Source organism: Mixophyes fleayi, chromosome 1 (genome assembly GCF_038048845.1).
Source record: "Mixophyes fleayi isolate aMixFle1 chromosome 1, aMixFle1.hap1, whole genome shotgun sequence".
NCBI lineage: Eukaryota > Metazoa > Chordata > Amphibia > Anura > Limnodynastidae > Mixophyes > Mixophyes fleayi.
In genome coordinates, this window is record NC_134402.1 from 339,993,310 (window position 1) to 340,065,398 (window position 72,089).

General features: G+C 41.5%; 2 protein-coding genes and 1 pseudogene across 3 annotated transcripts; 1 reads left to right on the forward strand and 2 right to left on the reverse strand.

Annotated features, from left to right (window-relative positions):
• Positions 1-6,295: 6,295 nt before the first annotated feature.
• YDJC (YdjC chitooligosaccharide deacetylase homolog) lies at positions 6,296-29,704 on the reverse strand. Of its 2 annotated transcripts, none has more exons than XM_075216230.1 (6): positions 29,597-29,704; positions 27,911-28,096; positions 24,082-24,241; positions 21,487-21,586; positions 18,794-18,971; positions 6,296-7,179 (listed from the first exon to the last, which is right to left on the reverse strand). In XM_075216230.1, exons 2-6 carry the CDS (start codon positions 28,075-28,077, stop codon positions 6,837-6,839), a joined length of 948 nt encoding a protein of 315 aa, XP_075072331.1. In that variant the 5' UTR covers positions 28,078-28,096; positions 29,597-29,704; the 3' UTR covers positions 6,296-6,836. The 2 variants fall into 2 exon arrangements, with proteins under 2 accessions (XP_075072331.1, XP_075072340.1); XM_075216239.1 differs by lacking the exon at positions 29,597-29,704 and adding an exon at positions 29,143-29,167.
• Positions 29,705-30,965: 1,261 nt separating this feature from the next.
• Positions 30,966-31,555, reverse strand: LOC142108731 (DCN1-like protein 5 pseudogene; annotated as a pseudogene).
• A 23,768-nt stretch (positions 31,556-55,323) lies between these two features.
• SDF2L1 (stromal cell derived factor 2 like 1) lies at positions 55,324-61,878 on the forward strand. The gene is made up of 3 exons (XM_075216252.1): positions 55,324-55,573; positions 58,247-58,443; positions 61,163-61,878. The coding sequence occupies exons 1-3, from the start codon at positions 55,408-55,410 to the stop codon at positions 61,445-61,447; spliced, it is 648 nt and encodes a 215-aa protein (XP_075072353.1). The 5' UTR covers positions 55,324-55,407; the 3' UTR covers positions 61,448-61,878.
• The last annotated feature ends 10,211 nt before the right edge of the window (positions 61,879-72,089 follow it).

Here is a 72,089-nt window from a genome sequence, read left to right on the forward strand (position 1 = left end):
GTAAGGGAGGAGCTGGTAAACCATTGCAATTCCACCAAGCATGTAGCTCTTGTGGATGAAGCCCTTCGTACGCTTTGCCAGGATCCGAGGGTGGTCACTCTTTTAAAGTCAGAGGAATACATTCTGGCCACCATGCTCGATCCTCGGTTTAAAGCGTATGTTGTGTCTCTGTTTCTGGCGGACACAAGTCTACAGAGGTGCAAAGACCTGCTGGTCAGGAGATTGTCCTCTGAAGAGGACTGTGACATGCCACCAGCTCCATCTTCATTTTCTTCCACACCTAAGGCTGCGAGGAAAAAGCTCAGTTTTCCTAAAAGACCCGCTAGCGGGGATGCAGACAACATCTGGTCCGGACTGAAGGACCTGCCAACCATTGCAGACATGTCTACTCTCGCTGCATTGGATGCTGTCACAATAGAAAAAATGGTGGAGGATTATTTTTCTGACACCATCCAAATAGACATGTCAGACAGTCCATATTGTTACTGGCAGGAAAAAAAGGCAGTTTGGAAGCCCCTGTACAAACTGGCTCTATTTTACCTGAGTTGTCCCCCCTCCAGTGTGTACTCGGAAAGAGTTTTTAGTGCAGCGGGGAACCTGGTCAGTGAGCGGCGAAGGAGGTTGCTTCCGCAGAACGTTGAAAAAATGATGTTCATAAAAATGAATTATCAATTCCTCAATCAAGTACAGCACTGGCCTCCAGATACTACAGAGGGACTTGTGGTTGTGGAGTCCAGCGGGGACAAATTGATAATGTGTGAGGATGAGGAAGTACACACTGAAGGGGGAGAGGAATCAGAGGATGAGGACGACATCTTGCCTCAGTAGAGCCAATTTAGTTTGTACAGGGAGAGATGAATAGCTTTTTTTGTGTGGGGGTCCAACCAAACCTGTTGCTGAAATGATTGGTTTGTAAAAGTGTGCATGTCCTATTTCAACAACATCAGGGTGGGTGGGAGGGCCCAAGGACAATTCCATCTTGCAACTCTTTTTTTGGCATTATGTGCTCTTTGGGGCCTAGTTCTATCTCCATCAGAGATATTCCTGCAGGCCATGTCACCGGCACAGCTACGTTGGTTTTAGACGTGCGTCCGGTGTCCGCCATCTGTGCAGTGGAATTTAGACTAGTTGAAGGAGGTTGTCTTTTTTTCTGTAGTTCCAAAAAAGGGGAACTGCCATTTCTATTACCATGTTCTTTGTTTTTATAGTTCCAAAAAAGGGGAACTGCCATTTCTATTACTATGTTCTTTGTTTTTATAGTTCCAAAAAAGAGGAACTGCCATTTCTATTACTACGTTCTTTGTTTTTATAGTTCCAAAAAAGAGGAACTGCCATTTTTATTACTATGTTCTTTGTTTTTATCTGTGCAGTGGAATTCAGACCAGTTGAGGGTGATATATTGTGGCCCCGGTACCAAATTGGGTGCCGGGCCCACTCCACTACGCAGTCCAGAAAGCTAACTCGGTGCAACGTTTTGGACTAAAAACAATATTGTGAGGTGTTCAGAATAGACTGGAAATGATTGTTATTGAATGTTATTGAGGATAATAATAGCGTAGGAGTGGAAAACAACCAAAAAACAGGATTTTAGTGCTTTTTAAAAAATAAATCAGAACCCAAAACCCGAAATCAGAACCAAAACCTTTCGTCAGGTGTTTTGGCAAAACAAATCAGAACCCAAAACCTCAAGCTAATCAGAACCCAAAACCCAAAACACTAAAAGTGCCCGGTGCACACCCCTAATAATAAAAACCCTGTTCAGCTATGAAACAATGTTGTTCCATTTCTCCAGTGTGTTTACATTCACAACCAGCAGTGTAGACAGATCTCTATAAAGCCTACAGATTTGCGATCTTTTCAGCTGATGGTTATGACAAATGAAGAGCACAGATCTGAGGGTAAACTATATAGTGTGTACACATGAATCGGGATGCTGATCAGGACTTTCAGCCATTGGTACAATCATTAACTATATTGGATCAGGAGAATTTTCTGCAGTGTGTACCCAGCCTTAGATGGGTTAAACTGATTATAATTTTCAGCTCCAAATCAGTGGTAGTTTACATAATGTAGTTCGGAGCTCTTGCTAGTGATACATGATCAAAGTTTCATCTCAAGTGGGATAAGTAAAGAAGAAAGGGCAGTTATAATGTCTACATGGGCTGTAGGAAGGGCTCAGGCTAGTCCTGCTGCAGTTGCAAAGAGCAGTGGTTTTACTTACTATAAAATTAAACACAACTTGCAGAATGACCTAGTTAATTAGAAACAGGGAAAATTTTCTGTTACTGTCTAATCTGTGTTATGCAGTGTTGTAACAACTAGAACATAGCGGAATAAATAGCAAACCAAACTAGTCTGTGGTTACTACCACATTCACTGACTGCTGAATAGTACCAGCATAGACAACTACACTAGTGAGATAACAACACCAATGTACAACTATACAAGATATCATTTGATGTCTATTTGTTGTTATATGGCTTTAAATGTTATAAACCTTGACATTTCATATATAAAAGAGAAAGTGTAAGTTCAGGGGTACATTGTTTTCCCCCTTACCTCTTTAAAATGGTTGTGTCGATTTGGAGAAGCTACCAGGTCTTCCACTGATCAGCTTGCAGATTTTATATTTTACTCTGTAGGCCATACATCTGTATCAATTTCAGTTTGGAAACTTATTTAACTCTAAGCAAGCGAATGACAAAAGTGACAAACTAGTCTTTCTTACCACTCAACAGAGTTCCTTAGTAGGCCTAACTGCCTTCTTTGCCTATAAAGTCTGTTGTTCTGGATGGAGAACATTAATGAGTACATCCCTAGTGACATAATTGCAGGCATTGTTAATGTACTTGCATATATTTCACACTCATTAGTTGTTTACAGATCCTTCCAAAGATGTGTTTTCAGTACTATTCCTGGCAGTCTCGGACTGGCCTACCGGCCAGCCGGGCTATACACGGGGAGGCCCGGGCGCGAGTAAGCCCCGCCCCCCTCCGACGTTGGGGCGGAGCTTGCAGGGAGCACCTAATTGATGGTTCCGGACGTCTGTGTCTGGACTCTCTGCACCTGCGCGGTAGTGTGTTTTACACTTCAGCAGGGGAGGAGGAGTTGTTTGCCTGTCGCGGCCGCCCAGAGGAGCAGCATGCCGGAGTATCTCGCAGGTAAGAGACTCATTGCCAGACAGCCTGGTTTTTGTTTTTTTTAAAACACAAAACGGCAGAGAAGTCCCATATATAATGTGTGTGTGTGTGTGTGTGAATTGGGGACACTTGCGGGGCATACCATTGGGGCACTACTGTGTGGCATAATATTGGGGCATTACTGTGTGGCATACCATTGGGGCACTACTGTGTGGCATAATATTGGGGCACTACTGTGTGGCATACCATTGGGGCACTACTGTGTGGCATAATATTGGGGCACTACTGTGTGGTATAATATTGGGGCACTACTGTGTGGCATACCATTGGGGCACTACTGTGTGGCATACCATTGGGGCACTACTGTGTGGCATAATATTGGGGCACTACTGTGTGGTATAATATTGGGGCACTACTGTGTGGCATACCATTGGGGCACTACTGTGTGGCATACCATTGGGGCACTACTGTGTGGCAGAATATTGGGGCACTACTGTGTGGCATAATATTGGGGCACTACTGTGTGGCATACCATTGGGGCACTACTGTGTGGCATAATATCGGGGCATTACTGTGTGGCAGAGTGTGGGGAGGAGGGCTATCTATTAAATGTGAATATTAATTATTTAATGCTATGAATGGTCGTGGGAAATGGATGTTTTAAACTTAAATGCTATTCATTTATTGCTGGGGCTGTTTGGAGGGAGGGTAATAGGTTTATTTATCACATGTGAGCACTATTACTTTAATGTTGAGGCTGGAGAGAGGCCTAATTATTAAACGTGGGTGCTGTTGATTTAATAGCAGGGATGGTTGGCGTTTTTTAAATGTCCCCTTTATTTTTTCCAAATAGAGCCCTCAACATTGCAGGATCCAGACAAGCCGCAACTAAAGAAACCAGCAGCCACAGGTGGTAAAAGTGACAACAACAGGTAGGACAGTCTGTCAAATGTTCCGAGTCTAGTGCATGCTTGACTAACCTGTGGTACTCCAGATGTTTGTGAAACTACAAGTCCCAGCATACCCTTACAGCAATAAGCTGCCATATATTGGCAAAGCATGCTGGGGCTTGTAGTTTCACAACACCTGGAGTGTCACAGGTTAGCCAACCCTGATCTAGTGGGACAATCCTGATTTTTGGTGACTGTTCTGCCCAAACTAAGGGGCAGGTCAACACTGTGTATTCTTTATACACACACTGCATTTTTTATATACTACACTAAGGTGCTAGCTGTACTTCGTGGATTGACCACTCCCCCTCTAGTGTCTGATCCCGCCTCTATGATGACTGACCACACCCCCTCTGGTGGGCCCCTAGTGTTGCAGTCCCCCGGTGGGCCCTTCATGCCCCAGTCCGACACTGATTCCTGGCATTCCCAAGAAATCCTTACCTTAACTAATGGTTATAAAACTGAAATGACTAGGAACATACTTTTGTTTCTCGTATATGTTCCTTCCTGTCATCCCTGAATCTGTCTCCAGTAGGAGTTTTCTTTACCTGGTAACTTTACTTTAAAGATATATTCTAGGGGAGAGGTATCTTTCTTTCTGGGAAAAGGTCTGGCCCTACCTCTTCTTTTCAAAGTACAATCCGGAAAGACCCTTTTTCCTATGCCTCCCCTTTCTAAGATGCGCACAACCACTTGGCGAAGCTGACTTCCCAGATCCTCGCTTCTTAATATTGGAACATGGACATGTCTAAAGATTTCTGTAATAGAATCCATTGAGCCCAGGCTAAAAATCCTTTGAAGCTCTGCCGATGTAGGGACATTAACCATGTTGTAAATTTCCAATATTGGTGTATCTTTTACACGGAACAACGCTTGTTTATAGATTTTCCTTGTTTTGCATATTTTACCATATATGTGTGTTTTTGGCTGCTTCAAACTGCACCTGAATTTCTACCACAATGGACAAGATTGAGTCATTTGTTAAGCAGAAGTTTTTACTATCTGAATTTGGGCAGAGTGCAATATTTTCTTTCCAAGGTTTGAGCACCGATTCACCTAGTTTTGCAAAGCAGTTGAAACAAAATTTCTTATGTGGAGCAAGATTATTTAAGTGAAATAAAGGGGAGGAGGTGGCGTATACTGCATTTCCACTTCTCAAAGGGACTTTGCATCAGCTCAGAACTTGGAGCAGCCGATGCTGGAGTAGCATCGAAAATAAAACATGAACATTTATATAACACAGAAATCTTCAAAATTGTATTTGTAAGCACAAGTCACACCAGAGCACACAGACTTGGTTCTCAACAAGGAAAAAACCCATCAGCTTGTATGACTAAAAGGCACTCTTGCAAGGAGCAGACAGGCCATCACCAGACCCCAGAGCAAATTTGTATAAGGGCCCGGTGATTGACTGCTCCTCTCTTGCTTGACACAGTGCCTTTTAGTCACACAGCCAGTTATCTTTTTAATTTCTTAATACTCGAGTCTGTGTGCTCTGATGTGTCTCACACTTACCAATACAGAACATCTTCAAAACTACATGTTACATAAAAAGGTCATATTTTATTTTGGAAAAGAGAAAATGACGAGTGAAATAAGTACAGGACAGTCACCAGAAGCAGAGTGGTTTTCACAATTCCAGGACAGATGTTCCTAACCCTCTGTACTTGTAACCGTTCCTGCTTTTTTTTTTTTTTTTTTAAACAATCTATATAAGAAGGAAACACTTCAAATCCTTTTTTTTTTTTTTAATAGAGTGATGTAATTTTTCAGTCTACTTCAGTACTGCTTTTCCTAGCATATATCCCTGGAGCCAGGAGAGTAGGGAAAAAAAATGGGGTAATAGCATAGGTGAGTATCTAATGACTGGTTGGGGGAGGCAGCAATATCAGAGGACTGCTTTTGCAAGCAAAGACTCGTTTCAACCCAATGTGCACATATCTGTATGGTAAGATGGTGTTTTTTGATAATAGGGATATTGCTAAATTTAAATGAGTGACAACCACATACAATATGTAATGAATAAACATAGAACAACCTGGAATATTATAGTGACTCCGTTGACCTGCCCGTTAAGTTTTCCACAGCTCAAGAAAATTGAAATTGAAAAGGAAAAGGGACAAAGTGGGGAATGAACAATAAAACACACAATTCAAATTAGACACTGTCAAGAACAGAAATATAGAAAACACAAAAAGGCACATATTAGGAGCAAGAAAGGCTACTCAAGCTACCTTTAATTTTGTGTGAGCAGACATAAGTAAAACAAATGTGGCTTAATTGTTATACATGGCAGACTGCCAAATGTACAATTTAGCCCAAGCTGCCTGAACTTTCAGAAATCTGGAATGCACATTTGTTCCTTCTAATAAACTTGCATCAGCCTTCCATGTTTTAGTTCCTGAGTGTAGACCAATAGAATATGCTGTATCTAATGACTGAATTCATTTAGAAATGTATGTTTTCTCTAATGTTTTCCATTTTATAGATTAAAATTGAATGTAATTAAACCTTGCAAACACAAAGAAAAATTACCTTGTCAAGTTCTATCATACCTCACTAAGCAGCAGAGGTACTTACACATTTTTAGACAAAAGAAGTTATGTACACATCGTATAAATATTTTTAGACCAGTTAATTTACAATTAAATAAACCATTTAAATTACAGGCCATGTTAAATTATCCATACTTTTATGTCATTGATTGCAATATTACATCCACCTCTTAATGTCCCTCTTCCAGAAATTAAAGGTCTCTAAATGAGCACAAATGTACCCCTCTATCACTGAAATAACTGTGTAACAAGGGGTCTTTCAGAACTTTAATTTCGTGTAGTCGTTCCCATGACCGAGAAAAGTCATCTGGTCCCTCCCCACAGCCCCCTTCTGGGGGGACACTAGGGTAGCCGGGGTGCGTCATTAGTTCAATACTCATACTGGTGCTGGACTGAGTTCTTGGACTGTACACTGAACTCTGTGGGGAAGGGCAGCTGTGAAGGGACAGAGTGCTGTAGTCCAGGGCTTGCTGAATATTCTTGATGCTCATGTTCTTCCCCATTGTACTTAAACCAATATATAGAGCAGGCCACCTGAAAACCAAATAACAAATATTAAATAGGAGTAGATGTTAAACACAGATGATGTTAATATAAGTGAAGATTATTATATAAATGACTGGTGGATCAATGAGTTAAATAAAGGCATGAAAAAGTACAATGTATATGTACAATTCCTGGTGATCTATGCAGATCTCTCAATTAACACACAAATCAGTGGATGCCAACCGGTTTAAAAGCATCAATGCAGGTCACAGAGAAACAAATCACCAATGGCATCATGTTATGATCAAAATAATTAATTTTAAAGAGCACCAAGAAAGTCAGGAACAAATAAAATATCCCCTAATAGATTATTATTAGATTTGAATTAATCTGTACGTTTTTAGCCCACTGCCTGAGCTCTCATCGCTTTGTGTCCAGACTGGTCACTTACAATATAAGCAGCGGTACACTCTCTCATATACGAATGTCAGTTGTGTGATCTATGTATATCATGTCTCTCGGGTGGGGAGATACATAGTCTATAGAAAGTAAACATCCTCTTGGCGTTTTTCATTTAATTTTTTTACATTATAAAATAAATGGATTTATTTGGGAATTCTTACTACTGATAAACAAAATATTACTGTCAAATAAAAATACAAGTGTTTACTTAGTTACAAATAAAAATTTATTCTATTATTAATAAGTACTTACCACCCTCCTTGTTTAATACATGGTAGAAGCATGTTTAGCTGCAATTACAGCTGTGAGTATATTTGTGCAGATGTACCAAACTGGTAGAGAATCCCCACTCTTACTTATAATATTGCTAAACATCAGGTTGGGTGGAGACGGTGCCTGACCAGCAATCTCTTTGGGTAGGTCATTGTCCTAGTGGAATATAAATCTCCCAAGAACTAAGTATTGCAGACTGTAGCAGGTTTTTTCCCAATATTTGCTAAGATGTTGCTCCATCCATTTTGCTCTATTTGACAATTGCTCCAGCCCCTATGGCAGTAATAGCATTCTTGAGATGATGCACAGTGTAACGTTAGCGCTTTGTATTGAGGCCATTATATCAGAGTGCCTCATTTAACCATATAATCTTATACTACTTAGCAGCTGGATCTCCCACATCCTTTCAAGCAAACTGTACGCAATATTTTATGCGAGGTTTCTTCAATAATATGCTTTTTTTCAACCCTCCCATGAAGCACTGCTATGTACCCAAGTTACTCTGGCACAGTCAACATAGGCCTCTTGCCTGCAGGCCTAACTTCATAAAACAGGTGCTATTATCACATGGATGGTCATTTGTGAAAAATAGCCTGTCCTAGACAAACTAATACTTGTATTTATAGAGTAAATTTAAACTGCACTGGAAAGTGGATCAACCCTCTATTACCAGTTTTCTACCCATTTATATATGCTTTCCCTATTTTTTTCATTATTCATTTGGATTTTTAGAGGGGGTGCTCTCTTGCCCTTAGCTGAAGGCCCCTTGTTAACTAGGAGATCAGAATGTTTTTTTTCATTGAGGCACTCTGATCCACAGAAATATAGCACAATTTAAAATATTTATTAGGTTACTTCTAAAAACAAAAATTAAATTCAACAGACCCCATCTTCAACGATTAGTTGATTTTAACTGCAAAATATTTGATTAAGAAGATAGAGAGTGCAAAAGAAAATTAAAAAATGTGCTCAAAAATATTAAAATGTGTTCATATCTATTACAAGCCCGTCTGACAGGCTGGGAAAGAAACAATGGTCAAACCTATGTGATCTGCCTTATATATTCCATATAATTTAGTTATTCTCATTGATTTCATTCAATTAGGCTGTCCCCATCATCAAAATTAGCTGGAAAATGTATTATTGTAAAATGTTCTTTTATTAGTCTGTATTATACAATGCCCATGTATTTTCACATTCTATGCTGGTTGTTTAGTTTTCACACCATGACCCAAAAAGCACTATTTTCTGCATATATTATATAGCCTACCTATTATGCTATTATACTAGATGTCTTAATGCTCCAATAATACATGCATTTCAAATCATTTATATGTGCAGTCTTATTTTTACATGCATTATAAATAGCTTAGTTCTCAGCTGCATATGCTTAGATCATTTTAATTCATATGATACTGTGTATTGCTGATAATCCATTTAGCAGATACAAATATAACTCTGCACCACTGTAAATACATATGATATATGCTGATCAGAAGCATAATATTTATTCTGTAATAAGAACGCTGATTAATTGTCGTATTTGCAGTATCAGTTATACACTATAGTAGCCTGTGACAAAATGTTTCAAATCGCCTCTTAGAAAAGTCAGGTGAAGCCTGTAGATGGTTACTAGTATTATGTGTGATCTAGATATACTAGAGAAACCAGTCGGTAACTCCCTTAAATTAAATGGAAATGTAATGACTAAATTACTTTTTGCACACTACTTTACATCTAGAAATTTTAAGAGTATAATGAATAACTATCAATCAATATTAAAAGGTACTAAAGAATTTCTTTATACACTACAATATATGCATAAGTTCTTCCATCACAGTTACATTGCTGGGCAAGGTCCCTGCAAGATACACGGCTATATGTGGCTGCAAATAACGGTCACAGTTTCCAGACCACCCAGCAGGTAACATGTTCCAGGTCACCCAGAATGTGCACAGGGCAGAGTTCAACAACTGTCACAGTTTCCAGAGGACAATGGTACATTGTTGTAAATGGCAGGCGGACGTTTCTTGCTAAATAACTGTAAAACTATGCAGCCGATTAAAATACCAAATCTACAGAAAAAGACCTTTATTTTGGTATATGATGTGCACTGTTCAGACAACGGCATCATAAATAAGTCACTCAAAATAGTCGTATTTCTGCTATTAATATATAGATAGGTACTGTTTGTTCTCTTTAGAAGTAGTAATACATGTATATTCAATTAACGGTATAGCATTCCCCAGCCATTCGTGTTATTGTTTAGCCATCCATTCACTCATATACCAGTTTATCAAATTGTATTGTCATAGTAAATTTGTCTTCTATCACTATGCTACATGTCCCTATTCTACATTAGTTTTGGGATCACTATATCATGGGTGGCTTAGATTTTATTAATGATAATCGCCAAGTTGTTACTTTTATATCATCACTGCTTTATCTTATAAACGGCATATTAGAAGTGGCAATGCAGACTTGGAAACCCACTTTGTGGGAGTCCCTTCCTTGTCATCCCTATGGGGTCTCTCCAGACTGGACAGGCCACAGGGGGCCTCCTTACTCCAATCGCTCAAATTTTGTTTGTCCCTATGGGACTCGTGCTGGCTCAAGCACAAACTATCCTCCCTTATTTCCCCTCTAACTCCCCTCTGGAGCAACCCACATTTCCCCCCAGGTGGCCAGCCACAGCAATTTAAACTCTGGAAACCTGCAGAGATACGTGTGGTCTCGGACCTGGTGGTTAATGGAACATGGGCCTCTATCTCAGATCTTCAGCATAGGTTTGAATCTTTTCACCCGCTTTTCTTTGAGTACTTCCAGGTCCAACACTTCACTGTGTCCTTGCCCGCCTCTGACACTTTTAGGCCCCTCACTCCCTTTGAGTGTTTGCATTCCCCACTCACCAAAGGGATGGTGTCAAGGATTTATAACTGGCTAATAGAGATATCCTTTGACACTCCAGGACGCCATGAACGTGAATGGGAGAGAGATCTGGGACCCCCTCCGGATGAGTCTTGTTGGGAGGAGGTCAGAGAGGGGATTGCCAAAAGCTCAATATCCACACTTATTAAAGAAACTGCATACAAGCTGTACTATAGGTGGTACTATACCCCAGATAGGTTGTCTAGAATTTTTTCCACTGCTACTCCGAGCTGTTGGCAGGAATGTTGCCAGAGAGGCACAATGCTACATATATGGTGGACCGGTCCCCGTATAATCCCTTATTGGAACATGGTCCTTGCACTTATTAATTCCGTATCTGAACAACAGATCACTAAGGATCCCTGGTCATTCCTTCTCTCTCGCCCTATCCCTGAGGAGACCGCCGCTTCCAACAAGCTGATATCCCACATACTGTCTGCTGCCAAATCCCTAATAGCTAAACACTGGAAAGATCCTAACCCTCCCTCTATGCAGGCCTTATGGAACTACATCTGGCATATTGCAAGCATGGAGAGTATTACATGCTACCTTCACGATACAGCTTACAACTTTGACAAGGTTTGGGCCCCGTGGTATCTCCAGGAAAGCCGTAGCTGTTTACCCCCTTTGGCTCTCTCATCCTCTAATGGTACATAAGCTCTGGGCCGTCTCTCGGATCCTCCAGGTTGGTCGTTGTGCGCCATGGGTAAGAGATCCATTTATCTTGTCGACTACTTTTTATTTTCTTATATTATAGGTCGCTAATCTGTAGATATGTTGCTTATAACCTCCTTTGTAATAGGTATGGTGATATACGTGCCTGTCTTCCCCAACCCCCCCCCCCCCCCCCCCCCGCTCCCCCTCCTTAACCCATTTTGTTTCCTGTCTCATTCCTACCCCTTCCTTCTACTATAAAAATTTAAAATAAGAAGAGACATCTTGTTGTCTTAAAACAGTTGGTTTTTACTTTTTGTTTGCTCTTTTCTATGCGGTTTTCTCTTGTAACAAATAAAGATTTTAAAAAAGAAGTGGCAATGCTCACTGTCATCCTGGTCACTGTCTTCCGGGATGGTAAGTCCGAGCAATGTCCTGACCCCAAAGTAAACTAAATGATTGTACTATAGTTCAAAAAGTAGAAACTTTCACTGGAATTAACCATATGAAGGTGTCATTCGGTGAGCACTCCCTAGCTCCCTTTTTACAGATGAAGGAAAAGGGAATTGGATCTGCTGCCACTAATACCACAGGGTGAGGATTTCCTGACACTCCTCGTATACAATAGAAAAAATAGGTTGTGGAATGGGCGCAATACAGGGGATAGGGATTTTAGATAACACTAGGGAAATGAATTCTAATGACGATATGTAGACCACTCAAAAAAAATAGGCTTTTCCCAAAAAATTATGAACAATGTCAGAGTCCAGTACACACTTTAAAGCAGTTGATTCAAACAGTTACATTACAACTACTAGTAACCATCATCCAAATTGGCTACGAAATATTGCTCTAGGACAGTACACTCATCTTAGAAGAAACTGTTCAAAAATGGATACATTTAAAGATCAAAGTAACATTTTGAGGCAGAGGTTTGAAGAAAAAGGATATCAATCAGACATCATGGATCAGGCCATAGGAAAAATGAGTGAAGTCACTTGCATATAAGGAAAAGAAGAAAACTGAAAACAATTCACATAACTTATGATTTATTACTCAATATTCAAGTGCAGCACCCAAGATAAGAAAAATCCTTAAACACTGGCATTTATTGTTGAAGGATGACATCCTTTCAACAATACTTCCCACACATCCAAAAATTGTGTTCAGGAAGGCACCTAATATTAAGCAAAAGTTGGTACAAAGTCATTTACCTCGCATTACATCTACTCAAGAGAATTGGCTGACAAAAGAAACAAGTAAACCAAAGTTTCATTATTACAAGTCATGTCTAACCTGTAAAACATCCAAGTTAGACAATAAGACCCCTATTCAGGAGTTTACATCACACACCACCAAAATGAAGTATAAGATAAAAGAGACCATGTCTTGTGAATCTAAAAGGAGTGGTATACATGATCATCTGTCCTTGTGGACTCCAGTATATAGGGCGCACATCGAGAAAATTAAAAATTAGAGTAGCCGAGCATATTAGAAATATTAGGGCAGGTCTGGAAACTCATTGTCTATCAAATCATTTTAAAGAAATTCACAACAGGGACCCATCCGGACTAATATTTATGGCAATTAAACATCTCACAAAAGATTGGAGGGGAGGGGATTATGACAAAAGATTAAACTGTGAGGAGTCCAAATGGATTTTTACTATGAGGACACTAGTTCCATCTGGTCTAAACATAAATTGTTGTCTATAAGAATAAGGCAAATTCAAAGTCTAAGATCTATCATACTTAATTTTAATTGAAATGTTATCAAAGTGACAAAAAATAAATTTTTAGCATCTTTATGAATTATGATTATGCAACTGGATACCGTTAAGCTGAATGCATTTTTATAAAAAGAATAACATTGTTATGTGTAGAGTCATATATAGCTATTTTAATCTATTTATATAGATATTTTGAAATATGTGTGTTTAGGATCCATTCCATGTAAAATAGAAATAAGAGTGTCGCAAAAACATTTTGACATGCTAGTGATGTATATTTGTAAGCAGAGTAATATCGTGTAACATATGCCATTTGAGCGATGTAATGTTTAAACACAAAGATGTAACTAATACAAAACACGATTTGATAATTGAAACCTAATTGAGGATTATAAAAAGACAGATCTTACAATGATGCCACACCCCCCGATGAAGTCACAGTGAGAGACGAAACGCGTTGGACCAATCAAAATATCTGACACGCCCCTTTGACGTCACGGGATTCCTTGGATGTTCGTGTACACAACCAGCACGGCTGACTCCGGTGAACGTTTTATCGCTATCTGGAGAAGCACATGACGGGACACAGAAGGGATTCTCAAAAGATACCTTTTGAGGACTATCACTTCACATGGAATGTGAGTTTATATTTTAATGTTTAAATAAATCCTTTTTATCTTACGTACTACACCATCATATGTTTTTTGTCCTCCCCTCCCCCTATGTTCCAATACATGAGCACATTTAACGTCACATGCTCCGGAGGGGATGGAAGAAGTTTGAATGCCATAGTGTTATATCGATCACCATATGAAGGTTAAAGACTTTTTGGACTGACACAGATCTGGGATTCGGATAAGTTGGACTTCTTTTTTATTCATTTTATACAGAGACTTGAGTACATTACCATGTGTTTATCATTGCCATCTAAAGAAATTGTGTGACGCTTCACGATATTTATGATATTTGCTAACAGCTAATCAAGCACTAATCATCGTGTTTAATCTGGGAAAGCCCATTTTTTTTTTGGAGTGGTCTACATATCGTCATTAGAATTCATTTCCCTAGTGTTATCTAAAATCCCTATCCCTTAGCAAAAGGGGTCAATAGTTATGCATTGTTTATTATCTGTTTTAATTGTAATTAAGAAAAAGCTTTAGATTTTCTTCATCTCACATTATAGTATTTGGGTCGATCAATTATAAGAATTTCTGAATAAATAAAAAATGCAAAACATGGCAAAAAGGTACCAAATAATTTTTATATCCACTGTAATAGTTTGAATTGTCAACAAGCAACAAATATGACTTTCCTTGCTTGTCCTGTTAGTATATAGTAATGTTTATTGTGTGAAGTCTGTTGATGACTACAGCATAACTACAATATAGTTATAGGAAGCCATAGGGCACAGGAAAATGTACCATGACTGACTACATCTTGATTTGTTGAAAAATAAAAAAAATATTGGTATATTGCTCCAAAATATATGTGTTATAATCATAAGTGATATAATATGGAGCAATAGTAAGTAGTTGCAGAGCGGGTTGGAAGATTAAAATCCTTCAAACTTTTGCTACAGAGCATAAGCAATTTCCATCAATATTTATTTCAACCAAGATTTACAAATGAAAAAAATACTCTAACAGTATCCACTAATATTTATTTTTCATGGAGCTAAATACCTACAAAACTCAATTCTAAAATGTCTTCAAATTTATTTACATTTTCTCTCCACATAAAAAAAAAAAATCAAAACAGTATAAACCAGTTAAAAGAAACACAACACTAATCAAGTTCACAAATGGCATAAGCAGTATAAAACCTATGCCATACAATTTGGATATCCTAGAGCCCATTCTGGCTCCACACATGGGAGTTAAAGCTACACTATTAGGTAGTATCAAAAATCACTCTAATGAAGACACCATTCACCAAGGTTCGGACTCCTCCATTGCACCATTTTTCAGGGGGGCATCTGATTTGTCCGTTCGAACATACACCATCAGCCATTTTTAAAGTGGCAAATTGAAAGTGCAGCCTCTGCACTGCTACTTGATTGCTATTTGGTGTTCTTTGGTGAATCTCAGAGTAAACTTCATATAATCAACAAACTTGTACAGTGATTTCATATTTGCTCTTGGCCAATTCCTGTCACATTGATGAATTTGACATGACTCCTAAATGTTCCGGGCATATCAATATTATGGGGTACCATACTTCTGTAAGGAGACACGCTCTTTGCCCTTCTGACTTATGCACAGGTACATTCCCACTCATCTATAATTTTTTTTTTTTTTTACTTTTTGAACAAATACAAAGGACAGGTAGCATAAGGCAATAAGAAGTAGGTTCACTGTCTAGATATATAGAGATATACACACAAACTCTATAGAATATAAATTAACAGTTAATTATAACTGCCCTGAATACAATCAACAAGTGGTGGAGGAATTGAAAGAATTATTTTAAAAATAAAATCATATGAAATGGTGTGAGCACACAAAACTTGATTTAAATTACAACAGACAAGATGGAAGCCCTAAGTTTACAATTTTCTCTATTTAATTAATGAATGGGGAGTTTTGTCATTCTTGGGAGATCCACAAGGTCCAGATCTCAGGGAAGAGACCGAGGGGTAAATTTATCAAGCTGTGGGTTTGAAAAACTGGAGATGTTGCCTATAGCAACCAGATTATAGTTATTAGTACATAATACAAAATGACAACTAAAATTTGATTGGTTGCTATAGGCATCACCACCACTATTTCAAACCCGCAGCTTGATAAATTTACCCCCTGGTCTATCATGGAGACAGTATGCAATGTTTTCCCATGCACGTGATATAACATATTTAGGGGGTATTCAATTGACGGTGGGATGGCCAAAAATCCCGCGCTCAAAGAATATTACCGTTAATACGGTAATCCTGCGCGTAAATACCGTTAATACGGTAATTTACTCGCTGGATTTCAGTTCGCAGCCCAGGGAGCTGCCAGCTGAAATCCAGCGAGTAATTACCGCATTAACAATAATATTCTTTGAGCGCGGGATTTTCGGCCATCCCGCCGTCAATTGAATACCCCCTTGGTGTTCAAGAGCCGACATAGAAGGATGGTCTGCTTGTTTACAATGAGCTGCAAACGTCGTGTTTGTTCCTGCTAACTTAATACAGCGGTTAGATGTGTTCTGAGGGCGGTAAGAAGCAAGGAAAATTCTTGGATCTTTGGGATTCGGACAAGGCGTTTAAAAGTAAATGGAATACATCCCTCATAAAATAGGAGGTGCGTATGTGTAATTATATATACACATCTCTCCCCACTATATGGACAAAAGTATTCAGACACTTAACCATTACACCAACAGGGACTGTAATTACATTGTATTTCAATACATATACTTTAATATGGAGTTGGTCCCCCTTTTGCAGCGATAACAGCTTCCACTCTTCTTGGAAGACTTTCCACAAGATGTTGGGAGTGTTTCTGTGGGAATTTGTGCCCATTCATTCATGCTTTATAATCTGCAGAGTGATGGCGAACTTTACGCACCATAGCAGTCGTTGACCCAGCTCTGTGATTTTACATCGTCTTCAGCTTCGTGGCTGAGTTGCTGTTGTTCCTGAACACTTCCACTTTCTAATATTACTTACAATTGACCGTGGAATATCCAGCAGGGATGAAATTTTACGAACAGTCTTATTGTAATGGTTGGCATCCTATCACAGTACAACACTTGGAAGTCACTGAGCTCTTCAGAACGACCCATCACAAATGTTTGCAAATAGAGCCTGCATGGCTAGGTGCTTGATTTTATACACCTCTGACAACGGGTGTGATTGAAGCACCTCAATTCAACAATTAACAGGTGTGGCCAAATACTTTTGTTTATATAGTGTGTAAGTGTATATATATTAAACATAAATCCATCCTGCCTTATTTCGACTACGCAAGCTGGTGGTGGTGTTGTAATGGTCACCCACATTAGGCCAGTTAACACGAATTAAGCATTGTTTAAACACCACAGCCTATTTGAGAATTGTTGCTGACCATGTGCATCCATTTTAAGCCAAAGTCTACCCATCTTCTAATCACTACTCCCAGCAGTGCAACGCACCATTTCACAAAGTACACATCATCTCAAGCAGCTTCTACAAACCTGCCAAAAAGTTCAATGTACTCCAATAACCTCCACAGGCACCAGATCTCAGTAAAATGGAGCACATTTGAGAAGTGGTGGAACAGATTTGCAGCATAAATCCTCAGCAACTGCGTGAAGCTATCATGTCATCATAGACCAGAATCTCTAAAGAGTTTTTCCAGCACTTTGTTGAATCCATACCACAAAGAATTCATGCTGTTCTGGGGACAAGGCGTACCGAATAAAATGGCCACTGAGTGTTTCATAGTATTTAGATAGGCTATTACAAATATGAATGTTACACTAGAATGGAATTTATTACATAGAGTAATGGGAAATATTCTACTCCTATGAAATGAATCAAGTTTTTAAAATGTGATTAGTATATTTATAAGATGGTGTAACAAATATGGAATATACCGATTCTGTCTTAGTGTAATATACAAAGTAAATCTTCAGTTTTATACATCTCCCACCCCCCTCGCCAAACTGCCAACAACTACTGCTACACCTCCATACTGATCACCTCTTCCCGCTCCTGCCTCCAAGACTACTCTCGCGCTGCTCCCCATCTTTGGAACGCACTCTCATCTAATCAGACATACCTCTAGTGTCCAAGGCTTCAAAAAGGTACCCCAAAGACTCAACTTTTCATCAAATCACACCAGCTCTCCTCTGAACTCCTCGGCTATCCCCAGTCCTACTCCTCCCCCTCTCAGTGTCACCCAATCTGCATTTGCCCCCTTCCCTCCAGAATGTAAGCTTTCATAAGCAGAGCATTCTCCTCTCATGTTTACCTTATGCACCCTCTGCCAGGTCTTTAAGCCTGTGTCTCTAACCCTATCTCTTGAGTCAGTGCTTCTAGGCAGAGGTTTGCTCCCTGTTTGTACTATACAACTCTCACTTTATGCACACTGTAGCCATTTGTTCATTGCATAATTTTGTAGTCTTAAAGACATTTGTCATGTTGTATTGCTCTGCAGCCTGTTGTGTAGAGAGTTTGATGTAAATCCTGTGAGACAGTGTGGTCCATATAATGAACACATTGGGCCTGACTTATTAATGAAAGTAAAGAAATAAAAATTGGTGACTTTGCACCTTAGCAAAACCATGTTGCACTGGAGGGGGATGTAAATTTAAAATGTGATGGCAGATTTATAGTCGGGATAAGGCATTTCCTAGATCAACTTTAAATTTCAGTGTACATATAAACTATCAAGTATTTGTGTGCTACAAAAAAAAAAAAAAAAGACAGTATTTAACTTCTGTGCAAAAATAAAAAACTAAGTTGCACCCCTTGCATTGTAACACAGATTTGTCCAGGAGAAAAAAAAACAACTTATTTTTTTGCCTTACTTTTCTTAATGAATCAGTCCTAATGTCAGCAGAATAAAGCACAACTACCTTTGAGTATGTACCGTTAGGAGATTCCTCAGTGCTCTTTCAACACACAAGTGCCTCTTATTTATAAACCCCTACCGGATTCCATGGCTCTTGAATACTTCCACTGTATTTAATGCATCTTCCTCAACCCCTCTGTAAAACGTCATTAGTTCCTCCTGGATCCAGTCGCACCTGTGTAGTCCTACCTCCACTGGAATACGAGTATACGGAATACTATGTTCCTGAAGCACTTGTGCAAACTCCTCTCTTATTCCTGTTTAGAGAATTATAAGCACAAGATTAGGGTACACTAGTGCAATATAATGCATTCATTCCACATTCTTTGAAGCTTTCACAGCAACTTGGGGGAACTGTGCTGGCTTACTTCTCACCAGAGTTTAGTGACACTTTATGTGTGCCTAGAATTCTGTGTAAAAACAATACTTTTTATGTTACTAACTTTTGAGGTCTGGAAGAAAGAGTAAAGTGACAAGTCAGAAGGGTAGTTGTGTGTGCCATAGTGTGCATTTATCATTTAGTGTACAGCATACCTGTTATTTAGTGTATGGTGTGAGTTGTATCATTATATACCTTGATCATGGTTGTATTTGTCTCTATAGGTCACTTAGTGTGTAGTGTATGTCTCTTATTGAAAGTCATTTTAAAGAGACAGAGGGTTAAACAGTTCTCTCCCCTCTGCTGTCATGGATAGATGAATATAATGCTTAGTGTAGCCACAGCAGACAATGCATACAAAGATGGAACCTTCCATGTCCCTTCCATAGCCAATTGTGTACTGCCCACTACAATGGTGTCTGCTTTGCATAGTGGTCACCAGAAATAAGCCTGTTTTTGTAGAAGTCACCAAAACATCTGTATGCGCCACATTTTAATACAATATGCTTCGTGTACTGCAAGTGACTGTCTAATTTCAATGCTCGCAGGTTCACATAACTGGGTCTAAATTATAAAACATTTAAAAATAAGAGAAACTCCTGCAATGCATTTGTGTGTGTGCACATGGGCAAAGTAACCAACTCATTCATACACAGGTGCATACCTACAGTTCAGATTTTATAACTGCCCAACCAAAAATACTCTGCTCATATATATATATATATATATATATATATATATATATATATATATATATATATATATATATATATATATATATATATATATATATATAAAGTGTTTATTGAAACCAACATGTAATGTATAACAATATTTTCACAATAAAGTTGGTGTTTTTCCTTATTTCAAACATAACAAACAAATGGGTAAATACAACCAGACTTATGCAGGAGTGCAATGCATCACGGTGGAAAGAGGAAAACCCTTCAGAGTGTCTATTATCACTTTTGAACCAACTCCTTCATTGATATTAACTATTCCTTGTATGCCCCAAACACTGCACATTATATTATTTAGGTTTTAAATGAATTTTGAGAGTGAAGGGTCACCAGGAAATTCTTTATTATGTGTCATCATGTATATTTGCATGTTTTTATGACATTTATAAGATTGTGCTTTCTTGTGCAGAAAGCACCTGCGTGGTGCAAAAAGCATCCAATTGAAACCATAATTTGAGGACTGGTTTCCACTACCTCAAAGAACATGTAAAAAATAATGTCCTTTTGTGGAGAGAAAGACATGTCCCCAACAAAATAGGGATTCACCCCCTAAACCTGATCTCTCCACTCTGACTCTCAATAACTCCATGTGAACATAATACCAGGAACATAAGTGCGCCTAGCTCACACTCAGCAAAGAACACCTGGGGGTAAATGTATCAATCTCCGGTTTTGTCAACTCGCGGGAGTTCGGCGTGATGACAGCTTAAATTTAAAGCGGTGCTGCCTTAAATTTAAGCTGTCATCTCGTCCGAACTCCCGCGAGTTGACAAAACCGGAGATTGATACATTTACCCCCAGGTATCCCCGCTCCCGCCGTAAGAGGATACAAAATTAGCACAGAGAAACTTGAGCAGAGATTCTTGCAAAAATCATCAATGAAAACATAATTTGGGTACTGGGACCTCCTGTTTTTGTAGTTTCATAAATGTCCTTCTCTGGGTATAGAAGCAAGGTAGCATAGGGTTTCGAAGACAAAACTAGTGGTGCTGGCATATTTTCTGAAGTCCTACGCAATGAATTGAGATTGTGTGGGGTAGCCGATTACATCAGGAGTAAACAACACAAACAATTTAGAATGTTGTGGTCCTTTAATATCAGTGGCTGCATGATCTAAATTTCAGTTTGTGATATGGAGGTATTGTTGCCATCAGCTCAGTAAGCAAAGGGGCCTTCCAAAGACAAACATGAAGTACTGAGTTTTATGGCCCTGTTTCAGTCATGTGGTGAGAGAATTTCATAGAACCTTAAAATCTTTAGATGCTCTTTGAAAACCCATCTCTTTTTAGAGGTGACCTTATCCTCAATAACACTATTCACAGTAATGCGCCCTCACAACTATCCCAAGCTCCACTCTGAGCCACACTCTCTCCTCTTGTTTCAGCTGTGCCCTCTTCCCTTTAGAATGTAAGCTCTCTAATGAGCAGGGTCCTCCATACCCTTTGTTTTCATGTCTCCCTCGTCTGTTCTTGTTTTACATATGTCTTGTTTTATGTATGTCCTTGTCATCCCTACTGTACGTCGCTGCGGAGAACTGTGGTACCTTACAAATCTACAATAATAATTATACTGTAGTTATGAACCAGGAAAAATAGACACTTTTCCCCCCTACTTTCTAAAATTTCTGTAGAGAGTTCCCTTGGGGCATCTTACTTGGTAACACATGAACATGCTGATGTCCGTCCATGTGTTGGGGATTCTGTCCAGTCAACTCACGAAACAGTCTGACCTGGGCACACAGCTCCTGTCTAACCTGCCAAAAAAGCAGATGTTAAGTAGTCCCACAATAATATTTCATCATTTACATTTTAATAAAAATTAAGTTATTCATTTAACTGGTCTGAAACCAGTGACATTTTGGAAGTTTTCCATGACAATGTTATGATTGGTCCATTAATTGGAGCCCCCGCGCCCCCCCTTGCTCTACACTTCAATTTTTATTTTTATTTTTTTTTGAGGTTTGAAAAAGTGATTTTCATGGCGATTTGCCTTTAGCAGATTAGGTGGACTGCTGCTCGCCTTGTAGATCACAAAAAATAAATATAGGACATTTGGATAAAAATTGTCCTTTGATAGTCCCCAATCCTTAGTATTAAGTTAAACCTCAAACAGAATCCTAAATTTGATGCATCCTTAGACTGAGTCATTTTGGAAGTATGTTGAATAGGGCTTATGTCCCCCTTAATGTAATCAATCCTCTTGACTCCTCAATCTTGCTAGTTCAGGATGATCTCAGTTTTGATCAATCTATAGTCACAGATCATCAGCATGTTCACAGCAGTAATAGATAAGAATGCTGGTCTTGTGGAAGGTAGTAAGCTGTCCATTTGTGTGATGGTATAGTGAGGGCAGGGCTGCATGTGATGGGAGAGCAATGGGAACAAGTGATAAGTCACAGAGTAGTGGAAGACGCAGTGTCTGCAACAGCATGAAGTAGAATCGTGAGGCTCATAGCAACCTGGTTCAGGAAAACGGTTGTGAAACTCAGCTCTATAACAAGCAAAGTATATACATCTAACTTGTTATGTCTACTGGGTAGACTATAACCTAGAACAAAGACTACAAAGGAGTGACCTAGTTTAAACTGTAGTTCCCTTGTAAACATGAACATTTAAAATGCAACAAATTAAAATCGGGTTGTGCGTTTTGCTTTGAATGTACAGGGGCCAATTCAATTTGTCCACGTTATTCAAGGAATAACACGCGGCCTGTGCACTATTACCGTTAGCATGGTAACTTTAATGCTGATTTTTGCTTGCACCTCTCGGGGCCGTGAGTAAAAATCTGGTTAAAATTACAGTATTAAAAGTAATAGTACCAACGCCGCGTTAATCCTAGACCAGTGTTAGCTAACCTGTGACACTCCAGATGTTTGTGAAACTACAAGTCCCAGCATACTCTTCCAGCAATAAGCCGCTATATATTGGCAAGGCATGTTGGGACTTGTAGTTTCACAACACCTGGGTGTAAATGTGTCATGGTCCGGTTTTGTCAACTCGCCGGAAAGTTTACAGCTAAAATTTAAAGCGGCAATGGCTTGTTAAGTCACTTGCCTTTACAAGCCAGCGCCGCTTACCTAGAGCATACTTGACATTTCTATCTCTGTTGATAACATGACCATAAATCCCACCCCACAAGCTCGCTGCCTATGTGTAATCCTTGACTCACGCCTATCCTTTGTTCCCCACATTGACTCTATATCTAAATCCTGCTACATAAATCTAAAGATCATTTCCAGAATTCGCACATCTCACACAAGACACTGCAAAAACCTTAATTCATGCACTTATCTCCTGCATTGACTATTACAATTCCCTCCTTACTGGTCTTCCCAAAAACAGACTCAAACCCCTACAATCTATTTTGCACGCTGCAGCAAGATGGATTTTCCTTGCAAATCTTTATTCCTCTGCTGAATCACTCTGTATGTCTCTACACTGGCTGCCTGTTTTCTACCGAATCCAATATAAAATACTCTTACTAACCTACAAGGCCATCAACAAAGCTGCACCAACATACATCTCCTCTCAAAATATCTCCCAACTCGGCAATTCCATTCTACACAAGATCTGCGTCTCTCATCCACCCTCATTACATCCCCCCATTGCCAGTTACAGGACTTTTTTCGGGCTGCATCCACTCTATGGAATGCTCTCCCTCGCACAATAAGACTCTCTGGTCTACAAACTTTCAAGCGTTCTCTGAAAACCTACCTCTTCAGACAAACTTATAATATTCCTCAACCACCATCTTAACCTCACTACCTTAGCCTATTACCGCCTGTTACACAATTTCACACAAGACAACTACCCCCTGACCAACATTGTTGTGTAACAGGCTCATTTAGCCTATAAGTCACTTTTACCTTTGCAGCCTGGCTGGGCCAAAATGCAAAATGTAGACTTAACCTCGTGTCAAACTCCCATTGTCCAATAGATTGTAAGCTTGCGAGCAGGGCCTTCTCACCTCTTTGTCTGTTTTACCCAGTTTGTTTATTAGTTTATTATGTCTGTCCCCAATTTTAAAGCGCTACGGAATATGTCGGTGCTATATAAATAAATGATGATGATCATACTTGTTTCCAGAATATGAATAGACTGACTATGACCTGTAAACTATACCTCTAAGTTGGAAAGATTATAACATCCTTGTTCACTTTATTTAACTTGGTTTCACGTTTTTTTTAAAATATAAATGTTAGTTGGTCTACAAAATCAGCATGTACCCAAAATCACATGAAGGACCCACCTCTGACATGTTGAGTAGTCCTTGTGCTAGTGCTTTTCGGATACCCATTTTCCCGTGGAAGAAACCTTGAGCATTGATAAGGGTGGAGTTTTGACAAAGTTCTGCACATATTGGGAATCCTTCCGAAAGATTGGCATGCAGACCAATGGGAATATTATATCTACAACACAAAGTAGAAGGCGTCTACATATATCCATCCATATATAATTACTTATTGTTAAATATTCATAAAGTATATACTATACGCCAACATTTGTCAGCGTAAAAAAAAACCCCCAAAAAAAAACATCTGTATGTGTGGCATCTACAGGGTGACTATTCTATTATTTTACTGTTCCATCAGTGAAGTTCTTCTAGAATTAATGACTATAGTAACTGTTTCAATGTTTATTGCATAAATATAAAAAAACTAAACAAACACACAGTGCCCATTGTAGCTTAATTTCCCCTTTGGCCCAGGAATAACCCCTCTCTCTCTCTTCAGATCTGGACAATAATGAGGAAAGGTGACACATGGTACAGAAAACAGAGTTACTGTTGCCAATTATTTCTCTTAAAGAATATGTATCAGATGTTGGGCACAATTTCCATCAGGTTTGCTCTTTGCCCACCAAGTTACATGTACTTATGCAGGTCTTCACTTTTATATTAACATGTTTTCCAGCTAGTGCAGTGCACACATTTTCCTTTCCTGCTGTAATAAATTAAATACATTGCCATAAAGCTAGATCACTATTAGGCATGGGCGCTCAGAATCCTGCCAACACCTGCATGTATAACTGGCAATACATACAAACCTATCACCAAAAATTAAGAGATCTGGCAGATCAAAAAAGTTATTTCAGCTAATTAAATTTTTTCATAGAGAAACAGATGACACATTTTTTGCATTTGACATCCTAGTATATTGGTTGTGATGGAGACTGCACGTGAGGTTAGAGGTCAGTAATGTAGGATGGCTGAGTGGCAAAGGGCAGCCGGTTGATTCTTTGTCAATTAAGGGGAAAATAGACAATACCCCTCATTAAGGCGATTGTAAATGGAGTAAAACGGAGGTGGATATCTACATCAAAAGTTCAGACCTGCCTCCCTACCAACCGTAGAGGAGTGTCTTTCCTTACAACTTTTATTGAGATATGTTTCAGTACATGAATTACATGGGGTGTTAGATGTGCTGTGTATACTCAGAAAATCATTAATATGGTGGATGTAGACATACCTCTGACAATTCTGTCCCAGTGGAGTTGGAGAATTATGAAGGATGTATAAATTGCACTTTCTATATTATGGCAATTTCCTGTTAGCTTATACTGCACAGTACACATGCAGATGTTGCAGAACTGCTAACATCATTACTTTCTAAGAGCAGGAGTAGATACATCTTACATGGCATTTTCATGTAAATCTGTTTGTGTGTTTTGTTCTGTTTTAAGGGTAAATAACACTGACCAGAGGGACCTTCTATGCTACCCTGTGTTGTGTTGCTGGGGACCTGCTGGGCTTGCAGTGCCACCATCCCCTCGTTTTTATCCCAAATGCGCCCCTCCTGTTGCAGTAGGAGTTTGCTTCACCAGCACCTAGAACCAGTTTGTTCTGGGTAACTTTCTCTGTAAGTGTACACCCTTGTTGGGCACCTGGACTGGTATCCCTGACCTCTTCCTTTGGATCAGGATTGCTGTGGACGGTTCCCTCTGGCCTATAACACTGGCCAGAGCTGCAAGGTAGCGGGCAGAGCGTTGGTACTGGATGCAGGGTCCCAACCTCAGAACAGCTAGATAACTGATTAGATTTGGTCTAATCTGCAGTCAATAGGAATTACAGCAGGGTAAGTAGTCGTCAAAGCAGGTTCTTGAAGCAGGGATATTTTATTAGCGCCAAGTAGCCCTTCTAAGGGCTACTAAAACCAAGGGATCTCCAGAAATACAGACGGTATAATAGATTACATGGTCAAACAGTGCTTTTTCATACAGTTTTGGACACAGCCTAGCAGGGGGAAACACCGCCCCCTGATCCTAGATGGTTCTGCAACATCTGAAATATTACATCAGATCTCAGGATGTAAAATCATCCATACTAGAAGTTAATGCGATTTAAGCTTTAACAAAATGTACATCAATCTCTTGATTTCCTGCATCCTGTCTTAGAGACATAGGAAACCTAACAAGTTTAATTATCCCCGCTTCCCTGTGTCTTCAGGCTAAGAGATGTGTTGGGACACCGAGATGAAAAGTTTAGATCTCTACGGTGTCTCCTCTCCTAATGCAGTGCATGTAGATCATTTGAAACTTCAATAGATATATGTATCCATGATTTTATTAAAATATATAATAGAGAACAATCTCTGTAGGACTATATACTCGTACCAGATGGTATAAGGTAAAGAGCATCCTCTATTGGAATTTACAAGTGATCTACATGCACTGCATAAAGAGAGGAAACACCGTTGAGATATAAACGCTTTGGATAACTGAGACCAGGGAGCATATTCAATTAGGATTCGCGTCCGCACAGGTCCCGGTACTGCAACGGTACAGATGTTGCGGTACCAGAATGATGCTTTATACGTGCAGCCTCTAATTGTAATTGAATACCCCCGCAGGTGTTCAATGCATTTACACACAGGTCCGTTTGGAGGAGACATCGGAGAGAGAGGATTACATACTGACCACCATTTACCATATACCTAAATGAGGGATCGATTATGGTCCAGTATCTTTTTATTATTAACATTTACATAGTGATTGCTGTGCATAATACATATTTTCGGATTTTATTTGCAAGACGGTTTCTAGACATTTATAGGAAGTGCCAGACCTTATCCTTATCCTGCGGCACTAATTCAAATAAGTTTCTACAATAAATTATTTCTATGTGATCCAGCCACAAACACCAATTACATTGATTGCAATGCTTTCATGACTACTTTAACTCGTCCCCATTAATATATTTAAAATGGGCTTTGTATTGAGGCTCTACTTTTGAACAGCAAGTCAGTAAAGTGCATGTACCCTAAATTGCAGCTCTATACTGGGAACCTAACTGCCAAAGAAAGCCTGGAGTTGCAGTAACGTGGCCATGAACCGTTCTTGCCTTGGTCACCTGATCGGTGTACATGGCATTTAAAATGAATTACAACTACAGCTTAATAGGGAACCCTGGGTTCTTCTACTGAGCACAGGAAATTTATCACTGTTAATACCCCCAGTATACGGAAGCCCTTGTTGCTATATGAAGTGTGATGTTAAATTAATATATACTCTTACTTGTTAGCAATATTACTCAGTTATAACTTACACACTTGCTTTCCTTATACTCAGGAGAAACGGAAGATTACTTTTTGTGGTTCATTTTTTCAGGTTACAGATTGGAAAAATTATTTTTACTTGCCAATTTTGTCTGGTTTTTCCCTGTATAATGCTTAAAATAAAAACTTATACTTAATATAAGTCACTATGCTAGCAAAATAAAGCCTTGTTTGCTCTGAAAAAGGCAACAACCTACTTAAATTTAGCTGGGTACACAAAGTAGTTTAAACACTTTTCTGAGATGTGGTCTGGTCACAAATGTATGCATTACCACCACCGGTCATAATGGAAGTTTTTACAGTTAAATACCAAGTGTTAACCGGGTGTAACAGGAGGGGACATTGTAGAATCAGTAAACATTAAGAAAACAGATGTATTTTCACAGAGGATATGTAGACCCACAAATGTTTACTGTGTGTGTGTGTAAAATGACTGGCATATGTACCATTGCAAGCATGAATGCATTAGCTGGTTAGTGCGTTTGCTTTACATCAATCGTAGAAAACAAACATCCATCTTTTTACCTGCGCGCTAGGTCCGCTGCAGACGCGGCAGAGCTGCCGTTTACCAGCAGGGACACATTAGAAATGGCCCCGGCATTAAAACATTCTACTATGCCAACATCTCTGCGAGGGCAGTACCCAAAGTCATCTCCCGTCACCACCAGCTTGATACTGGTGTTCAGAAACATTGTGTGCAGCCAGGACTGTCTGCCAGGGGAGAAATACAAGATTTCATGAGTATTGATTACAACATTACACTTTTAAAGCATTTAATTATACATAAGCTTTTCTATAACTTGCTGTGCATGCATTCTACATTGTGCAAAACAAAGAAGATTTCCAGCTGCATTTTGGTTTGGTGGGTCAGTGAAAGTACAGCTTAATCAATGAAATATCCTACTGTAGGTAGCACTGACATAATTAAAAATTTGGCTATCTTGTCTGCACCACACTATCCAAGCTAGAGAATTATGCAGAAGGCAGGCAAAGCAAGGATAAATATCACTGCCATGGCAGAAAACATGGTAATAACATAAAATTCCTTATAATACTAACGTGTGGCCATCAAGTTGCTGGGTTTCTTTAAAGGTAACAATAACCTATTATACATGCTGTCTGCCATATGTTGCACTATAACAGGTTTGGGCATTATGTAACAGTCCAGATGCCATGGGCCCACTTGTCCCAGCATAACCTGTTAGTCTCTACTTCCTGTAAACTTCTAGCTTGAAAGGCATGCTGGGTCTTTTAGTTCCACAACAAGTGCAGGTTCTTTATATCTCCATTATACAATAAACAACACACTGGGCTGTGAGAACCACCTTATTATCTCTCATCACCTTGTGTAATATTACTGTAATTTAATTACACGTATGTCTATAATATGTATCCATGTCCACAATTTCCAGCAACAGGTGTCAGTGACCAACAAAGTTTTAGATTAGGTTGATTGATAGTCCATGCCATAATACAAAGTTCAAGGATAAACTTGCACAACAAGGCTGAACAACATTAGTTTGGCAGTGGTTTGTCAGACAGCTTTATCTGAGGCCAGTAACACAAAACATGCCAAGTGCTCCCAAGTGAATGATAAGGTTATCAATACGTCCCCATAGGTCCAAAATAGAGTAAACAGCTGTAGGAACCTATTCCCACTTAGTGTCTAAGGTTCTTAGGGAACTAAGCACCTAGAATTAATTTATTAGGGTAAAAATCGGGACACATGAGAGCCTTCCCCATATTAGCCACAGTACCATTACACAGAGGAGATGATGCCATCTGCTCTGCTGGCCCCAGCCCACACGTATTCCTTTCCACAGTGTGACAGACACTGGATCCCAGCAAAGTGCCCAGTAGAGGAAACATGAGCCCTGAGTAGAGCTGTCACTAGCACAGCACCCTATAGCACACAGCACAGCACCACCCACTAGCACACAGCACAGAGCCGCTCATCTGTCCACAGACAACACAGGACAGATAATGACGTGTTAATGGGCACTGGTGGTCGGAACGGAGGGTGACATATGGTATAATGCGGTACCATATGACTATACCACATGTGCTATGCACTGGCCTAAGTAAAATAACATAGTTAAAATGATAATATAAAAAAACAAAGTGACATGATACAGCGGCCCTCCCGTCATCTATTCTGGCAGCCGCGTTATTCGGCGTCACCGTGATCCCCTCCGGCTTTTCGCTCCTCACCTTCCCGGTATACTGCGGTCCCGGCTCACCCAGCCTCCTGTCCGCTTCCCCCGGCTCTTTCATTTCCTCCCGCATTTCACAACCGTGGAGACTGTTCATAACCCCACCTCCACTGACGAGCACACAAGCCCAGCCCAGTGGTTTATATAGTGTATGGGTGCACAACCATCATGTCTCTCTCTGCTCTAATAAATGACTCTACAGGCTATTTGCTAGGAGACTGACGTACTGATAGTGACTGAATGGCAGACATTGTAATTTACGTTAAGTGTTACTCTTTCTTGGTATAAACGGCATTAGGAACCCTGTCCCTTATACTGGGACCCCTGGGTTGGAAAAGTTGCTACTTCAAGGTCCAGGCATGTGGACTGCACATCCCACACAGCCCAGGGGTTGAGATGAACCCCAGTACTTTACAGTGTGGGACCTGTAGTCTCTGGGAAAGTTTATTTGTAGCCACCCTCCACAGAGAGGGGCTGGTGCTGGTCAGAGGCTGAAGCTGGCTTCTTATTCGTGCTCCAGCTTCTTATTCGTGCTCCAGCTTCTTATTCGTGCTCCAGCTTCTTATTCAGAAAAGATTATTCTTAAAGGATTACATCAAGTTGGATCACCAATTTCACATCAGATTAACACTAAAGGGTGTCCCTTATACAAACTGCAATAGTAAAGACTGACCCAACAAGGTTTTGGGCATGACATCAGAGCAAAGTGGGCAAAGTCACCATATTTTATCATTTTGAATAAGTAGCTGCAGTTTTGCAAGGGTTAAATGCAGTTGAGCCACCAATTTGACAGTGCAAATCAACACACGATGCTCAGTTACATATAAAATACCTGTCTTTTGCCTGGCCCAACACTGTTTTGGGCATGAAATCAGGTGGCAAAGTGGGCACAAATAGCAATTTGAATAAGTAGCTGTAGTTTTGCAAGGGTTGATTTTTTTTTTAATAATTTTTTTTAACAAAAATAAATCCCATATCACTTTGTCCAAAAGAAGGAAAAATATACAGATGTGTCAGCCAACCAGAAATGTTCTTTACATCCAAGAAACTCATCAGTGCAAACACAAAAGTTATTATTATCATGTAAACTAATGGTTTAATCAAAAGAAAGAGCCTAAATCGATTGTCATACCCAGTTCTGTTTGTTTATTTGCTTGTATAGAAAACAAGTGTAAATATCATTAGAGTTTAAATCAGCAGTCAGTTTGATGTAAGTCTTTGCCAAGTTCACATGTACAAGTAAACTTCAGTTTCATGACATGAAAAAGTAAAATTATTATAACAGGAGGCTTCAGCAAAGATGAAGGTATTCTTTAAATACTTCAGGTGAGGGCATCTCAAAGTTCATGTTTTATCCAGAATAGATCTTATGATGTATGATGGATTTTATACCACTCCACAAATTCATCAAGGACCAAAAGCCATTTTCATCATAGTCGCTGAGACCATCACGGAAAGTAATGCTAAAGTCTAACAGGATGTCCCACAGTTCTCTTTTCATATCTCTGTATTTCCATTGCTCCACAAGCTGTGGAAAGGAGGTACATAAGGGCCATGTTCTTTGTACCACAGTTGAAAATATGGATTTTGCTTTACAGACATCCAGACCTCGCCCGCCTAGATCCCTTGCAAAATCAGGGACAAATCAGTAAAAAGCCATAAAGATGGTTTAATATGTCAATTGAGTGTGTAGAGATTGAAATTTTCCCTGTAACTTCTCTGTAAAGTCATAATATAATAAGCTCATCCCTTTTAACCATAACTCCTTTGTGAAATAGCCCAAGTTTTAGCCTCTAGTATCCAGGCCAGAGCCAATATATTTATATCTTCTGGTTCAATGCCAATTTCTTCACAGAATTTTCTCATACCTTCGGGCCCGATAATTTCATCTGGACCTCCATACTCATAAAACCAATCCAGGCACCGCTTGCTAGAAAACGGATCTTTTATTTATTATTCTGCTTGCTTTTATGCCTTTCTTTAGATCTCATTAATCAGTAGAGGAGGATTTTCTCTTTTTTTAGTGGGCATATAGCTGTGAGGTGAAGTATAAGGACACAGATTTCAAGACTTCTCTCACCTCCAATCGTGCTGAAGCCGAGGTGGGAGTGCACTGACTCACTGACAAGGTTTTCCCAGTTCCTATACACCTTTCTAGAGATGTTGGAGAGCTGAAGACTATTTCCTCTGAAACGCGCTTGTTAAAGAAGCTACTAAATAATGATTCTCTAATATCACCAGGATTCATCTAAATATTCCACACTTGATCTATTTCTTGGGACTTCTCATTTAAAAATTTGTTTACCAACCTAACATTGCCGTCTGGCAGAGTCTAAGCAGTTTACAGCATGAGGGCAGAGCAAAACAGCAGACTGACTGGTGTCAGGAGAGGTAAACACAGTAAATGTGTGTGGCTCTTTCTGAAGTATTTCACAGGCCAGGAAGGTGGTGAGCAACCTGATATAGTATTTCTTGCATTTGAGATTAATTTGCTAAAAGTTGGAACTTTTCAAACCACTGATTTCTCACTGTGTTACTGGGAATTAAACGCATCTTATAAGCACACTGATCTGGGCTTTATATAGCTGACAAATTGGTTGGCTTCATATCTTTCTCATACATGCCATTCAAGGCTTATCATTGGTGGAATTTGAATACTAATCAGAGAGCTAGAAAAGTAAGACTGAGACAAGTGAAAAAAGCGCATTGTATATTGATGGAATAATCAATTGATTTACCAAGTTGTGGATCAATAATTTGTTGTTTTCTACAGCTGTGCGAAAGTGAAATATTAATGTTAAATCACTTTGAGAACATTTGTGGAAACTTATCTCAGTATTAGATGAAGTTGATGAAAATACATTATATGACCTGATTTCTATTTTTCAATATGGATATTTAGATTTAGATTTTAATAGTGATCTCTAGACCAGTGCACTAGTCGGTATTTTCCACTAACCTTTTTATTGATTGTGTTTTATAGTTTATATGAAATTGTACTGCATTTATGTAATAAAAGTTATTTGGCTTTACTATTCACAGATTCATTGTGGGTGAGTCACCTCCAGCTCCTGGAATGTTGGGTCCCTATTTGTAAAAAGACAGGTACATGAAATCTAGGCTAGGCATGCATAGGAGGATTTTCAGCCAATCATCGGTCTAATCATCTGACATACGACTGTTCGGTCAGATATCGCGTTAGTGTGTATACTTACATGATGAACGACAGTCGTTCCATAGTGCCATTCATTGTTTCATTTGGTTGGTCGTACTGTGTAATAACCTTGTTCCAATCACCTTCCGATCATGTAGTACTTATGGATTCACAACCGATTCCACGACCAACTGCAGATAGTTCCTCAAACTCCCCCATGTGTCGTATCAGTGTGTACAAATCAAAATCTTTTAAGACGACAATATGGCTGACAAAACTCACTGGCTGGATGGTTTTTCTTCCAAAAATTGTTTAAAACGTGTCTAGTGTGTACGCATGAATCACACAACCGTTCAAACCTTCAGTTGTAGGTGTAATTGTTGTAGATAATAGATTGGTCAGAAAATTCTCCAGTGTGTACCTAGCCTTAGGAGAATTTTTCCAGATTCATTGAGGTACCCAACGGTGCAGGGGCTATATGTGATAACATTTATAAATGTGTGTAAAAAACTGAACATTATATATAACATAAGTTAGTATAATTTACATAGTATATAAAATGTTAGTAATTCAGATGAAGGTGAAAAGATTAGACTGAGATGCAAACTGAGATACACATTGTTACATAAAAAAGATAAATCACATTGCAAGCTGAGGAGGCAGTGCAAGGACTGTAGGGAGACAACAGCAGGAAGACTATGGTCTCATGCTCTTTCTCATAGTGGACACCAACCCAGGTTGATTAGCACTGGGGCTAGTTGAAGAATTGGGGAGAGAGGGCTCTTCCTGTTTTGTTTTTTAATTAGTTTATTTGTTTACTTTTAATGTCCCTTTTCCTAACATAACACATTTAAATGGATATTATGAAATGTATGTCTATCACATCTCTCTCTCTGACATCTGACTAACCACTCTGCCTCTCTCCCTCCCTCTTTCTCCCTTTCCACCTCTCTCTCTAGTTTTCTCTCTCTTTCTCTGTTGTCCTTCTCTTTCTCACACTGTTTATTTCTCTGACACACTGTCTCAGCCTCATACCCTCTTCCCCCCCCGTCCTCTCTTCCTCTCGGTTTCTCACACTCAGTTAATTTATTATTCAGTTATGTTTCAAGAACATTATATTGACATTATGTACACTTAAGCTTTCAAAGTAAAAGCGGAAACAAATAAATTATTTGAAAGTCAGTTTATTAATAACAATTACAATTTTCTGGGGTTTAATTTAAGTGAGTGAATAACATTTTGTTTTAGAGACAGCTACTATATTCCTGAAAATCACAATATTCTGAGGTTTATTTTTACTTCAATTTGACTGAACAAGTAACACTTTCTGTTTTTGGTACACACACAGCCCACTCATTACTTTTACCTTTGCATTCTAGCTGGTCCAGTGTGCAATATAATGTACCACGTGCCCTGGTGTTTCAAACTCCCATTGTTCTATATTGTAAGCAGGGTTCTCTTACCTCTCTGTCTATATATTACCCAGTATTGTTTTATTAATGTTTGTTCCCAATTGTAAAGCACTACGGAATTTGCTGCCGCTATATAAATAAATGTTGATGATGATGATGATGATGAAGGATAAGAGCATGTTGTGGACTAAAAAAGTGTTGGAGAAACCATAAAGAATGACACTGAAAGACAGCCTGAGAGTGCAAGACAGAGCAAAATAATCTGGTGTTGGCATATCTGCTGCTGCCCACCCAGATCCTATGGCTGCTGCTCTGGAACAGCAGAGATGATGGGTGTTCCTAACGCAGTTCCAGATTATCTGTAAAAAGTGCACAGATAGAGAGAGAAGAATAATGACATGATGTGGAGGCAAAAGGATTAAAGGTGTGATGGAAAAGAGGAAAGAGAGAATAAGAATGAAAGACAGCTGGTGAGCACATGACAGATGCCAAAGTAGATGAGATGTTGGCATAGCTGCTACTACCTGTTCACATCCTGTGACTACAACCCTGGCACTGGAGAACCGTATATTTTGTCATTTTCTCATCAGGTTTGCTGTTATGTTTTGAGTTTAAATGTATATGGGCATATCAAGAATAAACATGCTGGATTTGAAAACTGGAAATCTAAATCTAATAAATTGTAATCATATCAAAGGAATCAAAAACAATAATACAACAGTTTTTTACATTTGTAATAGAATCTAGAATCGATTGCTTGATGGGGGAAAAATAAAATCTATCTATGCCCACACACTTCCACAGAACACTTACATTTGCAATAAAAAAAATTTTTTTTTATAGAAGAATTTGTCAATTACAGTCTACCACCCATTTCTTGTCTGTAGCCAATGCCCTGCATTCTGAGGGTATGTAAAGCTGTCAGTCAACCACACAAAGTGCCTGATTATTGGGGTTAGGTACGGAATAATGATACTCATTATTCCGACACTACTTACCCCGACGGGGAGAGACCGAAGGGACGACTTCAGTGTATTGCGTCTGGAAGTGATTCCGATCCCTGAAGAAGGCGGCGCCAGCTGATGACGTCACCGAAGGAGCCCTTCGGTCTCTCCATGTCGGGGTAAGTAGTCTCGGAGTAGTCAGCACCACCGGATTATTGTGCTTTTCAGCTGAGTCCATTCTGTGTGTTCTGATTCCTTGTGCATTACCTCAGCTATCCCTGACTAGTCTCCTCGCTTTGGCTACAGACTTCACTGATCACCAGCTGGTTACAGACATTCCTGGCTACATCTGTTACCTTGCTCACTGACCCCTAAACTGCTCCTCTCAATAGGAATCCTTACTAAAGTCCTTTAGGTCCAAGCTTCCCTTGTATTCATGAAGTTTCTGACATCTGTTCAGCTGCCCACTGAGCTCAATTGTGTCAGAACCACAGAAGCTACCTACTACATTAACCCCTGCCAGGGGGCTGTAAAGTGTCCTTCGCCTCTTCCATTGCCCTGCACCATTTGGATCAATTGTTCTTTTCCATTCTCTCATTACGTACCCCAGCTAATACACATTCATTCTCATCTATCACATCTCTTCATCATGCACTTTCTCAATTTACACTATTCCCTATTTACTATGTAACACCTCCTCTGGTGTTGTTGTTGGCACCTCCTAGTGACTGAGTGTGTGACTTGGCACTGGGACCCAGAGGAGACACACCAGGAGCGTTGCTTAGCAACAACGCTGGTATGGGAGGAGCAGAACCTGTATGGCAGTTGAGAGTGTGGTAGTTGACAGTTGGTGGAAGACATCTTGCAAACCAGGACCCAGGAGGTAGAAGGGTGGTCCCAGGTCCTTGGCTAGTGAAGGGGGTCTGCAGCTCAAGCCTCGAGGACACAATTATTTATGTCAGCCCTTAGGGACATGTCCATAGGAGGATCCCCACCACTCGGGGGTACCCCGTTGAAACTAATATAGGGGAAGTGTGACAGCTGCCACAAAGCAGAGCATGTTGGAAGAGCGGTAGGAGCCTCATGCTGGAGAGAGAAGAGATGAGAGAGAGAGAGAGAGAAGAGAAGTGATAGGTGATAGAGAGAGAGAGAAAGAGAGAGAGGAGAGAAGTGATAGAGAGAGAGAGAGAGAGAGAGAGAAAGAGAGAGAGGAGAGAAGTGATAGAGAGAGAGGAGAGAAGTGATAGAGAGAGAGAGAGAGAGAAAGAGAGAGAGGAGAGAAGTGATAGAGAGAGAGAGAGAGAGAGAGAGAAAGAGAGAGAGGAGAGAAGTGATAGAGAGAGAGGAGAGAAGTGATAGAGAGAGAGAAAGAGAGAGAGGAGAGAAGTGATAGGTGAGAGAGAGAGAGAAAGAGAGAGGAGAGAAGTGATAGAGAGAGAGAGAGAAAGAGAGAGAGAGGAGAGAAGTGATAGAGAGAGAGGAGAGTAGTGATAGAGAGAGAAAGAGAGAGAGGAGAGAAGTGATAGAGAGAGAGGAGAGTAGTGATAGAGAGAGAAAGAGAGAGAGGAGAGTAGTGATAGAGAGAGAAAGAGAGAGAGGAGAGAAGTGATAGGTGATAGAGAGAGAGAGAGAAAGAGAGAGAGGAGAGAAGTGATAAAGAGAGAGAGGAGAGAAGTGATAGAGAGAGAGTGAAAGAGAGAGAGGAGAGAAGTGATAGAGAGAGAGAGAGAGAGAAAGAGGGAGAGGAGAGAAGAGATAGAGAGAGAGAGAGAGGAGAGTAGTGATAGAGAAAGAGAGAGAGGAGAGAAGTGATAGGTGATAGAGAGAGAGAAAGAGAGAGAGGAGAGAAGTGATAGAGAGAGAGAGGAGAGAAGTGATAGAGAGAGAGGAGAGAAGTGATAGGTGATAGAGAGAGAGAGAGAGAAAGAGAGAGAGGAGAGAAGTGATAGAGAGAGAGAGGAGAGAAGTGATAGAGAGAGAGGAGAGAAGTGATATAAATATGCGACTAATACACCTATTATAACAGAGGGGGTGCAACTTTCTAATAGTTAATTACAAAAGGACTTTAACGGGAAAACTCCCGAAAAGAAAAAGAAGAGAAATTATATGCACTTCAGTCTGGGAACCAGTATAGAAAAAATATATAACACTTAACTTTTATTATGTGTCAAATTAATTACATTCTCTCGGTGAAATTTAAGAAGCAAAATAAAATTACAAATGGCTGTGTGCCAAATAAATATGCACACTAACCAAATGAAGGATGAAATATCTATGTGCCTGTGGAGGGCTGTGAATTGCTGTGACTTAATATGGAGAAATATCCATTAATCTAGGAAAGTACCCATCTATATATGACATGATATCCTCTCCATACAATCGCAATATAGGGTACCACGGCGGCTGCAGTGCCGAACCTCCTTAAACTTGGAACACTGGTAATATACAGAAACTAGATAGGAGCAAATATTTTCCACCATTTAAAATTTAAGAAATTCAAAAACTAGATAGGAGCAAATATTTTCCACCATAGACCTTTAGTCAGTATGTAAATAGTGGGATATATTATATCCGTATCCACTGTTAGGGTAAGGGCACGTATGAACTATGCCAGACACGGGGTTCATAACCTAGCTCCGTGAAGTATTGAATTATGTGGTGGCGAGGTAATAATATGCAGTTATCCCATAAATATTAGGGGACATACAGAGAGAAACCAGCAAAAATGAATGGATTGACATCTTAAGTCTGGTACTGTGCGGCTCGTATCCCAACGTATGTAATAAAACTGTCATGTACAGTATGAAATCTTGATGAGATTACTATTAGTCTAATATTGATATCTCAATAGTGGTTCTTTAAGTAAAAAGTATGCCATAGACGGTATAAATCGGAGAACTAGAAATCAACTGTAATTGCTCAGGGAAGCCTCCCTGTAGCTAAGTATCCTGTGGCGAGGCGCCAACAGTGAATGGAGCTAAGGTATAAATCACTGTTTACAGAATTGCTGCATTACATGCGGATCTGAATAGAACCTGTGATCGTGCTCCCTCAGTAAACTCCCTGTAATAAAACTGCTACCTAATGAAAAATCCCGTCCCTTATCGTCAATAGCTTATCCAAATATTAATAGCTTGTCCATACATGGAAAAATTGAAGATCACAGACAGACATGAAGATGGTCATCTCATTCGTAAATACATTAGTTGTGATACTCAGGGAGTGATTTACATGATTACATGCCCGTGTAATAAGACATACATTAGAAAAACTGGTAGACCACTCAAGCAACGCATATTGGAGCATATAGGATGCATAAGAAATGCTTTGCGTGATAAAGAAAGGTTTAGGATCTTATCACTTATTGCCAAGCACTTTCTCCAAGTTCATAGAGGAGATCTAAGAGGTTTGAGAGCGTCTGGCATTGAGCGAGTCAGAATGGGCATCAGGGGTGGCGATGCAGACCAGGTTCTATTGCAGAAAGAGTCCCAGTGGATTTTTCGAATGAATACCCTGCACCCATCTGGTCTTAATGAAAGTAATAGTTACAGCTGCTTCCTGTGACCTATAAATGGTATATGGTGTATAAGGAACATTTACTTAACCAGGGAGTGTTACCACAGATTTTATTTGATCCTATTTTCATCAATGTTTTTCCCATCTGTTACAGCCGCGGCGGTGCCCAGCCGCCGCGACTCTCACCTGCGTCCCGGCCATCGCTATGACGACCGGGACGTCACTTCCGGGGGATCGTCCCGGCCGTTGCCTAGGCAATGGTCGGGACGCTGCAGTCTCTTTGCACCGCGTCCCGGCATTAGCAGCAGCCGGGCGCGCGCACACTAACATACAGCCACACACCTGAACCTTGTTATGACAGCCTCTAGGGCTGATTATAGTCTGGCTCCCATTGCAGTATTTAAGGCAGTGAGGACTGAGCCTCACTGCTGGTTATAGCGTTCTGTTTCAGTACTGCTGCCTGCTATTTGCTCCTGTGTTTGGTGTGTAACCAGAGATTGATTACCCGTGTATGACCTTTGCCTGTCCCTGGACTTTGAACCTGCACTTCTGACCCCGATCCATTGCCTGAACCCGGATTCTGAACCTCTGCTAGTGACCCTGATCTTATGCCTGTCCCCGAATCCTGAACCTGTGACCCCTGACCTTGGTTTGTCCTCTGGATACATTGTCTACTTCTGGCCCTGATTCTTGCCTGGACCACACGCTGCTGTCTGCCATAACACTCTATTCCTGGGTTCTCCTTAGCCGATACACATCTCACGACCCTCTGTTTGTCTGCAGCCAAGTCTGTCCCCACCACTAGGGGCAACAGTGAACACCAGACTTCAAAGCAGACTCCGGGTTTTGCTGTACTGGCTAGAGGGGTTCCTAAAACCATCTTAACTATATTTCGCTACTCTTCCTGTAGTTTCCATGCAAATATTTCTCTATATCAGCTATTTATAATTTTCCTCTACCTCTAATTTGCAACCTGGGGGTAAATGTATCAAGCTGAGAGTTTTCCAGCGAGTTTGAAAAGTGGAGATGTTGCCTATAGCAACCAATCAGATTCTAGCTGTCATTTTGTAGAATGTACTAAATAAATGACAGCTAGAGTCTGATTGGTTTTTCAAACCCGCTGGAAAACTCTCAGCTTGATACATTTACCCCCTGATGTTTAATTTCTGTTTTGTTTTGGGGTTTTTTAAATCACAAGGATTGGTACATCTACTACAATCAGCGTTATTTTGTTTGCTGACTACTGTTTATTTTCATCTGTTTTGAGTGATAGATTACAGTGGTCAGCAACTTTATCTATTTATTTATTTATATTTATAATGCCTTTATTATCATGGTAATGCATGTGTATTATTATAATCCCTTTCATTGTAGGACTACTTCGTTTACAATGTATTTCTATTTTACTGATTTTCATTAGCAACTTGTCTCATTGTAGAGATTCCATTGGTTGATTAGGCTGTCATTCTCTTCCTTGTTTTCTTTTCATTGGTTATTATACGTATAAGAATTCCCCCTGAGACATCCCCGGTGATTCCCTCTGAAGAAACGAGTGTGAAACGTACGTAAGGGCTGACATCTGATTGACGTCAGTGCCCTTGTGAGGAGAGCTTTTGCGGCTGTTTGAGCCACTCCTTACTGAGGTTTAAGGTTCACACAAACCTCACACAATCTCCTCTATTAATATTTGGATAAGCTATTGACGATAAGGGACGGGATTTTTCATTAGGTAGCAGTTTTATTACAGGGAGTTTACTGAGGGAGCACGATCGCAGGTTCTATTCAGATCCGCATGTAATGCAGCAATTCTGTAAACAGTGATTTATACCTTAGCTCCATTCACTGTTGGCGCCTCGCCACAGGATACTTAGCTACAGGGAGGCTTCCCTGAGCAATTACAGTTGATTTCTAGTTCTCCGATTTATACCGTCTACAGCATACTTTTTACTTAAAGAACCACTATTGAGATATCAATATTAGACTAATAGTAATCTCATCAAGATTTTATACTGTACATGACAGTTTTATTACATACGTTGGGATACGAGCCGCACAGTACCAGACTTAAGATGTCAATCCATTAATTTTTGCTGGTTTCTCTTTGTATGTCCCCTAATATTTATGGGATAACTGCATATTATTAGCTCGCCACCACATAATTCAATACTTTACGGGGCTAGGTTATGAACCCCGTGTCTGACATAGTTCATACGTGCCCTTACCCTAACAGTGCATACGGACATAATGTATCCCAGTATTTACATACTGACTAAAGATCTATGGTGGAAAATATTTGCTCCCATCTAGTTTCTGTATATTACCAGTGTTCCAAGTTAAAGGAGGTTCGGCACTGCAGCCGCCGTGGTACCCTATATTGCGATTGCCTGGAGAGGATATCATGTCATATATAGATGGGTACTTTCCTAGATTAATGGACATTTCTCCATATTAAGTCACAGCAATTTATTGACTGGGTACCATTTCTGCACTCCTCCACGGGCACATAGATATTTTATTATTTATTTGGTTAGTGTGCATATTTATTTGGCACACAGCCATTTGTAATTTTATTTTGCTTCTTTCACCAATTTTTGACCAGGAGAATGTTATTCATTTGACACATAATAAAAGTTAAGTTTTATATATTTTTTCTATACTAGTTCCCAGACTGGAGTGCATATAATTTCTCTTCTTTTTCTTTTCGGGAGTTTTCCCTTAAAGTCCTTTTCTATTTATAGTGGGACCAGAAGCGCTTTGATTTCACCCTATTTTTGTATTATTTATTAGACGTGTTAGCATTTAGGTTTATTACTTTAGGGTGAGGTAGAGCTGCATCTGTTTGAGCGCCTGTTGTGTTTGTTCGTTCTTTTTCCCTTATTTTTCTGTATAAATAAAGATGTTATATTTTGCTATATAGAGATAGTCTGGCACCCAAATTATTGAAATATCTAATTGCACTGCACCACAATGGTACATGACCTGTGTCCCAACATCTTCAAAGAGACTTTGTAACAAAATACCTGCATGTGCAGGTACCCCCTGGTATATTACACCCATGTCCATAAGTTAGCCAGGGCTGGAGAGGGAGGTGCACTGCCTAACCTGTGTACCTCACACTACATACTGGGACAAGGGGTTACAAAGAGGCTGCCAAGAGGAATTCAGGGTCCCGGTACAACAACTTCATGGGGCCCCCTTTATAGTTGAGAATGTAAAAAAAAATTGCGCCGCTGCAAGAGTACTAGTGGGTGTGTTCATACAATTGGGGGTGTAGCTATGCATCATTGGGCGTTGCTACTAGGTGAGAAGCGCTAGGCCAGGCTCCTACAGAGAAAAAAAACCTGCATTGTTGTGTACACCATTGAACAGTCACCAAAAATTAGGATTGGCCCACTAGAATCTGTTATGCTGACGGTCTGTTCACAAACTCACAGAACTAGTTGGCAGAGGTCTTCACCTTTAGCAGCCGCCTTTCCCATAGAGCTTTATACGTTCACTGGTACTCAGATGCCCCCAGGACTTAACTCCAGATGTAGTGTAAGTTTGTAATACAAAATCGTAGCGGTAGGCCAGGAGGCAGCGTAGATGGCAGCGGATTGTCAGACTAAAGCAGCGGTCAGAGGTCACTAGCAAGCAGAATAATCAGGTAACTTGCCAAAGGTCAGGGTCACAGGCAATACAGCGGGGTCCAAGGTACAGGCAAACGAATCAGGGTCACAGGCAAGGTCCAAGGTACAGGCAGGGGTCATACACAGAAGTTTAATCCAGAAGGTATACACCAAACAGCACAGGAACAGGTTAGCAGACAGGGAACTGGATGCTATAACCGGCAGTGAGGCTAAGCCCTCCCTGCCTTAAATACTTTGATGGGCCAATCAGAAAAGAGGAGGACAGGGCTGACAATCAGCCTCAGGAGGCTGCTAATTAATTTACTGGCTTAGAACTGGCATAGATAATTACATAAACCAGGAACATGTATAAATATATAAATTAACCAATTTAAATCATAGGAGAGCTCCCCCTGGTGTTGGAGGATGTCCCTACACCCTCCTACTCTATACCACAAAGATAAGCTCAAGAGAACATAACAAAGCATTGTAACCAATGCACGTGCCTGGCTGCTAGATCACGCCAGAATGCGGAGTACCGTCGCGGCTTGAGGAGGGTTTAAAGAACCCCTTTAATCTAGGCTTATCTGGAAACTTCTGATGAAAAGATCTTCGGTCATTGTCATGCAAGTCCCTGGCAGGTATCCAAGATCTTTCTTCAGGGCCATACCCCTTCCAGTGAACCAAATAGTGGAGTTAGCGTTGTACCCAATTGGAATCAAGAATCTTTCCGATCACATATTCCGTGTGACCATCCACTATTACTGGGGCAGGTTTGCTTGGCTGTTTCCTGGGAAACCTCCGGGAAGTAAGAGCTGGCTTCTCATCAAAACTGGACACTTGTGACAGAACTGCCCCCACCCCAACCTCAGAAGCGTCTACTTCAACAATGAAAGGTAGCTCTGTATAAGGATATTTGAGGATGGGAGCAGAAACAAAGGCCTTTTTAAGAGTCTCAAATGCTTTGGCAGCTTCTGGCGGCCATACCGCTGGATCAGCTCCTTTCTTAGTTAATTGAGTGATAGGTGCCACAATTACTGAAAAATTGCGAATAAATCTCCTGTAGTAATTGGCAAACCCGAGGAACCTTTGGATGGCTTTTAGGTTACTGGGAAGGCTCCAATCAGTGATGGCTCGGACTTTGGCTGAATCCATCGTAAATCCGTTGGCAGAAATGAAACATCCCAAGAATGCGACAGTGGAGACTTCAAACTCACATGTCCCCAATTTGGCAAATAGATGATTCTCTCTAAGTTTCTGTAGTACCAAACGGACTTGTTCACAGTGTTGGGGCAAAGATGAGGAATAGATCAAGATGTCATCCAGATACACAATGACAAATTTACCCAGATAATCGCGTAGTACATCACTGATCAAATCCTGGAACACGGCTGGCGCATTAGAAAGACCAAACGGCATAACACAATACTCTTAATGTCCAGAATGAGTGTTGAAAGCTGTCGTCCATTCATCGCCCTTCCGTATGCGTATCAAATTGTATGCTCCATGTAAATCAAATTTAGAAAATACAGAAGCACCTCTTAACTGGTTGAACAACTGAGAAATCAGTGACAGAGGATATTTGTTTTTAATGGTGATCTGATTCAGACCTCTGTAATCAATGCAAGGTTGTAAATCTCCATCTTTCTTTTTGACAAAGAAAAAGCCGGCACCCAGGAGTGAACAAGAAAGTCTAATGAACCCTTTTTTCAGGTCCTCAGAAATATAGTTCTCCATGGCTTTGGTCTCTTCCACAAAAATAGAATATAAACGAGTCTCAGGAAATTTACTCCAGAGCTGAATATCAATAGTGCAGTCATACGGGCGATGTGGTGGTAATGTATCTGCAGCACATTTAGAGAAAATATCAGCAAAATCTTGATATTGCAGCGGGAGTGTGAGACCTGATTTGACCGAAGCAGTAGCAACCTTAACAGGTGTTGCTAGGCATGTCCCTTGGCAGTTTTCCCCCCCATACCACCAGTTTTCCTGTGGACCAATAAAGGACTGGATTGTGCTTGATAAGCCATGGGTACCCTAGAACCACAGGGTATGTGGGCGAATGGATAAGATAGAATAACAGCATTTCCTTATGGAGTGCTCCCACTGTCAGGGTAAGAGAGCTGGTACTCTCTAGCACGCTTCTACCATTAACTAGGTGCCCATCCAAACCACAAACAGATAATGGTTGGGTAGGAACAACAAACTGCCGTGCCAGAGAAATATCCAGAAAATTTCCAGCTGCTCCACTGTCCACGAAAGCTAGGACATCAACACTCCCAGAGACCAGGGAAATCTGGGCAGGTAACGAGGGAATTTTTATTCTGTCCAAGGTAAACGCCTAGATGAACATTTCTAGTATCCCCAGTTTGAACTGAGTTGGAGATAGGGAAAAAGTTCTGCGGATGAAATTCCTTTTCCAGTCTTCTTTCATTTATTCGCCGATCAATGCGAATTGCCAAACACATAAAGGACTCCAGAGAATTAGGAGCTGGATATTGTACCAATATGTCCTTTATTAGTTCTGTAAGGCCCAAATGAAACTGACTGCAGAGAGCTGGATTATTCCATTCGCAATCTGAGACCCACCTGCAAAATTCAGTACAATATTCTTCAGCAGAATGACGTCCCGTTTCAAAGATCTAAGGTTAGACTCTGCAGTAGCGACTTTGTCAGGATCGTCATACAGGATGTCACGACTGATAGTGGGTACCTGCTGTTGATGGAGCAACTCAGAGGAAGGCGCGGAGTCTAACGTGCCCCTGGTATTCACCAGGAACCCCCGCAAGGAAGTATGGACTCCGCTGCAGGGACACGCAGGTCGCGGTCCTTCCTAGAGTCCACAGCGAGATACAAGGAGGTGTCAGACAGGCCGGGTCAGCAACGTTCAGGTAGAAGAGATACAAAGGGAAATCCAGAAGAATGGTGAGACAAGCCGGGTCGGTAACTTTCAGGGAGAACAGTACAAAGGCAGAATCCAAATAGGGGTGGTCAACGGTCCGGGTCAAAAGGTCACAAGCAGCACGAGGATAGTCAGGAACGAATACAGCAACTGGTATACACAAACGCTGGAGGCAGGAAGACCTGATACTCTGGCACTGGTGAGAGGGCAGGAAGAGGTTTAAATACTGTCGTAACCCAATCAGAATCAGCGCTGTCATACCTGCCGCCGGGAATCCTACTTAGCGTCCAGTTGCCTAGCAACGGGGCGCGTCATCACACCCAGAGGTCGGACGGCAGGGGGATCCGGAAGTGATGCGTCTGGTTGCTATGCAACCAGACGCGCTGTCAGCAGACAGGCGGCCGTGCGGAACGGCGCCTGACACAAGAGACCCAAGGCCTGGAAAAAGGAATCTACAGATAACAATTCCGGACTGTCAGGGCACAATCCAAATGTCCAGTTTTGTAGATCTCCTTGCAACAGTGATGTAACAATACTTGTTCCTGAACAGACAATCTGGTAGAAATGTCTTGAATAATCTGAAATTGAGCCTGCAGTCGATTAGCCAGCACTTATACAAGGGAAGGAGGAGTAGGATCCATGGGAGTAAATCCCAAGTATGTGGGCTGGTTATAATATTACGCTGACGGTCTGTTCAAACTCATAGAACTAGCTGGCAGAGGTCTTCACCTTTAGCAGCCGTCTTTCCCATAGAGCTTTATACGCTCACCGGTACTCAGATGCCCCCAGGACTTAACTCCAGATGTAGTGTAAGCAATAAATTAATAGTATTTATATTTCAGAAATATACCCATTTCCCGCAACCATCACTGCCATTAAATAATTCATAGTCACATTTAATAGAGACCTCATTCTCCCCAAACTCAGCCCCACATTCAATTAATAGCCCTCAAACTACCCCATCTTAAATTAATAGTCCCCACTATTAAATTGCCCCACCATCACCCCACAAACAAAATAGCACCCATTAATTAGCCACCACCTACCTCACACTACATTTCCACAAGCCCCCTGTGCCATCACACACACATTACTGTGCCCCTTCATCACCACGGTGTGCTCCCTTCTGGTGACACTGCACCCTCCATGTTGCTTTTGCCCCCTTCATCACACTGTGTCATGCTGCTCCCCCCTCTTCTTCATCACTGTGCCATTCTGCCCCCCCTCTCCATCACTGTGCTATGCTGCTCCCCACCCCTCTCCTTCACTGTGTCATGCTGCTCCCCCTCTCTACTTCATCACACTGTGCCTTTCTCTCCCAACTTTTTCCTCATGCTGTGCCTTTCTCCCCACTTTTTCCTCATGCTGTGCCTTTCTCCCCCACTTTTTGCTCATGCTGTGCCGTTCTCCCCCACTTTTTCCTCATACTGTGCATTTCTGCTTTTCTCCCTTTGTCTCTGTTCTTTTACTTACCCTTGTATTAGCTTCTTTCATCTTTTTTTTTTTCTTCTGTCTTCTCTCTTCTTTCTTCTCTCTGGTCCTCTCTGCTCCGCTCCTCACTGAATGTCGGGCGTGACTTGATGACGTCACGCCCGACTTTCAGTGTGAACAGAGCAGAGAAGAAGGAGGAGGGATGCAGCACCAATCACGTGAGTATATATTTTGTTTTTTAAGTACCCGCCTCCCCCCACCAACAAAGGGGCCGAGCAAAAAGCAAAAAAAAAATTAGGTTTCAAAAATACAAGTAATAAAAACCGTGGGGAGTGAGGGTCCCGGCTGGGCCCCCTGGCTTGCCCGGGCCATTAGTACCCGCCGCCCCCCCTCTCGACAGCCCTGGTTACAACTATCACCACACTTCTCTTCAAATTCCTCTTCTTTCTCCATCATCCTATTTCTCCGTCGCTTATTATGATTTCCCCTTCACTACTTCCCTCCTCACTATTCTGTACCCACCACACTCACCAGCCTACATAAATAGAAATAAACCTCACACCCACAAATCCTCCTCGCATGTCAACTTCCTCACCCTGCTCCTTCTCATGGCTGCTAATGACATCTCACCTAACTCTGTACCCCGCACAATACCCACTCTCTGCTCACGCTCCTCTTTCCATACCAAACCTTTCCGTTCACCCTGTATTTGTAATCCCGCCAACCTTGTCTACATATCTCCACTACTCTCTCTTCACTTCCCCTGTGCACTATGGAACGCCAGATTAGTTTGTAACAAGCTTACATCCATTCATGATCTATTAATTTCTAAATCCCTCAACCTCCTTCCCATTACAGAAACTTGTCTAACCTCCTCTGACACCACATCCCCTGAAGCTTTCTCCTATGTGTGTTTCTCCCTCAGCCATAACCCCAGACCCAGAAACAGACAAGGTGGTGCAGTAGAAATTCTACTTTCCCCAAGTTGCATCTTCCAAGTCATATCCTCTGGACCCTCACTTTCATTCTCTTTATTTGAAGTCCACACTATCTGTCTATTTTATCCTCTTCACCTTTGTGCTGCTGTCATTTATCGCCCCTCAGGTCCAGTTTCCCAATTTCTTGACAACTTTGCAGCCTGGCTCACTTATTTCCTATCCCTTGACCTGCCTACTCTCATACTAGGTGATTTCAACATTGATAATCCCACTGTCTCTTCTATCACTAAACTTGTTTCACTTACTTCCTCCTTTGGTAACTCCCAGTGGACCTCATCTCCCACCCACTGTGATGGACACTCCCTTGACCTTGTCTTCTCCCACTACTGCTCCATCTCTAGTTTCACTAACTTAGCATTCCCACTCTTCGACCATAAACTCCTTTCATTCAGCATCACTTTACCTCATGCCCTCCACCCTGCCACCAAAGCCACACGTACACAACACCTAAGTACCCTTAACCCAATCCACTTTTCATCTTTTACTAACACAACTATTGTCTCATATGTCTGCATTCTCCTGCCCTAATCCAGCCACCTTTTTCAACAATAAAACACTCCCTAGACAATGCAGCTGCAGCTACCACCACATACAGTCTCCGACTATCCAAACCCCTACCATGGCACACCAAACAGACCCTGTCATTTCTCCATACTCATTTTTCTGGACCTCTCTGCTGCTTTTGACAATTTTGATCACCCTCTTCTCCTACACACCCTTCACTCCATTGGCCTTCGTTACACAGTGCTTCACTTCCTCCCTATCGAACCGCTCCTTTAGTATTTCTACCTCTGGTACATCCTCCCCTTCACTCCCACTATCTTTTGGGGTCCCAAAAAGGCTCGGTTCTTGGACCTTTACTTTTTTCATTATACACCTATTCTCTTGGGGCACTAGTTCGCTCATTCAGCCTCCAGTACCACCTCTATGCTGATGACACCCAAATCAATATCTCTTCCCCTGACCTCTCCCCTTCTGTATTATCTCGTGTAACCAACTGTCTTTCAGCTATCTCCACATCGATGTGCCAACACTACCTAAAGCGCAACATATCCAAAACAGAGCTTATTATCTTCCCTCCTGCCAGAATCACCACCTCCTCTCAAATCTCCCTCACTGCTAATAACACGTTTCCTCAGTCTCCCAAGCCCGCTGCCTTGGTGTCACACTTGACTCCGCCCTTTGCTTTATTGCTCACATCCAGACTCTCTCTCAGTCCTGTCGATTCCACCTTAAAACATTGCCAGAATACGCCATTTTCTAATGCAACATACTACCGAAACTCTTATCCATTCTCTCATAATCTCCAATCTTGACTACTGCAACCTCCTGCTATCTAGTATTACCAACACCCAAATTGTCAGGCGCCGCCCGCGATATCCGGGACGGCCGCCTGTATCCGCTGTGTCACGTCTGGTTGCTAGGCAACCAGACGCATCACTTCCGGCCACCGGCTTCTGCACCACGAAGCGTTCCCGTTGCTTAGCAACGGGACGCTATGCTAAGCGAGCTAGGCGCTGATCATGACAGCGCATAGCGCTAAATTCCTATTGGTCCATGGGACTATTTAAGTCTTCCTAGTGCTCCCCTCCAGTGCCAGAGTTTCAGGTCCATTCCTGTCCTCCAGCGTTTCCCTCAGTGTTCCTGTTATTGCTCGTCTCCTGATTATTGCCGTATTGCCTGTGACCCTTGTGACCCGGATTGCCTTGACTACCCCTTTGGATCTCCCTTTTGTACCGCGCTGCCAGAACGCTACCGACCCGTCTTGACTCACCACCCCTTTGGATTCTCCTTGTGTAACTGCCTTGTCCGCTCTGTTGCCGAACCAGCCTATCTGACAATTCCTCTCGTGCTTCGCTAACTGACTCGTGGAAGGACCACGACCTGCGTGTTTCCTGCAGCTGAGTCCATACCTCCTTGCAGGGGTCCCTGGTGAACACCAGGGGCACGTTAGACTCCGCACCTTCCTTTGAGTGGTGCGGAGGTACGCTATATTCAGTCGTGACACATATATCCACACTTCAATTCATCCTAAATGCTGCTACTGATCTTCCTCTCTTACCGCTCCACATCTGCTGCACTACTTTGCAAATCCCTACACTGGCTCCCTGTGTTCTCCAGAGTCCAACAACACCCCTTTATATATCTCAAATCTCATATCTCAATACTCTCTCTCCTGCCCTCTTAGATCTAACTCTGACCTGTGCCTTGTCTCGTCTCTGGTAACCACCTGTGACAGACCCGGGCCTTATATTGAGAATATCCTGGCAACCCGGTCTGTCCTCAGTGGGCCAACTGAACAACCATGGCCCACTCTGTTATTAAATGCCGCCCGGTGGCCAGATCTGTTATTGCTGTGGTGTCCAGAGAGGGAGGGGAGAGGCAGCTCACAGGAAGTGTTAATCAGCTATGGACCCTGTGACATCAAAAAGTAGTGGAATGGGTTAAAAAGAGGAGGGTCAGGACCTTATCTAAAATCAGGAGGGGGTCTCTCCCTGTTTGCTAACTATTGTTCTAGCAAGTCTGCAACACAGTCCGAATGGCACCATCACCGCAGGGGGGGAGACCACTGATGTCATGGACTATTTCCACCCCTGTTACCACCCAAACTCTCCACACCACCAATCACAAGAGGACAATGAGTGGGGGGTTGTGGAAGGGACAAAAGGGAGTTGTTGGAGAATCTTGAGAGAGTGAGGACTTGGACTGTTGGAGAGTAACCGTATTCTCGCAGGGCCTTAAAGGAATGCTTAAGGCAGGAGCTTCTTGACAGAGATTGGACAGTGTACCTCTAGGACTGATTCTGTTACCACTCCATCGGGAGACACTCGCAGATTCTGGGGAATTGGTGAGCCTACATCGGTAGGGAGACTATACCCAGGGTCCCACCAAGCTGGTGGAGAGTTGGCCGAGCGGCTGGGATCAGCAAGATACACAGACCCACCTTAAGGATCAGAAACCGTGGCCCACTTGGATTGTCAGCTGTGGATTTTATTACCAGGAGTTTGGGCCTGCTAGGACTCTGTGCTTGGAGGTAACCTGCTGGGGACTTTGTTGGGGAGTTTTTACTTTCACTGGTGATTTTCTGACACTTGATATATTTGGTGGGGGAACAAGTTTCTCCTTGGGGAGCACTGTTGTATTTTACTAAGTGTGTACACTTTGTTTAATAAAAGGGATTATTATTTCTTTCCTGTCTCCTTACCTGTGTGACCTGTGAACCTAGAGGACAGGGTATCTAGTGAGCTTTGGTTCTAACCCCGGTGTCCTCACAAGTTTGGTGGCAGCAGTGGGATCACACAGTCCCAACGTTTGGGTAGAGCGCAGGGACTCGTATCCAGATACGGTCAGGCTCTGTAAGGACACAAGGCAACAGTCTGTCAGCACCAGTGTTAGTAAAAAAAGAACCTAGCTGGGAAGTCAGCAGGAATGGCCACAGAAGCAGAGCAGATCAGTTTAAAAGCCACAGAGAGATTTTATATGAAAGCAAGTAAACAACACTTGCAGGGGTTCTGCAGAACCAAAGGGGTGGACTTTGATGACACAGACGTGCGTGAAGTTCTGGTGGCCAAACTAATGGAATGGGAAAGGGCTCACCCTGAGATGGAAGAGTCAGAGGTGGAGGAGGAGGCCAAAGGCCAGCCACAGAGACCCCCCAGTGGGACACAACCCAGACCACCATCCGGCACTCCAGCAGTGCTGCAAGATTGGCTGACAGCACTGGGGGAAAGGGCAACCCTGCATGAAAGGGCAGCCGTACTCCAAGCAATGTTGGGGGTAGCAATTGAGGTACCCCAGATTCAGAGAGAAGAAGGTCGGAGAGAGGCCCGGTTGAGACCTCAGCTGGGATATAGTGGAGTCCCAATTTTTAAAGAGGCAGATGCAGACATTGATACCCATCTCCAGGTTTTTGAAAACTTGATGGGAGTCCATGGGATTGAGGAGGAAGAGTGGTCCAAATATCTGGGACCCAGCCTGACTGGGAGAGCGCTGGAAGCTTACCAGGCTCTAAGCCCTCAAGAATGTGGGGATTATGGTACGGTGAAAAAGGCACTGATGGTAAAATTCCAGTTAAATGCAGAGACCTACAGATACAAGTTCAGGACTTTAAATAAAGGAGGGTCACAGTCGCACCAGGAATTTGCCAGCCAGCTACAGAGGGCCTGTGAGAAATGGTTGGAAGGGAAAGGGGCCTGCTCCGCTAAGCAAATTAAAGAGCTCATTATGCTGGAGCAGCTGACTCTAAAAATGGCCCCAGAGATCCGGGAATGGCTGGCGGACAGAAAACTTGAGACCCTGCAGGAGGCAGCAGGGCTAGCTGATGAGTATGTGGTGAGTCGACCCAGGTGGAGAGCCCCTAGTATGCCTAGTCAAGCAGCTGCAGGGAGGGGGAGCCGACCAATTCCAGCAAGTCTAGCCACACCTGGAGGCCCCTTTATTAGAGAGAACTCTGCCCGGAATCCAAGAGATGAACCAGCCCGATCCAGACCCTGGGACCTGAATCCAAAGAGGTGCTATCGGTGCAACCAGGTGGGGCACTTCCAGAGAGATTGTCCCCGTACCAGAGGTCCAATCCCAGGAGCCAGAGCTGCACCAGTGGCCGCTGTACAGTATGCCCCAGGAGATTTTGAAATCGGCATTGAGGCCGAGCCACCCTGTCCTGATGTGCCAGAGGCAAGGGACGGGGTGTATGTGGTGAACCTGATTTTGGGGGAGGGGAGGCAGAGCCCTAGGAATATGCAGGGTCATCTACAGGACGTGTGGGTGGGGGACTGCAAGGTCCAGGGGTTGAGAGACTCAGGAGCATCCCTGACCCTGGTGGAGCCTGATATAATTAAAATATCCCAAGTTATGGAGGGACAGCAGGTCCGGATTTCCACGGTGGGGGGCCATCTTGCAGATATTCAAGTGGCCCGGGTACATTTGGATTGGGGGGCGGGATTTGGAATGGTGGAGGTGGGCATCCTGGATGGACTACCAGCAAAAGTGATTTTGGGGAATGATTTGGGCCAGGGATTGGTCACTCACTTTGTGCAAGCTGTGACCCGCAGCCAGAGCCGAGTGCAAGCCACAGCTGCACAAGAAGCCGCAACGCCAAGGAGACCACCAAGACTAACCCCGGCAACCAGAACCAAGGAGCCAGAGGCAGCACCGTTGGTGAGTAACCCTAAAAGATCTGATGTTGTACCAGAAATTGATTTGGGGGAGGAGGACAGAAGGGAATTTAGGAAGGCCCAACAGACTGACCCATCCCTAGCCAAACTGAGGAGTGCAGCAGATGCTGGGGGAGGGGAAGTGGCAGGCAGTAAAGTAGTGTGGGACAAAGGGCTGTTATATAGGGTAGTCATCCCCACCCTAGATCAAGACCCAGGGACAGAAGTGAAGCAGTTGGTAGTACCCTGGGCTTACCGGACCCATATATTAGCTCTGGCCCATGACATTCCAGCAGCGGGGCACTTTGGGACCAGAAAAACGTTGTCCCGGGTGTTGCGGACTTTTTTCTGGCCTCAAGTCACCCAGGATGTGAAACGGTACAAAGCCTCCTGTGACACCTGCCAGAGAATAGGGAGAGCCCCTAAGAAAGTCCCACTACAATCCCTGCCTATAATTGAGGATCCCTTTGCCCAGGTGGCTATAGATATCGTAGGTCCATTAGCCATCCCCAGTTACACCGGAAAAAGATTCATCCTCACCCTGGTGGACTTTGCCACCAGATACCCAGAGGCAGTAGCCCTGTCGTCCATAGACGCAGAGCATGTGGCCCAGAGAGGACCAACATTGCTGTGTAACTGATCATACAGCCTACTCAATACTTTTTACCTTTGCATTCTAGCTGGACCAATGTGCAATATGATGTGCCCTTGTGTATCAACCTCCCATTGTTCCATAGATTGTAAGCTTGTGAGCAGGGCCCTCCTACCTCTCTGTCTGTATTACCCAGTATTGTTTTATTAATGTTTGTTCCCAATTGTAAAGCGCTACAGAATTTGCTTCAGCTATATAAATAAATGTTGGGCAGCTTTGTGGTTAGCACTTATGCCTCACAGCATTGGGGTCATAAGTTTGATTCCTGACCATGGCCTTATCTGTGTGGAGTTTGTATGTTCTCCCCGTGTTTGCGTGGGTTTTCTCTGGATGATCCAAAAACATACTAGTAGGTTAATTGGCTGCTATCAAACTGACAGGAGTATATTAGGGAATGTAGACTGCAAGCTCCAATGGGGCAGGGACTGATGTGAGTTCTCTGTACAGCGCTGTGGAATTAGTGGCACTATATAAATAGCTGATGATGATGAAGCCCCCCAAAAACATGAACCCTTTCAAATTTTCAACATAATTTACCATTGCAGTTACATGTGCTGGATTAATTGATGATAATTAAGTTTTTACAAAGTTAATTAATCCAGTCCATGTAACAATAGAAAATTACATGGTAAACGAGCATGTTGTAGGGTTTGCTTACAATTTAAAGGCAAAATATTGTCTATCATTTTTGTTCCGTCCACAAAGTGTTTTAATTATGTATCCTGCCAAGTGGGCACATTTATCAAAACTCGCAAAATATGAAAAATAGTTTTCAATCCTTATCGCATTAATAAAGATTGAACTATTTCTCATACTTATTAAAAAAGCAACACAGGAACAGTAGTTCCGAAAAACTGCTGTTCCTGTGAAGTGGAAAACATACTTACCACTGCTGCTTCCCGAAGCAGTATGCGTTCATGGGGGCTCCTCTTCTTACTCCAGTGCGCATGCGCCGAGTGAAAACCTAGGGCATGCGCACAGACATCTCTGCAACTATAGTTGCAGTGAGCGAACAGTGAGTGACAGGAAGGGATCATGTGATCCCTCCACACATGCGCTGTCCAGCTCTGCTCTTCGGAGCAAAGCTGACAGCACTGAAACTTTTTATTAATAATAATGTACGCCAGCTTCAGCTGACGTACATTAACATGTTTGAAAAGTTAATTACATTTATTGTTAAATAGTGTTACTGAGCACTCCCCAAACGATAGGAGATGCAAAGCATCAGATATCTATGATATCTGCTGCGATGCTACTATCATAAACAGCAAATTAGTGTTTAGTCTCCAAAAACAATTTTACAGGGGGGAAACGTTTGATAAATCGGCCCCCAAGTAACAAGTTGGACCATATCAATTATTAGTTTAGGCATAAATATAATATAGGGTTACAGGAATGAGAGTCAGCAGTAAATGAAGTGGATAAATACAGCGATAATTAGAAGGCTGGAGGACAGCAAGCTGTGCGGCACTGGAAGGGTTACTATGTGCATGAGGCGAGCCGCAGCCCCGCTGTCGGAATGATGCGTTACATCAGCTGGTAAGAAACCAACCACATGCTGAATAGTAGGAAGTGACCGCCAGGGACGCACACGTGGACGAGCACGTCTTCAGGGGATACAAGGTATATACATTTACTTGTAACACCACAATCGAACCAGAAGATGGCGCTGTATAATGGCAGCAGCCAGGAGCGCTTTCACAGTTTTACCTCCGGTTAAAAAAAAGTGTCCCATATAATCGAGTGACGCAGCAACGATAACTATCTGATCTCTGATTAGTTGGACCAGAGTGAATGAGTCATAGCGTGGACCAATCATCATCTCCTTCGTGTCTACAACCCTCAGACATAAAGTCCTCTCAGCCACGCCCATAAACCAGCATCTCCTTCTGGTGGGCGGGACACACAATAGAGCTGTCTCCAGACTTGATCGGTCACGCCCTCTCCCGCTGTCGGCTTCTGATTGGCTCCCTGGCCATGTTGAAGGAAGCTGTGGGGAAGCCGGGCTGAGGACCTCAGCCTGAGGTGCCGGGACAGCGATGCTGCGGGTGGGATTCGCGCTGCTCTTGTTCGGTCTATGCTGCTCCTGGTGCCCGGCACAGGGCAGCGAGGAGGCGGAGCACGTCACCTGTGGCTCCGTGCTGAAGCTGCTGAATACTCGGCATAATGTGCGGCTGCACTCCCACGATGTGAAGTATGGCTCAGGTGAGTGCTGTGTCCGGCTGCTGTGTACCTGGTTCCGGGGAGTAGATGGGACGTCTTATAGTCACAGTGTTTGTATAGGAAGAGCACGTAATAACCTCTGTTAGTAGCAGACTAGGAGACGTACACTTACATTGTGATTCTGATACTGACTTTATATTACCTTGGTCTAAATATCAAAATCCCAAATACTGTGGGATGGTACATGTGACAGCGTTTCATGAATTGTACACCAGTGACAGGTTTCATGTATAGAAGAATCCAGGGATAAAGCCAGGAGGTACCTGACATGTTCCTGCACCTGTTATGGCTAATAGTAAATGTGAGTTTATTGTAGCCCAGGTGTCTGAGCTGCGATTCTGCAGCTGCTCAGGAACTACAACTCCCAGCACCCCTTGCCAGGTTCTGGTTTTTATGACATGCTTGGACTTGGTTCTAAGAAAGCTCCAGCTTACCCCCTGGAGACTATTAACCCCTTCACAAATTCAGTAGCCACACAAACTACCTTGTTTTTTTGTTTAAAAGACTTTAAATGTTCAGAAAATGGCATTAGGTTGCCTATACCTCCTGACACGCAAAGGAAATCTACCCGAAGTGGAAAAAAAAAAAGTGTACTAAAAACAAACGTGTGTGTGTGTGTTTTATTATGAACGCCACCAAGACATATTTTGTGGTTCTTGCTTTGGCATCAATCCATATTTCCAAAACTGTAAAAAGCTGGTTCTACAAATAGCTTTTTATAATCAAATCTGCACTTGAAAAACAATGATTCCCCCTCAGTTTATACTGTTTCAATGAAATTCATAAAATGTATAGGAAAAATATGGCATACTATTTTGAAAACTAGGCAACCTACACCATCAAATGATGGTGCCCCTGAGTTTAATGAATCTGTGCCTGGAATTCTTAAAAATGCTTTCTGTAGTGTAGGGTGTTATTGTATGATCACCAGACAATATCTTTAAAGGGGCCATATTTTAAAGTAGGAATTTCCCTTTTTTAAAAACAAGGGTGCCCCTTAATCCAGTGATGGCTAACCTGCGACACTCCAGGTGTTGTGAAACTACAAAGCCCCAGCATGCTTTGCCAGTAGAAAACTAGCTGATAGCTGGCAGAGCATGTTGGGACTTGTAGTTTCACAACACATGGAGTGTCACAGGTTAGCCATCACAGCCTTAGTCTGTAGTTGCCTGGGAAAGGTTAAATTGGTCCTCCTCCAACCCCTGGTTCTTCAGACTTTTTTTTCTTCCTTCTGTAGTGCAGTATCTCAGCGCCATATGCTCAATAACGACATATCCAACTGGCGCATTGACATCATTAGACGACTCCTCTACCCCTGAAAGGAAACACCAATGGGATCGGGGACGTTTTAGAATTGTTCTTTGTGTCCTGTGAGTGTTGAGGATGCGTGGGATCCATCCTTGGCATTGAGTCCCACTCTTCCTTGCACTGGAGGGGTTAAATACTGTAACTAACTGATTAATGATCAATGTCATACATTGAAGTCCTTCTGGTGTGTGACCTGTACAGCTGCCTGGAAATTTCAACAACCTATGCAAATTACATCTTTCACATGGCAGCATAAAGGAGACAAGTCACTCACTTATTGAGTTGTGCATGCAAGGTAACTTCACCAGGTGTAGGGTGGTAACGTAAAAGCACACGGAAGTAACCCATAATGCTTCAGTACCCCACCATGTTTTATTAAGGGCAAACTAACCTCATTGCCATAAGATTTCTGTAATGGAGTTATATATATATTCTGTAAAATGTGTGCGCTCCAAATGCACCCTACTACCCATATTTGCACCACTCTCCTCCTCACCTGTAGCTAGACTTGCTTATTTACAGGGTAGGTAACAGAAGGCACTGCCAACGACCATGTATGGTTGCCTGCTGTGTATAATAAACTAAGTATCTCTCAAAGAAAGATCTCTATCCAAAGAGAACATAAACAATAATGCTTTTACATGTTTTCCTGCACACAACACCGAGAAAAATGTTTAACCACCTTTTATGGAAAGTATATGATATTTTGTAATGCAGTTTATTTAGAATTGCAAAACATTGCAGTTACTTAGTTTTTAATGTGTTTTTAATGTTTTTTAATGTTTAAAAAAACAAAAAAAACAAAACTTCATAAATATTTTTGAAACTAGTACCAAAATTATTGCTTTTCTATACAAAGTATTTATGGATAATGATGCCTTATGTTTTAAGTAACTAAGCTGTGATTATTCATTCTACACTGGCTTTAATAATTTTTAGAGTCCACTATGGACTTCGCCTGCAGTCCAGTTAAGGACCCCTACAGTGAGGGGATAAGATTAACTTATTTGCCCCTTCAATAATTTGGAAAGTTTTTAGCACTTTTGCCATCAGCCCACTGAAGGCCTGTGTTGGCTGCAAGTACATTTGTGTCACTTAAAATTGTGACTTTCACCTGTATTGTGGGTTGACCATATGTTATAACTGTGCTGCTTGCTGAAGCAGGTAAGTGGCATTTAGGTGTAGGTTTGCAAGTCAACCACGGCCCTGAGAGATGCTATATATATCTTTATCTAAAATAATAATTTAAAGTCGTAATCAAAATGAATTAAATTGTTTTTGTAGTGGTAAAGAGTTAGATATGCAAGTTAACCACAATATTTAAGTAATTCTGCTTTTCCCTGTTAGGAAGTGGGCAGCAGTCTGTCACAGGTGTGGAGACTTCTGATGATGTCAACAGCTACTGGAGGATAAGGGGCAAGACTAGTGCTGACTGCCCACGTGGGGAACCTATAAAGTGTGGCCAAGCCATCCGCCTTACCCATGTGAACACTGGGAAGAACCTGCACACACATCATTTCTCCTCCCCTCTCTCAAACAACCAGGTATCCGTATGACAGAAAGCATGCAACTGTACAGCTTGGTGCTGGAAGACCTTTCATTGTATTTTTGACACTTTGCAAATATACTGGTGCTGGCTACAATAGCTCAGAGACGTTACTGCTCTTTGCTAAATGATATGAGAAGAGGTCTGCTGTCTGAGAACTGTAGTTGAAAGTTAGTGTGAAACTAGGAGGGCTGCGTTTTGTCAAATGTGTGTGTGTGTGTGTGTGTGTGTGTGTGTATATATATATATATATATATATATATATATATATATATATATATATATATATACATTTACACACACTCTCAGGGCCGGACTGGGACTAAAATTCAGCCCTGGCATTTGAAGCAGACAGGCCCACCTCTGTTGATGAGCAGGAAAAAACTGTGTTATCGCGGCGCCAAGGGCGTGGCCACATTATGTAGGAGGCGTTGTCAACATGGTGCATTGATACAGACATTATAATAAAACATTAGATTTTTCAGGTCCTCCCCATCCACATAACGCAGCCCCCCACCCCAGAAACACATTACAACACCCTAGTCCACTGTACTTATCTATGCTTCTGATGCTGCTGACATCCATCAGGGTGGGAACTTCCTGTAGAGTGAGCAGGGAAGCTCTTAGTCTCACAAGATTAATAAATCTCATGTGACTTGGAGCTCCTCAGCTTGCTCTGCAGGCTGTGTCCTGTCCGGGAACTGGGAGCAACTATCAGATTCCTCCTGCTAACCAGAGCTGGATTAAGGCTTGGGGGGCCCTAGGCACTTAAGACAGGGGGGCTCCTATATGTAATATGGTTATTAGACACATTTTCAACAAATACACAGGCACTACTGTTAGGTGCACACAGTCCTGCTTTCACAAGCAGTATAATGTGAAGTAGGACATATCTCCCAACTGTCCTTGCAGTCAGACCAAATCCTGACTAAGCGGGACAGTCACCCACCAAATTCAGGACAGTTGGCAGAATGACCTGCTTTCTCCTACCTGTCTTGTCATTGTCACCGCTTGTGGCTGCTGGTGTCTTTAGATCAGTTGCTGCTTGTCTGGATCCTGAAATGTTGGGGTCCCTATTTAGGAAAAAAATAGATACATGAAATTTAGAAAACTCCAACCAGCACCGCTGTTAAATCAATATAGCACCTACGTTTTAAAATTAGGCCTCACTGCAGCCCCAACATTAAAATAATAGTATTCCCATTTAATAAATAAACCTATTTCCCTCCCTACATACAGCCCCAGCATTAAATTAATAGGTATATTTATGAAATGTAAATACTATTTCCTGCAACCATCACTGCCATTAAAGTCATAGTCACATTTAATAGAGACCTCATTCTCCCCAAACTCAGCCTCACATTCAATAGCCCCCAAACCACCTCATCTTAAATTAATAGTCCCTACTATTACATTGCCCCACCATTATCCCGCAAACAAAGTTGCACCCATTAATTAGCCACCATCTACCTCACACACTACATTGCCAAAAGCTCCCTGTGCGATCACACACATTACTGTGCCCCTTCATCATCACCACGCTATGCCCCCTTATGATTGCACTGCACCCTCCATGCTGCCCCCCCTACATCACTCTGCCATTCTGCTTTTACTGCTCCTCGCACTCTGCCATGCTGCTTTTGTCCCTCTTCATCACCCTGCACCATGCTGCTCCCCCTTTCTTCATCCCCCTGTGCCTTGTATCCCTCACCCCCTTTCATCCTCCCCCAGTGCCTTTTATCCCCTTCTTCATCCTTGTGTGTCTTTTATCCCCCCCCCCCTCCACTTCTTCATCAGCCTGTACCTGTTTGTTTCTCCAGTTTTTTACTTACCTCTGAATTGCTTTCTTTCATCTTTTTCTTTTCTTCTCTCTTTCTTCTGTCTTTCTTCCCTCTTCCGTGTCGCCGCTCCTCACTGTCATTCAGTGCAAGTGGAGGGGGGAGATGGACGCAGGCACTACAATCATGTGACTCACATGATATCGCTCGCATGCGCACCCCTCCCCCTGCTGACAAAAAAGAAAAAATTGGAAAGAAAGAAAAAAAAAAAGAGTGAAGTATACAAACACTCACATGATCGCTACGCGGGGTACCGGCCCATACAGCCATCGGCCCTTCTGCCAAATGCCAGAAGTGCCAGATGGCCAGTCCGGCCCTGCTTACTCTCTGTCTATCTGCATGGTGGCAAATTCATTGTCCCATAAATCTAGTGATGGTGTGCACACACTGATATCCATTTATTTGTATGTATTTATAAGTACAAGCAGTATTCTGTAGGCAATGAGTTTCTAACTTATGGGGGTTTGTCCATGTCTGATCTAGACAATTATGTTAGAGATGTCAGTCTAGTGTATGGTACATATTATGATAATTTGACAAGTAACTTGGGTATTTAATAGGAGGGAAGCACAATGTAAACAAAACTGGCAAAGAAGCAATTCCTGCTGCTAAGAATTTGTTTTATTTTCCAAGGAACAGTATTCAGAAGGTATGAGCTGTTAAATCGCACATATAAGCTAAAATAAGGTATTGTATACCATGAAAAAACACAGATTAAAATTAAAGAACGGTTTGGTATTAACTATGTATAGCAGCTATTGGGAAGAGACCGTGTATAATTTAATATGCTTCAAGAACTTTCACATTTTTCATGTTTTAAAAGATTGAAATCCATTTATAATGCCATACAAATGTAATCCTATGACTTTTCATTTGCAGGAAGTAAGTGCCTTTGGGGATAACGGTGAAGGAGATGACCTGGACACATGGACTGTGCAGTGCAGTGACGCCCTGTGGGAGCGTGAAGATGATGTGCGATTCAAGCATGTTGGAACCAATGTTTTCCTGACTATAACAGGTGAACAGTATAGTCATCCAATCAGAGGTCAAAGAGAAGTACATGGTATAACCAGCCCCAATGCTCACAATTACTGGAAAGCGATGGAAGGAGTGTTTCTCAAACCAAGCCTTCCTCCTGGTGCAGCCAGACATGATGAACTGTGAGAACCTGAGGACACAGGGGAATATGTCATCACAGAGGACCCTATGCATTAATGTATTCTGCTCAACCAGAGAAAAACATCTGGAAGATATCTGGTTTTCTTACTATAGGCCAGTGGGATTGACTATCTTGTTACATTTTAAGAGGTTTTTTGACAAATTAAGAAAAATCTTTCGCTTCACGCCTCAATAAAATCTTTATGTACTTGTGTGTCTGTCAAAAGAAAACATTCATATATTCTAGTTCTATTGCCCTTGTTAGGTGTAAAATGTTAATGAATGTATTGGTATAAGACTTGAAGGAATTTCAGAAACTGACGTGTGCTCATTATAAATGTGGTTCTTTTGGGGTGGAGTTAAAAGGGAAATTTGGTGTTCCAATGTGGCAGTCCTTATTTGTATGCAAAAGATTAAAGTGGCAGATATCAAGGTAATTTGGTTTGTTTAACTGTTAGAATGTATAGACTGAATTGACTCCTTTCAGTCTCTGTTCTGTAGACAAACCACAGGGAGAAACTTGTGCTGTTGGCTGTAATGTAGAGGGGGGGAATGTTTCAAGTGGTAGGAAACGCAGAATAGAATATTAACGTTTACTCTTGTACACAGTGCCAGTAGGACAAATGTACAATCTATGAAAGTGAATATGTGGTAGTTATAGGTTACATTACATTTTGTGTTTTCTGTTCATATATTTAAAGGGGGGCTTGGAATCCTTTTCCTATAGTACCAACCTTATACTTGGGTGCTGTACATTTGGAGATTCAAATCTAATTTACCATGAACAGCACTACAGGAACATACAATGAAAAAAAAGATGAGAACAGTGGAATGTGACTTGGGTGTAGCAAGGTTATGGAAGATTCAGGTTACATAGGGTATAGCAGAACTATTTGTGCTGTGACCAGTATAGTACACAAGAGAGAATACATAGGAGTATAAGGAAGGAAAAGTTAAAAAAAAAATGGGTATATGTACTCGCACACATGTTTGTTTGTTTTTTTAAGATCTGAAAGTGTGGCTGAAGTGTAAGCTGCCACAGTCTGTGAAAGCCTACAGATTTAGGGGAGGGGTGTCTGAGAGGAAATGGTCAGTCGCAGAGATAAGCACTCACATTTCTGTGTTTGCAGTCATCTTTGGTGTAGGCAATTTTGACAGTGATCCTATTGAGCAGCTGGATCTCTATGTGGGCATGTAGAGGCTGTAGACAATACTTGTAGTTAATGTGTCATGGGTGAAAAGATTGGCACCCTTTCCATTTTTTATTTTTTTTTTATTTATTTTTTTTAAATCCAGTTTGTTCTAAGCATAAGGTGAAATTAACAACAGTATTTAGTTTCCACACTTAATCCACTGTTAATATACAGAACCTTTGTTTTTTGATTCTAAATTTAATACTGTAGATGCTTTAGTCAGACAATGACAAGAAATGACACCCTGCACTTAATACTCAGTAGCACGGCCTTTGGTCAAAATAACGGCAATCAACCATTTCCCATGGCCATGGATCAGCTGCCTTCTTCTCTACCGCCAGTTTGGTTCATGCTTCTTGTGCAAACTGCTCCAGTTTTGAAGGGTTCCTCTTTCCGTTTGCTGTTTCTATATCACTCCTCCGGTGTTCTATGGGATGTAGATCTGGGCTCATTGCTTCAGAACAGTTCAGCATCTTCTCTTCATTGTTTGCTGCCTCTGACAAAGACCAAGATTTATGATCCTGTGTTCAACATTGCGCTCCAAAATGGCCTTGTATTTCTAGATCTAATAATGAGATGTGTACGTTCAATAAACCCAGTGCTAGATCCAGCACAGCAACCCTAGAACATCACTGAACATCCTCCATGTTTGGCTGTAGGGAATGTGTACATTTCATTTTGCTCTCTAACCATAGGGATGATGTGATTTACCAAAATGTTCTATCTTAGCCTCATCTGTCCACTCAACATTCTGCCATAAGGAACTTGCCAAAACACACTTAAGCAAGCCAAACTCCCCTTGTGCTCTCTTTTGTCTCACTCACTTGTTGAGTTGACAACAGATGGTGTGAGTAGTATCTCAAGGTTAGCTGTAATCTGATTGGCAGTTGATTGAGGTGCTTTATCATTAGAACAATCTTACGCTGCAATCTTCAATCAAGTTTGCTCTTTCCAGGGAAGTTGGCTACCAGGCCTGATAACATTATGCATGATTGAAACAGGAACATCAAGGTCTTTGGAGATCAATTTTGTAGTCTTGAAATTGTCCATGCTGGGCTACATTCTCCTGTCTGACCGCCTCAGACAGTTATTTCTTTTCGCCATGCTCATTGCAGTACACACAATGACACAAAACAGGAGAATGCGTAATTTTCTCTTGTTAAACTTGTTTAATGAGTGATTTTTATACTGTAAGCACCTGCTACTCACCACATGCGAGTTCCACCAGACTGATCTTCAATATAGCTCATTACGTGTATTTGAAGGAATAGCATATGCCTCAGTATTTATGTCTGGTATATTTTAAGTTGCGTAACACGTTTCAGGTAAATCACAAACGCTACTACCACTAGAATCAAAGAATGAAGTCTACTACTATTTTGTTTCATCTTGTCTCCTTCATTTTTTTGCTCCCAACTTAACGGTCTTTTAACTAGGGATGTGCACCGGCCACTTTTGGTGTCTCGTGTTTTGGGTTTTGGATTGGGATTTGCTTGAGGTTTTGGGTTCGGATTTGTTTCGCAAAACACCTGTCGAAAGGTTTTGGTTCGGATTTAAGGTTTTGGATTCGGATTTATTTTGAAAAAAGCATAAAAAGTTCAAAAATCAAGTTTTTGGGCTTATTTTCACTCCTACGCTATTATTAACCTCAATAACAATCATTTCCACTAATTTCCAATCTATTCTGAACACCCTCACCCCTCACAATATTGTTTTTAGTCCAAAACGTTTCACCGAGGTAGCTTTCTGGACTGCATAGTGGAGTGGTCCCGGTACCCAATTTGGTACCGGGGCCACAATATATCACCCTCAACTTGTCTCAATTCCACCAAAAAAGTATCTGGACTGTGTAGTGGAGTGGTCCTCACAATATAATAAAAAATAAAAAACAATTGTTCTGAATTCCACCAAACAAGTATCTGGACTGCGTAGTGGAGTGGTCCCCACAATATAATAAAAAATCCCTCAACTGGTCTGAATTCCACCAAAAAAGTATCTGGACTGCGTAGTGGAGTGGCCCCGGTACCCAATTTGATACCGGGGCCACAATATAATAAAAAAAAACTCAATTGTTCTGAATTCCACCAAACAAGTATCTGGACTGCGTAGTGGAGTGGTCCCCACAATATAATAAAAAAACCCTCAACTGGTCTGAATTCCACCAAAAAAGTATCTGGACTGCGTAGTGGAGTGGTCCCCACAATATAATAAAAAAAAAACAATTGTTCTGAATTCCACCAAACAAGTATCTGGACTGCGTAGTGGAGTGGTCCCCACAATATAATAAAAAATCCCTCAACTGGTCTGAATTCCACCAAAAAAGTATCTGGACTGCGTAGTGGAGTGGCCCCGGTACCCAATTTGATACCGGCGCCACAATATAATAAAAAAAACCTCAATTGTTCTGAATTCCACCAAACAAGTATCTGGACTGCGTAGTGGAGTGGTCCCCACAATATAATAAAAAATCCCTCAACTGGTCTGAATTCCACCAAACAAGTATCTGGACTGCGTAGTGGAGTGGCCCCGGTACCCAATTTGGTACCGGCGCCACAATATAATAATAAAACCCTCAACTGGTCTGAATTCCAGTGCACAGATGGCGGACACCGGATGGACGTCTAAAACCAACATAGCAGTTAAGGGCGCAGTTCCTCTTTTTTGTGACTGCACAAACAATTAACGTAGTAATAGAAATGACAGGTTTTTGTTTTTTGGTTTTTTTAAGTAGAGAAAGAAAGAAGGTAGTACTAGAAATGGCAGTTATTTAGTTTTTTTTAAATAGAGAAAGAAAGAAGGTAGTAATAGAAATGGCAGTTATTCGAATCCACAGGAGAGTCTAAGTGGGGTGAGCCACAGGGAGATTATTTCCCTCAGTTTCTCTAACAGGTTGTCAGTGTTGTGCCTCTTCTTAAAACCTGTGATATATAACTACACACACTCAGCAAAGCTTTTACAAATTATCTGCGGCACAGGAGAGTACCACTGGACTGTACTTTAATAGCAGTACCTATTATTTTTGGGTACAGCAACAGTGAACGATCGTAGTTAGACTTTTAAATAGCAGTACAAGCTAGATTTTTTAAAATTTTGTCATATTTTTTTACAATTATTTTTGGAATTTTTTTTTATTTTTGTTTATTTTTTTAAAACATTTTTATAATTTTTTTTATAAATTTAAATTTGTTTTTTTAGAACTTTTGGATAACTTGGAAATAACAATGCCCTTAGCAGAACATACCACAGGACACAGGAAATATAGAAAGAAAGAAGGTAGCAATAGAAATGGCAGTTCCTCTTTTTTGGAACTGCACAAACAGTGATGAAAATGAAGGTGGAGCTGGTGGCATGTCACGGTCCTCTTCAGAGGACAATCTCCTGACCAGCAGGTCTTTGCACCGCTGTAGACTTGTGTCCGCCGGAAACAGAGACACAACATACGCTTTAAACCGAGGATCGAGAACGGTGGCCAGAATGTATTCCTCTGACTTTAAAAGACTGACCACCCTCGGATCCTGGCAAAGCGTGCGAAGGGCTTCATCCACAAGAGCTACATGCTTGGTGGAATCGCAATGGTGTACCAGCTCCTCCCTCACTTTCTCCAGCTGCTTCTGCAAAAGCCTGATCAGGGGAATCACCTGACTCAAGCTGGCAGTGTCGGAACTGACTTCTCGTGTGGCAAGTTCAAATGGCTGCAGAACCTTGCACAACACGGAAATCATTCTCCAGTGCGCTTGACTCAGGCGCATCCCCATTCCTTTTCCTATGTCGTAGGTGGCTGTGTAGGCTTGAATGGCCTTTTGATGCTCCTCCATCCTCTGCAGCATATAGAGGGTGGAGTTCTAGCACGTCACTACCTCTTGTTAATTTAGATTGCAAGGCTTGTAAATACTTTGAAGATAAAAAAAAAAGCAGGCTGCACAGACTGTGGAGCTAGAAAGTGAAATTAAATGGACCACATTACTTTGGTGGCTATCTATGCCCCCCCGCCCTACACTTGTAGTTGAATATAAAAAAAGCAGCCTGCATAGACTGTAGAACTAGAAATTCAAATATACAAATAAATGGACAAAGGCAGTTTGGTATCTGTCTGCATCAGATCCCCTCTCCACTAGGAGTAAAATAGAAAACTATTTAGCCGTTATATAATCTAGAATATAAATAGAAATTGAGAAAGGCAATTTGGTATCTGTCTGCATCATAATCATCAACATCCTCCTCAGCACCAGCTACATCAATATCCTCCTCCCGGTGTACAACATTCACACCTTCATTAGCCAAATCTGTAACTGGACTGTGGGTGTTCCTTCCAGCATATGCAGAGGGCGTGCTGCAAATGGTGGAAGGAGCCACCTCTTCCCGTACAGTGATGGGAAGGTCAGGCTTCGCAACCACCAACACCCTTGGACTCGCCTTGGGGATTTGTGATAATTTCTCTTTAGAAGGCAGAGTTGTTTGCTGTGTTGTTGCTGACAGCATAACTCTCTTAAATTTTTTGTAGGGGGGGGAGGAGGGCTTAGTTCCTTGGGTGAAGCTGAACCACTAGTCATAAACACGGGCCAGAGCCTAATCCGTTCCTTGCCACTGCGTGTCGTAAATGGCATATTGGCAACTTTACGTTTCTCCTCAGATGATTTTAAGTTTCTCTTTTTGCTACTTTTACTGAACTTGGGCTTTTTGGATTTTACATGCCCTGTACTAGGAGATTGGGCATTGGGCTTGCCAGACGACGTTGATGGCATTTCATCGTCTATGTCATGACTAGTGGCAGCAGCTTCAGCATTAGGAGGAAGTGGGTCTTGATCTTTCCCTACTTTATCCTCCAAATTTTTGTTCTGCATTATATGTAGCACAAGAGAGTGTACCCCTAAGCCACGCACACTTGGCAGAGCCTTTAAAAATTATATGCGGCACAGGAGAGTACCACTGCACTGGAGTTATACAGCAGTACCACTGGACTTATACTGCAGAATCAGTGAAATTTGTAATATGGCAGTAACAACAATGGACTTATACTGCAGAATGAGTGAACTTTGTAATATTGCAGTACCAATGGACTTATACTGCAGAATGAGTGAACTTTGTAATATTGCAGTACCACTGGACTTATACTGCAGAATGAGTGAACTTTGTAATATTGCAGTACCAATGGACTTATACTGCAGAATGAGTGAACTTTGTAATATTGCAGTACCACTGGACTTATACTGCAGAATGAGTGAACTTTGTAATATTGCAGTACCAATGGACTTATACTGCAGAATGAGTGAACTTTGTAATATAGCAGTACCAATGGACTTATACTGCAGGATTGTTTTGGGATATTTTTTTTTTGTTGTTTGTTTTATAATTACTTTTTTTGTAATTTTTTTTATAACTTTTTTTGAATTTTTTTATAATTTGGGAATAATGGGGAAATAACAATGCCCTTAGAAGGACAGAGCACAGGACAGAGCACCACTGGACTGAACAGGACACAGCACAGGACCCAGCAGTACCACTGAACTCAGAAGGACAGAGCACAAGACACAGCACCACTGGACTGAACAGGACACAGCACAGGACCCAGCAGCACCACTGAACTCAAAAGGACAGAGCACAGGACACAGCACCACTGGACTGAACAGGACACAACACAGGACCCAGCAGCACCACTGAACTCAGAAGGACAGAGCACAAGACACAGCACCACTGGACTGAACATGACACAGCACAGGACCCAGCAGCACCACTGAACTCAGAAGGACAGAGCACAGGACACAGCACCACTGGACTGAGCAGAACACAGAGCACAGCACAGAACTGAACAGCACGAGATATAGCAGGACAGAGGACCACCTAACACACCCTCCCTCTACCCTGATCAATGCCCGAGTGAAGATGGCGGCGACTAGCGGGGAATTTATAGGATCCGAGTATCGCGAGATCCGACAGCGGGATTATGACTCAGAGCCTCGGTTTCAGTTTTGCATTTGGCGGGAATACCTGGATCTGTCTCGGATCCGGCTCGGATCCGGAACGTTCGGGTGGGCTCGGATTTCAGAAATCCGAGCCCGCTCATCTCTACTTTTAACCTCTAAATGAAGGGAGGGTTGTTGCCCCTTTATGACCAGACCAATTAGTAATTTCTTTTGTATTTTTTTTTTCTTTTTATAATCAATACAAGATAATGTTCTTGCAGGACACACATGACCTTTTTTTAATAGCATATTTGAAATTTAAAAAAGCTTCTATGTTATTTGATTTATATAGCTGAACAATTGTGAGAAATGTATGCTTTTCCTATGTGTCACGAGCCGCGGCTCCACTGCTGGCCACCACGGCTCGCTTCCTTCTGCCTCTGACGTCCCGACAGTCACCATGACGACCGGGATGTCCCTTCCTCCTTCATCGTCCCGGTTGCTTAGGCAACAACCGGGAAGCTTAGTTCTCCCTGCTGAAGCGCCCGGCCAGCTGTCTTAACAGCCGGGCGCGCGCGCAGGGGTGTGCGAGTACAGCCTCCTATGGCTGATGGGGGAATGGGTTCAGCTGTGCACTCTGAAAGGTTATATGTCCATATCACTATTTAAGGCAGTGAGGACTGAGCCTCACTGCTGGTTATAGTTTCCTGTCTTAGTTGCTTACCTGCTCCTTTATCCTGCTTCTGTGCTATTCTGGATAGATTCTCTGTGTATGACCCCTGGCTTGCTTACTGGACTTTGTTGGATTGCCTGTGACCCTGACCTCTGCCTGGTTCCTGGGTACGTGGCTTTCTTCCGCCCCTGACCCTTGCCTGGGCTTCACTCTGCTGCCTGTTATTGTTGTTCCTCTGACCTCGGCCTGTTTTCTGGACTCCGCTACTATCTACCATCAGGCCCTCGCCTGCGCTGCAGTAATATTATAAACTTGTACTACTCTGAGTTAAAGACCTGGGGGCATCTGAGTACCTGTGAGCGCGTACAGCTCTACAGGAAAGGCGGCTGCTATAGGGGAAGACCTCTCTTGCATGTCCTACAAGATTATGGTATTTTCTGTCAGCCCTAACACTGATTTTTCCCTACTTTTAGGGGGGATTTCAATTCTCTGTGGAATTTTAAAAAAATACAAAACAATCCGCGCAGGTTTGAACATGCAATCGAAGCCGTTTTTACTTAACCCAGCTGTAAAAATCGTGATATTCAATTTGAAAACAGGTAACGCCACCCCCATGCATTAACCATTGGTGCATGCGAGTTTTTAGGGGTATATATATTTTTTTTAACTATACAATTATCTATACCATCACTAAAACACATTAGTTTATACATACATTAGTGATTATTGTGTTTATTTTATAAAAAAGTTTTACATGCTTTTTGTAACAAAAAAAAAAAATCACCTTTTCCATGTTATACATTACTGAAAACATAATTTTTTTTATATTTTTTTACATTATTTCATGATTTCAAAAGTTTTCTTATGTTTTTAATTTTCTGCACAGCCGTAAGAGGTGCAAGATAAAACTGCCAATTTAACAGTTTACCGAGCCGCGTTAAAAAATTATTCAATAGCTTTTAATGCTCCTCCCTCCCTATACTTTCAATGGATAATCTACTAGTCCACGATGGGACCATTTTCGCTACCAAAATGGTGTGTTAAAAATAGATTTGAATAACGGGTAAAGGTAACACGCTCCAGAATGAGCGAAAACAATTTTAAAATCACTGTGGTGTTAAAAAATGTTACAGCTGAGAATTGAATTTTCCTCTTAGGTTGGATTAGTGCATACAAAATGATTTAATGTAAAGTGTACAGGGGTTGCCACCAATAAGGGAGCTGGAAATAAACTGTATACAATTTTAGATTAAGGCATTATTTTCTTTTTCCATTTAAAAGTTACATTGAGACCACATAAAGAATCAGAGTGTCATGTGCACGTCTCCTTCAGGTCTGAGTAATACCTGCAGTAACAATGTTTTTTTTCTTTTTTGTAGATTTAGGACCACCCATTCTGCCTGATATTCATGCATATTTCTATGCCTGTGCGACACTTGTGCAAAATGTGCCAGCATAACAGAGAATTGGCAGATGGGAAGGGACCATTATTTAATTTATTTATTTTACACCTTCTTTTATTTTAAAGAGGTTTCTTTTTCTATTTGTTTTGTTTTTTTTGGGTTGTTTTTTTTAAGGACAGGTGTGCGTCATGTCATCCATGCATTTCTGCATCAACATGTAATTGGTAGTTGAGATCTAATACCAGCTATAATCAATCACTATTCTGGAGAGGAGAATTGAATCAGCATTCCCCTGAGTTTTTATACCCACCCCAATGCATAAAAACTGTCAAAACTGGGTTCCCTGTTCGTATAGAACGCTACGTATGTAGTGATCTGGTGCTTTGGACTGAATGAAATTGTCTAGAGCAGAGGTGGGGAAGCTTATCATGTTGGATTGCTGCTTTAATTTAGCTGTAATCAAATAAGGCTGCATTCAAGAAATTTCAATTAAATTAACTTAAAACTGTTTTTATTTTATTATGTTATTATTTTGTAAAAATCTAACTATGTATTTTCTAACTTAAAAAAATTAAAGCAATTTAAATAATCTTTAAATGACTTCTGCTTTGTGTTGTGTTAATAAAGAGTCACTTTTGCCTGGAACTGCCATCCTCAACCCCCATAGACTCTCGCCAACCAACCTCGTGCGGTAGTGGCGCCAGTCAGGCGGGGAAGTTATCAGACATTTTAGAGTCGCATTAGAACTAGGTCATGAACGTAGAAGGCGTTAATTTAGCCCTTATGGCTTACTAATGTTCTAATTGTGGCCGTCAATCTGGGTGGATCATTTTATTGAAACTTATTTTACTCTTAGATAATTTAAATACGTTCATTTTAATAATAAAATAAAAGAGTTAAAAAATAAAAACATATTAATATAAATAAAAGGATTTGTTCTGTAAAATTTGGATTCGGTCAAAAGGCCACAATTAAGGAACTAGAAGGATGCAGGTTCCCCACCCCTGGTCTAGAGTCTATCACAAACAGGCTGGCTCCAGCTTTCTGTGCCTTTTCTAACAGCAATTCAAGTTTCACTGAAGTCTGAGTTGCCGGTTATATATGGATATTGGTCGAGAAATAGTTAAGAAATTTAGCTTTGTTTGTAAATGTACTCTTTCATTATCATGGAGTATGACTACTAACAAGATTGAGGTATGCAGGCTGAAATAAACTGCTCAAACAGAATCTTTTTTTTGCTTTTGTGATGTTTGTTTAATGTTTATGCATACAATTTGTAAACAATAAAAAGTTTGGTTTGACTCCAATTCGTAAAGAATATAAATAAACTCCCATTTATATTTATAGGAGTGCAGTTTATATAAATGTTTACAAGCTAAGTCTTATAAAGGCACAAGATTATTTCGAGCAGAAGAGATAGCAGATGCAAGAGGGACAGGGGAACAAAAATAATTGTGAAGAAGTATAAATGTCATTCAG

Coding starts and splice junctions, on each gene's coding strand:
- SDF2L1 (XM_075216252.1), top strand. CDS start 55,408: ATGCTGCGGGTGGGATTCGCGCTGCTCTTGTTCGGTCTATGCTGCTCC. Junction 55,574..58,246: donor CGATGTGAAGTATGGCTCAG/GTGAGTGCTGTG, acceptor TTTCCCTGTTAG/GAAGTGGGCAGCAGTCTGTC. Junction 58,444..61,162: donor CCCCTCTCTCAAACAACCAG/GTATCCGTATGA, acceptor TTTCATTTGCAG/GAAGTAAGTGCCTTTGGGGA.
- YDJC (XM_075216230.1), bottom strand. CDS start 28,077: ATGTTTCTGAACACCAGTATCAAGCTGGTGGTGACGGGAGATGACTTT. Junction 18,972..21,486: donor GCATGTTCATGTGTTACCAA/GTAAGATGCCCC, acceptor TTCTCTAAACAG/GAATAAGAGAGGAGTTTGCA. Junction 7,180..18,793: donor TTCAAGAGCCATGGAATCCG/GTAGGGGTTTAT, acceptor TTTGGTTTTCAG/GTGGCCTGCTCTATATATTG.